This window comes from Gossypium hirsutum, chromosome D09 (genome assembly GCF_007990345.1).
Source record: "Gossypium hirsutum isolate 1008001.06 chromosome D09, Gossypium_hirsutum_v2.1, whole genome shotgun sequence".
In the NCBI taxonomy this organism is placed as follows: Eukaryota; Viridiplantae; Streptophyta; class Magnoliopsida; order Malvales; family Malvaceae; genus Gossypium; species Gossypium hirsutum.
In genome coordinates this window covers 8746445-8818533 of record NC_053445.1, presented here as the reverse complement: position 1 = coordinate 8818533, position 72089 = coordinate 8746445, and the positions used below count along the sequence as shown (strand labels likewise).

The 72089-nt window shown below is 32.1% G+C and overlaps 4 protein-coding genes and 1 pseudogene across 9 annotated transcripts; 4 read left to right on the top strand and 1 right to left on the bottom strand.

The window, feature by feature from the left end:
* Window positions 1–15783: 15783 nt before the first annotated feature.
* Window positions 15784–22169, top strand: LOC107892269 (isocitrate dehydrogenase [NADP], chloroplastic/mitochondrial). 3 transcript variants are annotated; one of them, XM_016817300.2, is made up of 16 exons: window positions 15793–16099; window positions 16247–16290; window positions 16385–16494; window positions 17033–17070; window positions 17740–17817; window positions 18067–18120; window positions 18197–18298; window positions 18408–18496; window positions 18640–18743; window positions 18874–18942; window positions 19023–19138; window positions 19499–19533; window positions 19630–19772; window positions 20686–20808; window positions 20990–21102; window positions 21905–22169. In XM_016817300.2, the coding sequence occupies exons 1-15, from the start codon at window positions 15892–15894 to the stop codon at window positions 21081–21083; spliced, it is 1407 nt and encodes a 468-aa protein (XP_016672789.2). In that variant the 5' UTR covers window positions 15793–15891; the 3' UTR covers window positions 21084–21102; window positions 21905–22169. The 3 variants fall into 3 exon arrangements, with proteins under 3 accessions (XP_040957605.1, XP_016672789.2, XP_040957606.1); XM_041101672.1 differs by having other exon boundaries at window positions 21322–22169; XM_041101671.1 differs by having other exon boundaries at window positions 15784–16099; window positions 20990–22169.
* Window positions 22170–30676: 8507 nt separating this feature from the next.
* On the top strand, window positions 30677–31982 carry LOC107892270 (uncharacterized; annotated as a pseudogene).
* A 30612-nt stretch (window positions 31983–62594) lies between these two features.
* On the top strand, window positions 62595–65171 carry LOC107892273 (glutaredoxin). 2 transcript variants are annotated; one of them, XM_016817304.2, is made up of 5 exons: window positions 62611–62814; window positions 62893–62981; window positions 64201–64299; window positions 64408–64431; window positions 64704–65171. In XM_016817304.2, exons 1-5 carry the CDS (start codon window positions 62759–62761, stop codon window positions 64772–64774), a joined length of 339 nt encoding a protein of 112 aa, XP_016672793.1. In that variant the 5' UTR covers window positions 62611–62758; the 3' UTR covers window positions 64775–65171. The 2 variants fall into 2 exon arrangements, with proteins under 2 accessions (XP_016672794.1, XP_016672793.1); XM_016817305.2 differs by lacking the exon at window positions 64704–65171 and having other exon boundaries at window positions 62595–62814; window positions 64408–64681.
* Window positions 64976–66077, bottom strand: LOC107892274 (uncharacterized). The gene is made up of 3 exons (XM_016817306.2): window positions 65756–66077; window positions 65497–65602; window positions 64976–65385 (listed from the first exon to the last, which is right to left on the bottom strand). Exons 1-3 carry the CDS (start codon window positions 65813–65815, stop codon window positions 65300–65302), a joined length of 252 nt encoding a protein of 83 aa, XP_016672795.1. The 5' UTR covers window positions 65816–66077; the 3' UTR covers window positions 64976–65299.
* On the top strand, window positions 66033–68561 carry LOC107892271 (tRNA (adenine(58)-N(1))-methyltransferase catalytic subunit TRMT61A). 3 transcript variants are annotated; one of them, XM_016817303.2, is made up of 5 exons: window positions 66033–66568; window positions 66691–66719; window positions 66827–67276; window positions 67812–68056; window positions 68142–68561. In XM_016817303.2, exons 3-5 carry the CDS (start codon window positions 66828–66830, stop codon window positions 68375–68377), a joined length of 930 nt encoding a protein of 309 aa, XP_016672792.1. In that variant the 5' UTR covers window positions 66033–66568; window positions 66691–66719; window position 66827; the 3' UTR covers window positions 68378–68561. The 3 variants fall into 3 exon arrangements, with proteins under 3 accessions (XP_016672792.1, XP_016672791.1, XP_040957603.1); XM_016817302.2 differs by lacking the exon at window positions 66691–66719 and having other exon boundaries at window positions 66045–66568; XM_041101669.1 differs by lacking the exon at window positions 66033–66568 and having other exon boundaries at window positions 66573–66719.
* Window positions 68562–72089: the final 3528 nt, after the last annotated feature.

Here is a 72089-nt window from a genome sequence, read left to right as displayed (position 1 = left end):
AGTTAAAGAGTTAACTATCTCATTAACATTGTGTGGATTTATAAATATGGAAGGTGACCACGGGTTGCTTGTTTTCAAACGAGCAATTTAACACAGTCATATGTTGACAGTGATCACATTAATCATTAAGAAGATACAATGGTGACAATGGGATAAAATATGATTGTATTGAGTGAACGTATTTAACTCAAAGGAATCAATGATATCATATGAGGGTAACACACACATGACGAGGTTATTAGACAAACCAGTTGGATGAATTGCTTTATTAAAGAGTATACAATAATGAGTTTTCAATCATAGTACTTCTTGTGGACTGACTCCATAATTAAGTAATTGCGAATTATCGGGATGATACTTCTGGATATAGTTGCAATTACTAAAGCCTAATTGTATATGTCTGATTGGTCCATTCGCTGGCTCAACAAAAGCTTAATTGAACTGCATTTGATTAGAAGTAAATTCTATGAATTTGGAAATAATTTAATTGAGTCAATTTATTCAATATAGAATTAAATTGGGTAGCAGTAAGAAGTGTTCAACTAGAGAATTTTATTAAAAAAAATTCTTGAAAATTTAATTTGGAGAATCTAAGTGATTTTTGGGAAAATTAATTTTGATCAAGTCAAATTAAATCAGTCAAATTAATTACAATTAATATGATAATTTTGGAAATTAATTTTTAAGTAAAACAATTGACCCAGTGGGTAATTGATCTTGAAAATTGGACCTGAAATCGTAAATTAGGCCTAAGAGCTAAAACCGAGACCAAGACCCAAAAATTGGTCGAACCAGGTCTGGTATGTGAAACTGGGCCGATAGTCCAACAGGTGGTTGGACCAGATCGGTTGGGCCATCATTAGCCCAGACTAAACCAGTAGAAACTGAACCAGCTCGAGGTGTCAGTGGTTGCAACGACGGTATTTTGGTGGTCGAAAAATGATCGGCAGCGGTGGGTCTTCGATGGTTGAGCAGTGAAAAAATTACACTCCTATTGAAACTCTACCAGAGATTTTAATTTCAGATTAACTGGTCCAAAAAATAATATTATTTTAATAGATTTAATATTAAATTAAATTTAAACTTATCTTAATAGCATTTTATTAATTTAATATTAAATGAATTATCTTAAATTTAAATTTAATTTAATTTTATCTCTTAGATAAATATTCTATTAATTTAGTATTAAATTAATTAAGTTTAATAATAGTTAAACTCTCTAAACTCTCCCAAAATAAAGAGAGCCTTGGGTCATTATTTTTCACACATTTGAATTCAAGAGAAAGTTGTAGAGAGAAAATTCTCTAAAGAATTTATTTTAGAAAATTTTCTAAAGATATTTTTCTTATTTACATCTTGACCCAAAATTTTAGGGGAATTGTAAAATTACCCCACTGGTAATTTTTGTGAAAAATTTTCAGATTAATAGCGAGCCCACACTCGGTAGACGTGAGCTTAAGGATAACGGAGAAGTCTACTCGGTTGAAGCGTTCATCCTAGATAAATAAAAAAGGTACAATTTTGATTAAGTGTTTATTACTTTAGATATCACAACCAAGTTCTTGTTTTGAAAAAAAAATTAAAACTTTGGGTTTTCCCTATATTTATTTTTTGATACGTTTTTCAAATGTGATTTTCCAACAATTTGTATCAAAGCTAGGTTGTGCTCTATCTATAAGTATAAACAGATAATCAAAATAAATTTTTCTTCTTCTTGAATGATTTGATTACATAGAAAGTTGCATTCTTTAAATCTTATACATGTTTTGAGTTATATATGGGAATGAATGTGATATTATATATTTGTTATATAATTGTTTTTTTGCCAAGGTTGTGGTTCTTAGGAAATAGACAGTGAACTATCATCTCCACGTATGACTTTTTTTTAGTTCATAGAATTATTATGAACCGAAAATGAACATTTGACTTAAATGTAATTTTTACAAAAGAAGTTCATGATGAGGAGAAGATAGAGTGATGGCGGTTGAAGACCCAAGGAATTCCTTATGGTGAAAAACTATGTAATTTTATTTTTTTCATTTATTTTCTAAAAATAGAATCGTGGAAACCTTGGTTGGCAATTTTATTTTAATTACTTATCTCCTTACATATATTTTATAATTGTTTATAATATTTATATTATGTAATTTTATAATAGTGATATATATATGAGATGATCCACAGTTGATCGATTAAAAAAATAAGATATGTGGTATTGAGAAAATACATGTGTTGTATTGTTCTATTCACTTCTTTAGGTTTTTCGATTATTGTGAGATGTGTGGTAATGAGAAGGTACATGTCTAAGATTGACTTTGGCTAGGATTTAAGCGGTCAAATTTGACTCATCTCCTTTTCTTGGGACCCTACCTGGTACCTGCTTCTTATGATTGATTGATTCTTATGCATATTATGAAATTGTCAAAGCATACCATGCATATATTAGAAGCATGTCATATAGATTAGGTAAGAATGCCACTAGGACTATTGTATGAACATTCTTGAAATATGGGATAAAAAGAAACCTTGCATGTTATTTTAAAATATTGAGTGGGTGAATGTCCTTGAATAATACCTACAACCTCCATTGATGATCCTTAAATAATAGCTTGATAAAGTTTCAAGCCGATTCCTACCCTGGCTGCACCCCAAGGTAAACTTTATTATGTGGGTCCACTAGATAAATTTCCTTTTAAGGATATCCAGTCATGCATGACTTTTAGTGAGATTGTCCCAAGATGACTCACAAATGAAAGCGTGTTCATGATGGGTGTTGAGTTAATGGTTGCACACTCAAGATCTTCTCTTATTAAATAGTTTTCCAAGAAACGATATTTAAGTTAGAAATGATGACCAAACGTTAAACAGTCGTTGGTTCGTGTGGAGTTCATGTTCTTACTAATTAATCATGGGACCTCAAAGCGACATGGTTGATGGGTTTGAGAATGATCGTAGCAATAGAAAAATGTTTTTTTCAAGGTTTTAATACAAGACACATGCATCATGCTGCATTCTTGATATGTTGCTGAAATGAAAATATTTGCTTAATACAAAGATAGTAATTAGTGAATCTTTATTTTTCAATTCAAATATGTGTCTTACTCCTCTTATTAGCATTCTTATTGAGAATAAATTGAATGGAGATAACTTTTGAAAATGGAAACGGAACTTGCTAATAGTTTTCAGATGTTAAATACACAAATTCGTTCTTGACAAAACGTGTCCTCCTAAAGCTTAGCCCAAAGTGAGAAGTCGCTGGAGAGACTTTGACTCGATTTTTCGATGTTATATGTTAGCAAGCATGAGTAGTGTGTTGCAAAAGAAAACAAGAATTTATGTACTGCAAAGAGATCATGAAAAATTTGGAGGATTTGCTCGAAGACCAAGTCGCTTTGGCTTAACAATTCACTATTAAAAATTTGATGAACTCTCAGCAGAAACCCGACACTCCAGTCAAAGAACATATACTTAAGCTTATGGGATTCTTTGTAGAAATAGGGGAAAATAGGGTTGAAATAAATGTGAACACTTAGATTGAAATAATATTCAAATCCTTAACCAATGAGTTTGTTGGTTTTAGGGTCGCTTACAAATTGAGGAACAAGGCACTTACCTTGACTCAGCTCATGAAGAAATTACAATCTTATGAGTTGATGCTGAATGGTGGTAAGCCAATTCAGGAGAAACCTAGGGCAAACTTAGCTGTGGGTCCCTTGTCCTTTAAGAGGAAGTAGAAAGCTAAGGAAAAAAAGAAACTAACTAAGTCTTTGGTTGCACCTCGTGCGGATAGGAAGAAGGTTAAGAAGTCAAAAGATCCTAAAAAGATCAAATGTTTCTTCTACAATAGGAATGAACATTTCAGATCAAACTGCAATGAGTATTTAGATTACCTAGCCAAAAAGGGAAAATGTATGGAACTCTTTATGGTTGAAGCTTGATTAGTGGAAGAAACAATTGAAAATTGGGTTATTGATTCTGGAGCCACTAATAATGTGTGTGTTTCTTTACAAGGGTTCAACAAGACGAGAAGTCTGTGTGACAGAAATCTCTCGTTGTGGACAAAAGATAGGAGCTATGTTTCAGCCGAAGTTGTGAGAAAAGTTATTTTATATTTTGACAGTTTTAGGAAGATTATTTTAAAGAACGTATTTTATTTACCTCATTTTAAGAGGAATTTAATTTTTATAACATGTTTTATTTTATGACGGTTATACCGTAACATTCAATAAAGAGATTGTTATTCATAAAAATCGTTCTTTAATCTATAATGAATGGATGAAAAACAATTACTACTTTATCAAACCAAATAACTACCCAATGCTTCAAACTGAAATAATGAACAGAAAGCTTAAAACTTCTCACTATAATGAGGGGCACCTATGACACTTAAGACTTGGTCATATTAACCAAGAAAGAATCACTAGACTTGTGAAATATGGTCCCTTAAGTATGCTTAAGCAAGTTAGTCTTCCACAATGTGAATCTTGTTTGGAAAGTAAAATGACTAAGAGGTCTTTTAATGTGAAAGGTATAAGGGCCAACCAATCTTTAGAACTTGTGCACACTAATGTATATGGTTCTATGAGCATCAATGCCCGAGGAAGTTACGGTTATTATGTAACTTTCATTGATGACTATTCTCGATATGGATATGTGTATCTGATGCACCGCAAAAGCAAAACCTTTGATAAATTTTAAAAGTTTCGTGCAGAAGTGGAAAAGCAAGTAGGTTTATCCATAAAGAATCTTTGATCTGATCGAGGTGGGGAATACTTATCTGATGATTTTTTCAAATACCACATAAAGAATGAGATTTTATTGCAGTTGATTGGGTTGAGCACTCCACAAAATAATGGTATAGCTGAGAGAAGGAATATAATGTTGCTTGAAATGGTTCATTTAATATTAAGCTATTCACAACTCCCTACTTTCTTCTCGGGATATACGATACAAATGGCTTGCTATATTCTGAATGATATGCGATACTGACTATCTATTTGTGAATTAATTCACTTGTGACATTCATGGCATGATTTACCTAAATCCTAAGTTAGTTACTGACCATGCGTATATAACTCATGTGCTTTGATATAAGTGGAGGCTTATGCTCTAAAAATGATCAGGCCAATAGCTGGTATGTTGGGTACATGACTTGTGTATGACATGAATTTACTAGCAACAGTAGAATTCATAGCTCAATGAAAGAGTTAACGATATCCTCTCATTAGCATTGTGTAGATTGATAAATATAGAACGTGGCCAAGAGTTGCTTGTTCTCGAATGAGCAATTTATCACAGCCATTTGTTGACAGTGATCATATTAATTAATAAGAAGACACAATGGTGATAATGAGATAAAATACGATTTATTGAGTGAATGGACTTAACTCAAAGGAATCAAGGATATCATATGATGGTAACATACACATGACGAGGTCATTGAACAAATCAATTGGATGAATTGCTTTCGTAAAGAGTATACAATAATGAGTTTTCAATCATGGTACTTCTTATAGATTGACTCCATAATTAAGTAATTGTGAATAATCGAAATGATGCTTCTGGACATAATTGCAATTACTAAAGCCTAATTGTATATGTCTGATTGGTCCATTCACTAGCTCAACAAAAGCTCAGACGGACTGCATTTGAATTAGAAGTAAATTCTCCGACTTTGGAAATAATTTAATTGAGTCGATTTATTTGATGTGGAATTAAATCTGGCGATCATAAGAAGTGTTCGACTAGAGATTTTTATTAAAGAATCTTCTTGAAAATTTAATTTAGAAAATATAAGCGATTTTTGAGAAAATTAATTTTGATCAAGTAAAATTAAACTAATCAAATTAATTAAAATTAATATGATATTTTTGGAAATTACTTTCAAATAAGACAATTGATCCAGTGGGTAATTGTAACACCACAACTCGTATCCCTTGCCTATACCAGGTTATGGAGCATTATCAGAGTTTACAGATCAAGCAGACAAAAATCTCAAACATTTTATATCATTGAAACAAGTCATCAAAGCATCATTTTAATCCAAATTATAAACTCTCCAAAATTAATCTTATAACTTTATTTACAATCAAACCACAAAATAACTATTATTTAGACACTCTAGTTACATGCCGACACAAAGAAATAAACATCACCATATTTGAGTTCGAGATCGTTGTTGGATGTTGAATCAACGATTAAACTTATGTACTTAACCTGCGTACGGAAAACAAAACCGTACACTGAGTAAAAACTCAGTGGTATTTCTATAATCTGAATTTTTTTAAAAAATAAAACAATAAAATATGTATAATAAAATGTTAAGCACAATTGAACATTTAAAATCACACAATACTCAATTTTCACCACTTGCTATATATAATACATTTCCACAATTTATTCACGTATCATTTAAACAATGGCACTATCCATTCCATATTCAATTTATGAATATATAACTCATGTATTCCATGTATTTACAACATATTTCACATTCTATTTTCAATTTACTATCTCATGTTCTTAGCCCAGAGTAGATTTTATAGAACACACTAGATATACGGAACAAATACAGAGGTACATTATTATGCACTAATAAATAGATAGCACTAAAGTGTTATACAAAAAGCACAGATGTGCTAAACAGAGAGCATTGATGTGCTAATAATCAGAGAGCACGCTAAGGATCCTTAATGGCATGCCACTAATATCCTAGTAGTTCTAAATTCCGTCTACTTGGGCATTAAAACTGAATTTTATACATATAAAAAATAATTCAATTATCATATTTGTACAATTTCACATTTACAGATATATATTTATAATATATATATTCCAATTCAATTCAACCAATATAATTTCATCACATACCAAAACAATCCATTTCAATTGTAAAACACAATAATTCTCACCTCAATCACTTACCATAACATTTAATTAAAATACAACAATTAATAATTAGATTCGGATTATAGAAATACAAACCAGGAATTCCGAGCTATTCCTCGTCGACTATATTTTTCCCCTTTTTAGTCGAGAATTCTGGTACAACGCTAGCTATGGAATTAAAACAATTAAAAATCATCAATACAACACCATTCAATCTCACATTAAATATTTTATTTTTTACTCAATATTTGCCTAAATTCAAATTTAGTCCCTAAATCGAGACTAACTTTTATTCTCAAAACTAATTTCATATTTTCATTCCATTCCCACTTTAAACTAATTTAACTCTCTAAATTCACCATAAATCCCTAATTTTGAAATTCTCTCAATTTAGTCCCTATTAATTCAAAACTTATGTTATGTTTTATTTCACAAATCAATCCTTTACTAACTCCTAACTTGAAATTTTATCAATTTAATCCCTAATTCTTCAATTTATTCAACATGAACAACATCTAAAAATTTACTAACTTTTAAAATTTCAACTTAAATCAAGTAGTATTTTGTTCTAAGATTCTAAAAACTCAAAAATTACAAGAAAAGAGACTAAATTGGCTTACCAATCAAACTTTGAACTTTGAAATCCCAAATTTTCTTTCTTTCCTTCCCTTTTTCTTTTTCTTTCCTTTCTCCCCTGTTTTCGTTTTGCTTCTCTGTTTCTTACCTTCTTTTCTATTTGTTTGTTCTTTTATAATATAATATAATATATATAATATATATACTTAACTTTTAAGTAATATTATTATAATATTATAATATATTTTAACTTTAGATTTTTAAATAAATATCTACTTATGCCGCTCAACTTTAAGCAATGGTAATTCAACATTCACCCTTTATGCAATTTAGTTCTTTTTAATTAATTAACTTTCGAAACGTTAAAATTTCTTAATGAAACTTCAATATTTACGGCTTGGTTTATAGAACACCTCATTTTCTAAAACCACATAACCGAATAAATCTTCATAAAACACTAATTACTGATTCAAAAAAATCTTTCTAAAATCATATTTTACCCATAAATATTAAATAATAATATTTACGAACTTACTTATCGGATTTAGTGGCCTCGAACCACTATTTTCGACATCACTGAAAATCGGCTGTTACAATAATTAAACCAGAAAATGTGACCTAAGATCGTAAATTGAGCCCGAGAACCAAAACCTAGACCAAGACTCAAAAACTGGTCGAACTGGGTCTGGTTTGTGGAACGGGCTGACGGTCCAACCTAGGGGTATGCAAATTTCGGGTAAAACCAAAAAAATTTGGTTAACCGACCGAATTCGGTTAATCGGTTGATTAACCGATTTTTTTTGGTTCGGGGTCGATTAATTATTTTTTGATTTTTCGGTTAACGGTTAATTCGGTTCGAAACCAATCGGTTAACCGAAATTTTTCGGTTTAACCGAAAAAATTAATAAATAAAATTATAATATATAAATAGGCCCACTATTCACCTAAACCCAAGTATCCAACCCAATTACCCAACCCAACCCAACCCAATCATAAAAATTACTAATAATTTAATAAAAATTACAAATAATTTATGTGTTAATTTTAAGACTTATGTAATGTTTTTAATTATGTAGTGATTCAATTCAGGTAATTCGGGTAATTCGGTTAATTCGGGTAATTCGGATAATTTAGTTGATTTTTAAACAAAAATAAAAAATATATAATTTTCGGTTAATTCGGTTAACCGATCGAATTAACCAAAAAATTTCAGTTTGGTTAATTTTTTTGAAAAAATTTCGGTTTGGTTAACGGTTAAAAATTTTGAAAGGTCAGTTAATTCGGTTAATGTTATTTCGGATCGGTTAACCGGTCGGTTAACCGACTGAACACCCCTAGTCCAACCAGTGGCTGGACTGGATCGCTTGGGCCGTCATTGGCCCGATTCAAACTGGTAGAAACCAAACCAACTCGGGGTGTCGGCGGCTGTGACAGCTACATTTCAATGGCTGAAAAATGGTCGTCGACAGTGGGTCTTCGGTGGTTGAGCAATGGAAGAACTACACTCCTACTGGGGCTCTACTAGAGAATTTTATTTCAGATTAACTATTCCAAAAATAATATTATTTTAATAGATTTAATATTAAATTTAACTTAATGTTTATCTTGTAGATAAATATTCTATTAATTTAATAAGATTAAATATTAAATTTAATCTAATATTTATCTTGATAAATATTATATTAATTTAATATTAAAGTGATTAAGTTTAATTATAGTTGATCTCCTTAAACTCTACATAAGCCTTGGATCATTATTTTTCACACACTTGAATTCAAGAGAAAGTTGTCAAGAGAAAATTCTCTAAAGAAATTGTTTCAGAAAAATTTCTAGAGATATTTTTCTTATTTACAACTTGGCCTAAGAGTTTAGAGAAATTGTAAAATTACCCTACTGGTAATTTTTGTGATTTTTTTATTCGAAGCGAGCCCACAATCGGGAGACGTGAGCTTGAGGATAGTGGAGAAGACTACTCGGTCAAAGCATTCATCCTAGACGAATCGAAAAGATATAATTTTGATTAAGTCTTTACTACTTGAAATATCACAATTAAGTTCTTGTTCTGGAATTTTCTTTTAAAACTATAGTTTTTTCCTAAATTTATTTTTTGTTGCATTTTTTAAACCCGGTTTTCAAACATAGGTTTATCTACTAATATAAGTTATCTTTCTGTATTACGACTCGACCATGCAATATCGTTTAGTATTAGTTTAACATTAAACAACCAGTGACTCAATATTTACTTTGCATGAAAAAACCACATGAGAAAATTATACAAAGTATATTAATGTAATTCATGAATTATTTTTTTAACCAATTTATTTGAAAAAATTACAAGTTTACAAAATAATATACTACACTTAGGGCACCAGATCTAATATCCTTTAACTATGATTGGATTGTTTGTGAAGCCATATATTGGGCTTGTGGGATTAAGTTGTGTGAACTTGAGCCCCAATTGATAAAACACTTTAGTTGTCAAGATATTTACCAAGCTGCCTATGTCGACCAAGATTCTCATGACTTGGGAAAAGGAGATATTGGTCGAGACCACCAGAAGGTCTTCACTTTTCATATCTAAAATATCCCTATTATCATGTTCTGAAAATTAAAAATCCCATGGAGAAGGCTTTTTTAGTCATGGCTAAAACCAATAAGACACTTCCTAAATGAGCCTTCTGCTTTAAGTTTGATGGACCTAATCTATTTGCTTCCCTCTACTAGCAAATCATTAATTCCACTCACTAGTTTCTTTCCCTTGTCATCGCGCTCCAACCTTGATTGTCTTACTTTATTATCTTCAGCTTTGTTTAGCTGATGGGGGTTCTGAGCTAGAAACTTGGGATGCCCTTTCTGAATTGCCATTTCAATAGCATTCTTTAAGTGCATACGTTGCTCAGTTCGATGCCCTCTAGTGTTAGGTTTTGTAGTGATGATTAGAGTTACTACAATGCTGGTTGGGTGAGAGATGCAGGGGTACTACCAAGATTCCCTTATATTATACATGGTCGAATACTTGGGCTGGGAGAAGTTGAGCTCATAATAGGTCCTAAATTGGTTGTACAAGGCTCAAGGTTGTTGGTCTTCGCCTCCCCTTATGGATAGGTGATCTAATGTAATTTGGCATGTTTATTTGTTGTTCCTTTACACATATTTCAACATATTTTAAGTAGAATCGAGTCATTTTAATGTTAATTTATAGTTTTAGGAGTTTAAGTAGTAAAAGTGTAATTTTTTGAGTAATTTTTATGTTATTTTATGTTTTGGATATCTAAATAAATTTGTGTGGTTATATAAGATCAATTGAGAGCTGAAGGTGCATTTCAAGGGCTAAACTGTAGCTAAGGTCATAACCACGAGGTTGGGCAGCTACAACGTTGAAACAAAAGCATGGGGGAGCAAGTCAAGCCATCTCATTGCGATGTGGAAACAGTCGACGTTACGACTTCACAACCTTATGTCATGACGAGGAGTAGTCAACGCTGTGATGTCGTGACAATTTCAAGGGACGTGGACCTATGTGTTTAAGGGCATTTTGTGCTCATTCTTCAATTTTAAGCCTTAAACTTTGTAATAACATTAAGGGAATTTTAGTCTTCTAATTGTTTCCTATATAAACAACATTTTGCTTTAATTTTGAATGGGAGAAGAAAAAGAAATGGATGAGTAGTAGATAATAGTTTTGAGAGTTAGACTAGATTAGGTTTTCTCTTCTTTTTATCTTTTTAGAATAGACTTTAATTTTTGTTGTCTTCTATTTCTTCATTTCTTGTTGAAGACTATGCAAAAGTGAGATGATCAAACTCTTGGGCTTCATTTGGTTTCCATCAATTAAATGGGAATTTTTCTAAAACATTCACATTTATTTTATGCCTACCATGTGTTTGATAAAATGCTTGTTTGGAATTAAATTATGATTATGTGCTAAATTGGTTGGTGGTTAATTGCTTTGTTAATTTTTTTGGTTTAAGTTAATGTTTATTCTTATTTAATTGATTGCTTGATTATATCGAAACTTAATATGCTAGAATTAACGCCTCTAATGGAAAATCTAGATAAACAAGATTGAGAGGGAAGTTTATCGTTGATAGTTCAATATACTTGTATTGGGTAGTAAGACCAAGAGAAGAACTACTTGTCTAAGAGAGAACGAGAGGAGAACTTAGTTGGTAATTCCAAATTAGGATAAGACCGAGAAGAGATTCCTAGTTAGGAGTGGTAAGGAATATAATCAGGATAGGTTATTACTTTAACTAGCAATCAACTAATCAATTAACTGTTATTATATCATTTGCATTGTCTAAAACAATAGGAAGAATGTTTAGCTTATTTTGTTTAATTGATTTTTTAAATTTAGTTTATAAACAATTTATATTTTATTTTGTATCAATAATTTCCAACTCGATTAGATTAGTAATTGCTAGCTTATAATTAATTTGACAAACACATTTACCAATTTGAAAATCCTTTAGGTTTAATAATTGGAATACTCAGAGTGTTCTATTGAAACACTTATGAATATTACAACTGACCTGTCACACCAATATTAGTTGAAAGATGAGAGGATTGCCTTAAGTGTGGATGAGTAAGACTCGAAGTAGAGTTAGATATTGAGGATGAACTTAAACTAAAACTAAGTGAAGGTGTGGAGGAGCCAATACATTTTCAATCATTGTTGTAGAGGAGCCAACTGACAGACTTAATGAACATATCTATTTCTGGTTCAAAGTAGAAAGTGAAGACCGGGTATCTACGACTTATTGCGACATTGAGTTTGTGATGCTGGAGGCTTTAATACCTTAGAATGAATTTTGGACTTGGTTAGGATTTGGAAAGAAATGGCTCGTGATGTGGCTATCTAGAAGGTAAAAAATAAGATGATGACAATGGGCTTGAGCAAAAAGGGGATCCTTATTCTGGTCATGAAGAACAAATGTTGATTCAAATTGTCGAAGACCTCTCGAAAGATCTTCTATAGAGAAGATATAGATCACCCAATAAGTTTTCTTATTACTAGTTCTTATTTTGTTTTTATTTTCTTATTATTGCATTTCGTGTGTATGTTTGTTTTGTTTTTCTATGTAGGTCTACCCATCGAGAGCTACCCAACATTGAGCTTTAACGAAGTTTGAGGGCTACTCCACCATTTTGTTGCACATAATCTTAAATTGAGGATGCTTTCTCAAACTAATCTTTAGTAGATGACACATTGAGGACAATGTGTAACTTAAGTGTAGGGATGTACAATTTTATTTTTTGTGTTTTATTTGCTTATTTTATGTTTTGTTTAAAATTTTTCAAAAATATATAAAAAAATTAAAATTTTTTTCTTTTGCTTTTTTGATATATGGTGCTTGAAGTATGTTGGCATTGGGATTATTGGTTGTTGATATTGAATTATGTATTGTTAACTTTCAAGCATACAAATTTTGGTTGATGTTAGATAATTTGGTTCTTTTAAAGGTAGATTAGTTAGTTCACTTTGTTAAATTGCATAATGACTAGAGGTAATTAATCTTTGTAAATACGTTTGATTTTTGTGCCAAATGATAGATAGATTGTATAGATGCTTGTAGATAAATAGTGTTTGAATCAATTGTTATTCATTGGGTAATGTAGGCATGATTGAAATTGTGTTTTCTGAAATGTTTAGGGATGACCTAAAGTATAGTTTAATTAGCCAAGAGCTTAAATGACCAACCTTTATGATATGTATCCCTAGTTCCATGTTTGAGCCTTCTATGTCCTATATTTATGAGTTACTTGTCTAAGTAAGATCGAGATGAGAACTTAGTTGGTAATTCCAAATTAGGATAAGACCGATAGGAGGTTCCTAGTTAGGAATAGCAAGTAATATAATTGTGATAGATTATTAGTTTAACTAGCAATCGATTAATCAATTGACCATCATTATATCATTTACATTGTTTAAAAAAATAGGTAGAATGTTAGCTTAATTTGTTTAGTTAATGGTTTAAATTTAATTTATAAACAATTTATATTTGATTTTGCACTAATAATTTCCAACTCGATTAGATTAGTAATTTCTAGCTTATAATTGATTTGATAAACACATTTACCAATTTGACAATCCCTTGGTCAAAGATGTGTTGTTGTTCTTGATGTTCCTTAAAGTGGTACTCTTGTTGAGAAAAATGTTTTTCCAAATGTAGTACTTTTTCCTAGGTTTCTAAATCATGAGGTTGGGATCCAAAAATGAGAACCTTGATCAAATGGGTGGAGATCATAGTAGGCGGGGGTGGTGTGGTTGTGAGGCAAGCTATAACTTCTTGCAAATAGTGTGTTATTTGATCCATGGGTTTAAGGGGAGATACACCAACTGACATTTGATGTTTTTTTGTACTTGGGGGGTTGAAGTAGCTGGAGGGACGATTCTAGCTGGCATTGTGAAGGTTGTAGGGTCAGAATTCGAGTGGACACCTAAAGCTTTTACAAGTTGCTCTAAGGTAGGAAGGAGAACATGTGCATATTGCAGAGAAGTTCCTAAAGGGATAGAAGAAGTAACTTAAATAGTCTTTAGGTCAGAAGAAGCTCTTGAACTAGGCAAGATGGATGTGTTGAGTAGAGCAAATGAGTTGGTCTGGTTGGTTGGATATTGGCCTGGTTAGCTAGGTCAACAAGGAATACCATTCTGGGGTTGTAAAGCCATGCTGTCCATGTTCACTGTACCAAATGTTGATGCAATGATACAACAATGAAGAGGTATGTAGGAGAGGGTGGTGGTTGTCACAGAGGTTGATTCACCCAGTCAGGACGGTGAGCTGTAGGTTATAAAGAATGGAGGTGAGGAGGATGTTATCCTTTCATTCATTCTGACTTGATGGTATAGAGCGGTTGAGCCCACTTGGTGTTTGGTGACTAACAACACCATGTTCCCAATGAAAGCCTGAAGACCCGAGTATCGGATGGCTTGCACTTGTTGGATAGTTGTCTTGGAAGGTAGGACTTGTGGGTGACTTCTCGATTTGCCACCAACTGTTTTGTTGTTCGAGTCTCCTTTTGGCTTGCCACGTGGCCCCATATAGATGCGGGTGTAACATTGTTAGTGATGGATTTGTAGAGAATATGTTACAAATATGTTATGTTGGAGAGAAAATGAAAGAAGAAAATAAAGTTGGGAGAAAATGAGAGAATAATTTTTTTTGACAGAAAATGAGAGAAGAGTGATTGTGCATTTATATACAAACTAAAAGGACTAAATTACATAATATTTAAAACTATTATTAAAAAATAATAATATACCCATACTTACCTACCTCAATTATTTACCTGTTGCGTGCTAGTATACTTTTTCTATTGCAACTTTCTACTGCATTCATGTATGCTTGTATTATCACGGGTTCCATTATTTCTTTGCTCTGCTGCATGCAAACAAAAGATTGCATTTTATTGCTTCTTTCATGCATGTTGTCATAGGTTCCTTTCTGTTGTGCTACTTGTAAACAACTTTTATGTTTTAAAATAGTGAAGTTACCCCCCAAGTAGAGATGTCCATGGCCGAGTAAGGCTGGGTCCTACAAAAATTTTAGGCTTATTTGCTAGGTTCGGGCTCCGTTTAGTTCAAAAAATAGGCTAAAAATTTTATCCATGCTCGGTCTAGATAAAAATGCTAAAACTCGGGTCTGGCCTGACTGTATTATTTTCTTTTATATTTCATATATATATTTAAAAAATATAATACATCAAAAATATGAAAAATATTAAAATAAATGTTTCCCAACAATTTGACAATAAATTAAAAAAATATGTATACTTAAATAACACCAAGATAGCTGCAATTTAACAAACAAATAACTCTAAAATAGTAACAAAATTAACAATAAAACAAGAGTTATAAATATCCAAATAATAACAATAAAATAATAGAAACATAATTATGAAATGGTAACAAAATAGTGAAAAAACAACAAGAAAATAAGAAAAAAAACTGTATTCGAGTCAGGTCAAGCCGGGGTCAGGCAAAAAAAGCCTTAACTGAGATCAACCCTTTTTTTAAACAGGCCTTATTTTTTTGTCCAACTCCATTTTTAAAGCTTATATTTTTACTTAAATTCTCCCACTTTTCAGGTGGCCCGGCCATGGACAGGCTTACCCCAAAGTGCTGACTTTGTGTATTTTTTGCTAATTAATTCATAAAACTAGTACATTTGAAAATAAAGAAAAAAAGAATTTTATTATTAAAAAGTTTTTTAATTAATCCAATAGTTGATTAGCTATCCATAGCCGTTGGATCACAATACCCAAAAGCAAGTCCTTGACATTTTTCATTGTCAAACAAGCCGTAACATAAACCATCCAAAACGGCAAAGCAGTGTCCTTAAAACGCGAGCGTCAAAAAAGGGAAATTTTGGAAAACTCTCGCTCTTCGACTCCGCGCTATCTCCTCGTCTTCACCCGCCTTTACAAATGCTCTCTTCTTCGTTTTCTTCTTCTTCGACGATTCTCACTCTAAGAAACAAAAACCCTAATTTTCTTATATCTCTGAGAAATGGAGCTCTCAACAACCGAGTCGTTTTCACCGCTCAATTCCCTCGTGCCGTTTCCCTTCGGTGTTACGCTTCTTCCAGCGGATTCGATCGAGTTCAAGTTCGAAATCCAGTCGTCGAGATGGATGGTGAGACAATTGACCAAACGGCGATAAAGGATGAGAATCGTGTTGAAATTAGTTTTTATGTTTGTTTTTAATTGTTTTTTTTTCTGCTTTTTCTTATTTTTTAAAAAAATGTGATCACTGTTACTTCTTTTTGTTTGTAATTCTTAGGTGATGAAATGACGAGAATTATCTGGAATATGATAAAAGATAAAGTATGGAAGCATATTTCATGATTTTTTTTACATTTCGCTAATTATTTATTTGTAATTAATGCTGAATGCCGAGTGTTTTTGTATTTAATTGCAGCTTATATTCCCTTATCTTGATTTGGACATAAAATACTTCGATTTAGGGATACTGAGTCGGGATGCGACTGATGACAAAGTTACTGTCGAAGCTGCTGAAGCAGCCCTGAAGTATGTAGTATTTACTGAAGGCTCTTTGGACATGATCATTGTTCTGTTATATTATTATTAATTTTGAAAAGTAACTAATGGATTCTGTTGATAATATACCTGATCTGATAAGATATGAAAGAAGCTTGGGTGTCTAGAATTGCATTATTAACATAATAGGGCTACGAACGAGACATTATCATTCATCCATTTGTAAATAGATAAAATAAGTTGTAGTATCATGACGAAGATGAGTAGTGTTATAATATTAACGATTGTGATTTTTCTGTTTGCTGAGTAATTGGACTAAGGCTGGATGATAAAAAAAGCTTTGCCTAGGTTGAGGTTTGTTAAGAGAGATTTGTACAGAGTTCTAGCATCCGATTGGAAAACGGTGTGTTTTTTTTCCCCTTTTAGTTTGGAAGATTTAAGATTTTCCATCATTCAAGCAAAAAGTTTTGCAATTGTAAAGCGAATGCTTGAAAATTTGAAGAATTTTATGGTATCTTTATTTGCACTTAAAGTCTGCAGTTGTAAAGAATTTCCTTATTTCTTTTAGGTATAATGTTGCTATCAAATGTGCAACAATAACTCCTGGTTAGTCATTCTCGTGATTCTTTAATCTTTACTACTCTTGTCAATTCATGTATTTCCTTATCATTTATAGTAAATATCTAGACCTGTCCAGGGGTCGATTGGAATGGGCTCTAGCCTGGTCCCAAAAATTTTCTAAGCCCAGACCGAAATTTGGCCCAGCCCAGCAGCCCGTTTCATTGTTTATATATTAATATAGGTTTATGTCACATTTTGGCTCTTAAAACTCTTTTTTTCTGAAAGAAGCCCCTAAACTAATTTTACTACTTTGGTACTTCAATTTTTTTTTGTCCCACTTTGGTCAACTATCATTTTTGTCTCAGTTCAACTAAAAAGATAAAATTTACCAATAAGAACATGACACATGGCATATTTTTATTGAACTCAAGTAATTTTTGGAGTTACAATGAGACGAAAATGATAGTTAAAGTGGGACTAAAAAGTTTGAACTACCAAAGTAGTAAAACAAGTATAGTTCAGGGGCCAAATTGTGACTTAAACCTAAAATTTTTTATAATTTAGTTTAATTATAAATTTATCATTTAAATCTAATTCGGGCCAGGCCGGTGACAGGTCTACAAATATCCAAGGATTTGCATTGTTTTTTCATTAAATAAAAAAAAAAATCTTCAGCATATATAATGCTAAAGTCTGGTTATGTTGATTATGCAGATGAGACAAGAGTCAAGGAATTTGGGCTGAAATCTATGTGGAGAAGTCCTAATGGGACTATTAGAAACATCTTGAATGGTTATTTCTTAATAATCTCTCATGTAGCTCTTACTTCAAGGATAAATTTTGAATGTTTGACATATGTGGATTCATCTTTTATTTGTTTAAATATTATCCTGAAATTTGTAAGATTTATCTTCCATAGGCTGCCATTGTGGATATGTGCTTAGGCAAGATTTTAAATCATCTACTAGTACCATAAGTATTTATAAGATGTTTTCTCCTTGTTTCAGCGCTTCCTAATTGAAGGGTTTCTTCTTCTTGTAGGTACTGTCTTTCGTGAACCTATCCTATGCAAGAATGTTCCAAGAATTGTTCCCGGTAATGATTTCTCCACATAGTAACTGTGTAACTGAAATGTGGTGGAAAGCTGCTATGAACTTTTCCCTTGTTATAGGTTGGAAGAAACCCATATGTATTGGCAGACATGCATTTGGTGACCAGTATCGTGCCACTGATACAATAATTACTGGACCAGGAAAGCTTAAGATGGTTTTTGGTAAGCTTTTTAACTGTCATGATTGGCATGGTGTCATGTAACTAAACCGGAAAACCTTATTTCTTAAAATTTTAATTCTTCACTGCATGTTGTTTTTTTTCTTTCTTAGTCCCAGAAGGTGGAGACAAGCCGGTGGAGCTTGATGTCTACAATTTTAAAGGCCCTGGCATAGCACTTTCTATGTATAATGTTGATGAGGTTCGTAAATTTTTTGCGTTTATCTCTTCCCATATGAATATATCTATGTATTAAAGGCTTTTGTACTCACACCCACCCACTATTCAAGATGTGTGGAGCCTTTTTTTGATTAATTAGTTTAAAAAATCATGTGTGCTTTTCAGTCAATTCGTGTATTTGCTGAATCCTCTATGTCATTGGCTTTTTCAAAGAAGTGGCCTCTTTACCTGAGCACAAAGAATACTATTCTCAAGAAGTATGATGGCAGGTAATATTTTCTTTTCTAATTTGCCCTCCTCCAATGTCCGTATATCTTGGACTATTTCTTTACTCAAGGTTTGTCTGATTTTTTACTTGTGGAAGAACTGCACAATGCTCATCTGAGAAGTCCATTACAGGTTTAAGGACATATTCCAGGATGCGTATGAGAAAAATTGGAAGGACAAGTTTGAAGCACATTCTATATGGTTGGATTTGTCCCTTCAGTGAACTATGCTTAATATTTCTTTTGAGGTATTTCTAAATATTTGGTTGATTCTGTATCTAGGTATGAACATCGACTAATTGATGACATGGTGGCATATGCCCTAAAAAGTGAAGGGGGATATGTTTGGGCATGCAAAAATTATGATGGAGATGTCCAAAGTGATCTACTTGCTCAAGGTGTTGTTTAATGCTTTTTCTGATTTAGCTGGCCAGAGTTTCTTTTTTCCTCAATAAAATAAAGGTTCATTTATGATGGAGGCTTTAAATAATTTATAATACCTACCACCAGACCCTCACACAAACACAAAAGAAAAGAAAGTCTAAAGGGGTACTCATAGTTTAATTATATGTCTAGCATCATCCATTAATGAATGAACCATTTATATAATTTTCTCTTCTCTCTCTCTGAATTTCCTACTGAAAAGACGGATGCATTTCTTTGCAGTAATTATCTATTCATTTACAAGTCAATGCTCAACTTTAACTGGATCTCTCTCTTTTTTTCGTGGAGTCTAATCGTTTTTTTGCTGTATGCAGGATTTGGCTCTTTGGGCTTGATGACTTCAGTGTTGGTTTGTAACAAATGACTTTGTTTTTCATTGTTTTAGATCGGTCTCTTCATTTTGGCCATTGAATATTGAAAATCTCTAAAATCACAAATTCTGCAGTTGTCATCTGATGGGAAGACACTAGAAGCCGAGGCAGCTCATGGGACTGTAACTCGACATTTCAGGCTTTATCAAAAGGGACAAGAAACCAGTACAAACAGTATTGCCTCTATATTTGCATGGACAAGAGGACTGGAGCATAGGTACTTTATGTTTCTTCTGCATTCGAAGTGATTTAGCAGCTTTCTTTTGAATTTTATTTGATTAGTATCCATTCCAAATAAACTCCTTCATGTGTTTCTTTCTGCTTATTTTATGTAAAGAATTTGGTAATAGATACATAAACAATGCTTTCAGAGGCGGCTCCTCATGGGAACTTAAGGGAGCCAAAGTTTTAAAAAGAAATTATATATAACATATAGATTAATTACATAAATTTAAATTGATTTTTTTATATTAAAATTGTTAATTTTACTCTTTTTTCTCATAATATTAATTTATATTATTATAATTTAAAATAAGTTAAAATAATATAACAAAATTTTAAAATAATTACTTACAAATTTTTAAAATTAAGAGACTTGTCATTACTTTTATATTACAATCATGTGAACTTAACAGCAACCAAATTAACTTTTTTACTTTGAACAAAACTTTCAAGTTTTAAACAAATACCAAATGTTTGTTTTCCTCCATTTCTAGCTTATTACATTTTTTCATCTTCATGTAAATTTTCACCTTTATTTTTACTCTTGGTTTCTATTCTATGTTGACACTATCGTAAAGTTCTATTCTTTCTGTTCTTAAGATTATATTGTTTGTACATATATATACACACACATGATAAAAGGAGTTTGATATAAATTATGATATTATTTGGCCCTCCAAATCAAACCTCGAGATCCACCATTGAATATTTGATTGTATTCATGCTTTCCGTTGATTTATCAAATATTTTTGGTCAAATATTCAAAAAATAGTTTTGGTCAAAAGTTGTAGGTCACTTTATGAAGTTCTATTTTCTGTTTTATTGTTTGTACAACATTGCTGTTTTTGTTTCTCTTTTTTAACATTTGTACAGCTTTGATTTGATGTTCGTTGTGATCTCTCTTGCAGGGCCAAACTAGATAAAAACGAAAGGTTGCTGGACTTTGTTCACAAGTTGGAGGCTGCTTGCATCGAGACAGTTGAGGCAGGAAAAATGACCAAAGATCTCGCCATTTTAATCCATGGCCCCAAGTATGATACACTTTCTCCTGATGTTTGATATTTTTCCACTGTCGATGTTTTTCCGTTGTGAACTTTACTTCCTCGATGTGACCTTTCATTGGACGGTTCTTCCTTATCTCACAACTACCACTTTGTAATCTAAAACCAAGCTATGGCTTTAAAGTCACCAAGGTACTTCTTATGAATTCAGGGTATCAAAAGAGTTTTACTTGACCACTGGAGACTTCGTTGATGCCATTGCCATAAATCTTGAGCGGAAGCTTCAGCAACCAACCATGTGCTAGTAGATACTTATATTGTCAGGTGATTCCCTGAGATTTGAAGATTTTTGGCGAGATGAGTTTCTTTTATTGATTGTTACACTTGTAGCAGCTTTTGTTGCTTCCTTTGGATAAATAAAAAAAGCAAAGTTTATCCAAAAAAAATCAAGTTTAGCATACACTGTTAGGATTCATTACCCTCCTTGATTTAAAAATGCCAACTAGTTAGCATCAATCCATTTACACAAAATAGTTTCGACAGGTGATTACTAGATAACAGGAATAATGAGCCTGCTTCATGTAACACTAACCACAAACTAGGGTTGCAATCAAGCTGAACCGATCTTGAACAGTGAGAAGCTTGAGATCTATTTGAAGCTGCTTAAAACTCAATTCAAGCTTGATCAAGTATATGATTCTAGAAGCTTGAGCTTGAGGTAAAATCAAATTATTTGAGCTCGGCTTGTTTGAGTTTGTTTACATGATATACATACCCGAGCTCAAGTTTGACCTCATTCATTTCATATATAATTTTTTTTATATTTAAACAACAAAATTTAGGGTTTGTGTTTTAAGCATACATATATTAAGAGTAAAGTAGTAAGTTAAGGTTAAAAATATTGAATGAATATTTATAAATAAATGAAAACAAGATTAGGCTCAGATGCTACTCAAGTATTAAGATTACCTCAATAATTATTCTTGGTGCCTATGGTGAGAAAAAGACTTCCCCTGCTCTATTTCATCTTTACTTCCATGTTAAGTGCTATTTTCAATGATTTCCTTTGTTAGAACTTAAATGGAATTTGATCTGTCTGTTGGCTTTGCTGAAATGATGAATATAGTGCAATAGGGATGCTTTGTATGCAAGGATTATTAGCACCATGAGGTCCATATATTTGGCAATGCAAGCACTAAGATTTCTGATATGAACTGAGGAATCATATTGGTGGGCGAGACATCTATTGATATCATTTGCTCCCCTTGAATAGTTGTTAGATATAATTTTTCTATCTCTTGATTGTTTCTTCATTTACGTGTGGTTTCACTCTGATTTTCCTTCTGTTTTGAGATGAAATTTTTTAATAGTATATTATTTGTTATGCTGTATTATTTTTCCTTTAATGTGTTTTTCTTTGCTTTATGTTTGTGTTCGCAATTTTCATTTTTCTTAAGGTAGCATTGGAAACCTAAATTTTATTATCTATTTGGCTAGCCTAGCTAAGTTGTAGTGTTCTTACCCACTAATGCCATATAAGGGCATGGGTTTGAACCCAACCAAGACCAAATGTTCACATTTCCTTGATGGTGAGGCATTCTCTAAACTCTGTGAATTCGGTAGGGTTCTTTTCAAAGTTAGGAAACAATCGGAGGATAAAATAGAGCATAGACATCTCGAGCATAATACTTTCATTGTTTGAGGGTTTGAGACCGATCTCCCCTCAACAATTATAAAACCCCTCGTTGAGTTATTGTCACAGGTTAATTGTTACAAACTTAATCGGGAAAAGACTATTACCATTTCTTTTAATAAAAGAACTAAAAAACACGCGTTTAATAAGATACAAGTTCTTTATCATTCTAGATATAATCATAATTGAATAAATTAAAGAAAGTATTTTTTTACATAAAATGTTTAAAAATTATTGTTTTCACACGCATCGTAAGTGTGACATGATTTAATTTTAGCTAAGTTTTTTTTTTACTTCGTTTTTAGTTAGAAAGAACGTTGGAAAGAGATGAACCAAGTGGAAAAAATCTAGGAGTTGATTAAACGTTTCTTTTAGTTGTTACGATCACAATCAACTTTTTTCTATAACAATTCTATTTGCCTATCAAAATGTTGATGTCGATATAGATTATATATTAAATATTTAAAATTTAAAATTAAAAAAATTATAATATATTAATAATATTATTAATTAGTGAGATTTAAATAGTATCTTTAATAAAATTTATAAATGTAGTTCAATTTATTAAACATTTCATTTAATAAAATATTGTTAATATATTTTCTATATAAACTTTAAATATTTTATTGAATTAATAACTTAATTAAAATTTATTATATTTATTTCACTTGGTAATAGAACTAATTTTACTAAAATCTGAGATAAATTGTTAAAGAATCAATTTTTTAAAGAGCGTATTTCATATTTTATAATTGTTATAGATGGAAAGTTGTTATAGATGATAAATATAAAAAAAATAAAAAAATCAGATCTACAACAAACTTAATTGTTATGATGAATTGTTATAAAGAGTTGTTACAGAATAGGCTCATTATATATATTAAGAACATGATTGAGTTGGTGTCACTAGTCAATCGAGTATCAATTCAGTTAGGTAATGACAAAAACACCATTACTTTACAAAATAAATTTTATTATTTTGAAGGTTTTTTGCCATTTTATTCTTTTACATAAGAAAAAAAGTAAAATATGCACACATAATAATATTTGAACCAAGACTCAAGAGTTTACAACATTTGTACTTTACCATTTAACCAAATTTCATTTATTATTAACATTAAATTCTTTTATAAATATGTTAGTCTCATATTTGATACATGTACTTTTATAAAATGTTTAATGTGGTACTTAAATTATCTATATGTGTTTTATTATGATACTTGTACTTTCATAAAATGTCCAATGTCGTATATGTACTTTGAAAATATCCAATGTGATATATAAACTATCAATATGTGTTTTATTATGATACTTGGTGTTAACACCTTTATTTGAATTACTAAATATGTCAATGAAAATTTGACACGTATAATTTTTTTCCAAATCATCAATGTCCACATGAAGAACATAACATTATGTAAAAAATTAAATAAAACAAAAAAATTAAATTAAATTAAATTAAAAAACAAATAATTAAGCATATGATTAATAAAAAAAATTAAATAGTGATGACTAAACAATTCTTTAAAAAAATCAATTAAAAATATTATTTCAAATGAAAAACTCTTTGAAGAAGAGTATCATTTACTGAGAATGTGACGTTTTAGCTTATGTAAGTTTACTTTTTATTTTTATTTTATTAATCATATGTTTAGTTATATTTTTTTAATTTAATTTAGTTTTTTTATTTAGTTTTTCAGATGTTATATTATCCATTTAGACTTGATAATTTGGAAAAGAAAATTCTACTTGCTAACTTATCATTGGTTGGTTTAGTAATTTACTAACGGTGTTAACACCAAGTATAATAGTGGTTTAGTAATTCACCTTGAACGTTTTATAATGTCTTGAAAATTTTGGTATCACATTTCACACTAAATCAAGATAAGTTTAGTAAAAGAATTCTTTTATAATAAATTATTTCGGAAATTTCGGATGAAATGATAAATTTAGTTTAATTTCAAGACTAAATAGAATTTTGATTATATTTTAAGGATTAAGTTGAAATTTCAACTATTAACGAGAGACTAACATTGCAATTAACCTTTCTTTTAATTTTCTTTTAATGTATTCTTATTTAGTTTAATTGAATGAGGATCTTTCTACTAGATTTTTAATAGGATTTATTTTTTGTGTGTGTTATATTATTATGATAAATAGAAGTAGAATTGAATTAGGCCTCATCTCCAATTGACCGACCATTCTTTTTTTTTTTTTGGGTTCTCCTTGCTGCCACCAACAATTGCTTCTCTTAGTTTCTCCTAAAAATTGCTACAAACTTTTGCTATTGCTTTGCCCTCAGTTTGCTGCTATGCCCACTTCAATTTTTGGTATTGCCGTGAGCCTCTTTGCCTCCAAATCAGCTGCATTCTTGCCAACTATATTGCTTAACATCTGCTACATTTAGAATTTTATTTTGAATTAGTTTAGAGATGATTTATTAGACTAACTATTACATATGCTTTAGGATAATTGAATAAATGCTTTAATTTTCTTTAAGTATTTGATTATATTAATTTAGTTTTAACTTAGGAATAATTTATTCAAAAGATTAATTACATTATTGAATGGTCACATGATATGTTGGGATCTTGATTAAATTGAATCGATAACTTAGATTAACATTAATTTTGATTAATTATGGGCTCGATTGAAATATTTTTAATCTTTCAAAATACGAGTATGGTTGAATTTTTGATTAATTTGAGTCCAGGAAAGTCTAGGTCTTTAATTTGCTAGTGGATTGGTGAATTGACGAAGAATGCTCGCTTCTAAACATTGAACGCTTGAAAAATTCAATTTGTGATCTCTGAAGTTCGATTGTCTTATATTGTGGTTAATTTAAATGCATGGCTTAAAATTTATTTTGTGAAATTGAATTAAGTTGATTTTGGATGTATATATAAATTGTTTTTATCGTTATAAAACAATTTGGCAAAATTTGACAGTTAGACATAGTTGGCATGTCATAGAGAATAGGGATCTCCATATTGTTTATTGTATTGTGCAAGTTGCCTTGTGCATTCAGGAGTATTGCTATTGTTGTTAAATAATTTTTGAACTTATTTTTATTAAATGATTTTATTATTTGTTTTTACTTGAAGGATTTAAATATATATATTTTTATTGTGTATTAAATGAATGTTTGATTGAGCGGGTCACTCCAGCGACCATTGTGACACTCTTGATTCAATTTGGCTTCTGGGCCGAGCTTAGGGTGTTACAAACCTAATCAAGTCACATTTTCATGTGCGATGGTTGATGCGTTATAGAGGGTTGTTGGAGCAATCCCTTAGGTTCAATTCGTTGTTTTAGTTAGGAGAGCACCAATTGAGAAACTACAGAAATATGGTGCTAAGGACTTGAAGGGTCAAAAGAGTATTACCCAATGGCCAGAAAATATTGGTTGGAGACGACTAAAAGAGTCATTGATTAGTTGGAATGTACGCCTACTGAGAGAGTTCAATGTGTAGTCTCCTTACTAAAGGAGAGGCTTATTAGTGGTGGATCACTGTGGTCTAGACTACGCTTGCGGGGAGGATTAATTGGGAGTACTTCCTATCGATGTTTCGAAAGAAGTATATTTGAAAGTTATACATTGAGGTAATGACGATGGGTTGAGTTTTAAAATGATTACGATTATTTATCGAATACCATCTTGGTAAAGCAACACAATCGCTAATGTGTTTAATCGAAAGTCCTTTGTTGCCCTTAAATTGATGAATGTCAAGCTTGAAGTATTGAAAATGGTAAGTTATTGGTGGAAATTTGAATTAAATTAACTTTATCGGAGCAGATTAGGAAGAAAAAATTAAGAGATGAGAAATTGATTGCTAAATATTGACAAATTAAACAGAACGAACCGAATGGTTTTGGTTTGGATGTCGAGGGTGGATTGTGTTTCAGAAAGAGGCTTTGTGTGTTGAATAATACGAAGTTAAGACATGTTTGTACGAGGTGCATAATAGTTCTTATGCCATGCATTCTAGGGGTAATAAAATGTAACATGAGCTAAAAGAATTGTATTGGTGGCTTGGAATGAAATGTGAGGTGGAGTTTGTGTCAAAGTGCTTGGTTTTTCATCAAGTTCCTTTGAGCTTGTTACAACCTATCACAATACCATAGTAGAAGTGAGAATGAGTAGCTATGAATTTCGTTGTGGGCTTGCTACTTACTCCAAAGAAGCATGATGTCATTTGGGTAATTGTTTATCAACTCACTAAGTCAACGCACTTCTTCCTAGTTCATACCAATTACTCTTTCGAAAAGTTGGTCGAGTTGTACACTACTGAAATGGTATGAAGGCAAGGTGTTCCTATTTCTATTATATCTAATTGAGACCTCATATGCGCGTTTGGATTCTGGAAAGAGTTGCATGAGGTTCTTAGTACAAAGTTGAACTTCAATATTGCTTACCATCCTTAAATTGATGGATAGTCTGATTGTGTAATTCAAATTTTGGAGGACATGTTTCAATGTTGTGTTATCAATTTTGAGGGTAGTTGGGAAGGACACCTTTCATTGATTGATTTTACGTAAAATAATAGTTATCAAATGAGCATTCAGATGACACCATTCGAGACACTATATGGTTGTAAGTATCAAACATATTTGTTTTGGGTTAAACTAAGCATGAGGAAATTGGGGGATCTTGACTTGATTCATAAGACCAAGGAGAAAGTCAAATTGATCTGAGATAGGCTTAAAACGACATCTGATAGATAAAAGTTTTATGTTGACTTGAAGTGCAAGAAGATTGAGTTCAATGTTAAGGGTAATGTGTTTCTGAAAGTGTTGTCGAGAAAAAAGGTCTTTTAGTTTGGTCACAAAGGAAAGTTGAGCTCCTGTTTTATTGGGCTTTACATGATACTTGAGAGAGTTTGATCAATAGGATATTGGTTGGATTTACCACCAGAGTTGGAGTGTAATCATAATGTGTTACACATGTTGTGTGATGCGCTAAATGGATGAGATTGATATTGCTAAAATTGTTGCTCAATCTCCATTGCCTTATGTACCATCTCCTCAAGATCAATATAGGTTTGAAGATTAAGAGTATTGGCTATTGAAACATTCAAACCATCTACAAATTGTACCATGGTAGTCTTTTCATCCTTTCGTATATTTGCTCTTTGCATAAGCATCCCTATCTCCTTATAGTACTAATCAATAGATCGATTACTTTGAACAAGGCATTGAAGTCTCGTTGAGACCTCTCTATAGTAATGAGAAGGAATATAATGCTTTCACATCATTTGCTTCAACTCATCTCATGTTGCAATTACTTTTTTGTAGTTTCTTTGACGATTAATTTCAAGTTGAATCCATGAACTCAACGCATAATCTGAAAATTCACGGGTCGTCAATGGGACCTTTTCCTCTTCCCGAAATTTATAGTAACGAAACATAAGTTCAATTTTTGATTCCCACTCGCAATATGCTTCAAGATCATACTTCTCTCGGAATTGTGGAATGTTAAATTTTGGTTTAGCTAAAAAAATGTTGCCCACGGTCATTATTAACCAAAGTCTCATCATTTGCATAAGAGACACGTCGAACAATGTTGCCCACGGTCATTATTAACCAAAGTCTCATCATTTGCATAAGAGACACGTCGAAAATTATTTGCACAAAGGCGAGGTTGATCAACCTTATCTCTCCAATTATAATTTTGATGCTTAATTTTGGTACTTAGACGTTCTAAATTTTTGTTGATCGTGTCTAGAATAGTGTCACGTTGCTGAACTTGAGCATTTTGAACCACTTGATCCCTTCTTAACTTCCTAATTATAGTATTGTGAATCATTATGATAGCTTGAAAAGAACACAACACTCAAGAAAAGAAAAATTAAGCAAACCTCGTTTTGTTCGGCACTCAAAGTGAAAAACAAATTCTCAATGAGGTAAGAATTAATCTTGTGAGTCATTTAAAAAATTTCTATATCAATTAAGCAAAATGTATTAGAATCAAACAAACAAAGAAAACCTAATACCATTATGAGTCCAAAAACGACTAGACATCAAAGAATTCTGTTGCACAGAGGAAGGATTATGCAACGTGCTTTAACCTACTAACAGAAGAAACAATAAAGTGTTAGAATATGTAAAGGAACAATAAAAAACAAAGAAAATGAAATTCTAAGGCTAAGAGTAAATGAAAATTACTGAAACCCGAAAACCCGAAACCTGTGAAGCAACTTGACAAACTTTGTTCGAGGTGTTCCTGATTTCTAAAGATAATGAAATTTAGACTTGAGCCTCCTCAAATAATGTAGATCTGATATGGAAAGTTTCGACAAAAAATTCAACCCAAATAATATTTTATTTTTTTTAAAAATTCTTTTTTCATTTTTTCTATACTTTTTCGAATCACTTTTTTTGTGGGAAATATTTTTTTGTACTCTAAAATAGTACCAAGAAATAGTATGTAAAATTTTAGATCGTTTAAAAAACGTTTACCCAATGAAAAATATTTTTTTTCTAAAATCTGTCGGGGTAAAAAAATTGTTTTGAGGCTGTTTGCTAGAAATCAATTTATAAAAATAAAAAGAACACCCAAAAACGTTCAAATCTGATACCAAATAATAAAGAATAAGGTAAATGAATGCGGAAGCGGATCGTAAAGTTTGTCAAAGTCGTGGATTTGACTTGAGGCTTTAGACATTCTGAAAGAAATTTAGATTTTGAAACAACTTGAAACACAAATGAATCCCAGTCAGATAAAAAAAAATAAAGAGAACAATTAAAAATAAATAATCAAAATGAATAAAGTAGAATAATGAGATCAAAGATTAGAGTAACAAAAAAGAAATTAAAGAAGATTAATGGAAAAGATGGAACATCGCATGTAGAAGTCTTAAGAAGCTATGGGAATAAGAAGAATCCATAATTCTCTTCAAGCGGTTTTAATTTCCCCTTCAAGATAGAAACCTTGACAAGAAAATGTTTGAAGATGATCCCCACAATCTAAAAGATTGTTAAAAACTCTTCTAAAAGAAACTTGAAAAGAAAAACTTAAATAGAATTTATTAACTCAAAAGAGAAATATAATAATTATCAATTGTCTAATTTGTATACAATGCAAAGGTCTATATATAGGCTAGCTAAATAAATCTAAATAAAACTCTTAAGTATACTATAACTCTAATTAATCTAAATAAGAAGTAGTTTTAAATTAAACTTTCTTATTGACATAAAACTCCTAAATAACTTAAACTACATAATAATTATTAAAAATTTGGAATAATAAAATAATAAAAGTTGATAAATACAATATTTGACTCATATATAATAAAAATTAAGCCCAAAATCTGAATCCGATATGATTTAAACTTGAATTAAAAGCCCGAAACTCGTAATTCCCGTCATAATCCCGTTCAGAAATTCTGCTTGCGCAATCTTCACTAAAATAGTCATAATTTGAGCTTCCAACTCAAAATTGAATGATCCAAAGTGCGTTTCAAAGCTGAGAGATAGATCTTCAAACGCCTTGAAGACATCTCAACCTAGAAATGCCAGGATCCCATCCAAAAAGTCGTCGCAAGTCTGCTGATTTCCCAAACTTGAAAATTGTCAGCTTTGGTGAATGGAATTTAATAAATCTCACCCCATCCATGCATGTATCAAATGTGGTCATATTTGGAGTGAAAGATTTGTGATTTTTTTAGTTAGTCTCGCATTTTATCTGGTGCTAAGGTGGTGCATATTAGTCAGTTCATGGATCAATGCATATTGTGTTTTCTTTTCATACTGCAAGGTGCTTGCACTTATCAGTAAGGATTTTGGTAGGTTTTCTTTAAAACGGTTGAGTGGAGCTCATCAGTGAAATTTGTTGGGATTGTTTGCGTGCTGGTGTGTAGATGATTTGAAAATGCATTTTGATTGAAATATTCAGGTAATATCTAAATGCATGGCATGGTTGAAATTAGGGATGTAATTAAACCAAAGAGGCTATTGTATAATACAAAGTAGTTACGAATGGTTATGGTGTTGCATTACAAGATGTTGACTATTTGTGTTGTTTTCTTCCTTATAAGGAAAACAATATATTTACCTTTTTGATCGTACAATGAGTTTTCTTTCAAACTTTCATATTTGAATAAAGGTGACAAATAAAATCCTTGCACACAACGCCGTTTGAGAACCTATTACTACACATTCTATGTCTTAAAAACCCTAACTCATTCCGATCCTCTACTGTGGCGCCCTTTTTCATTATTCCATTTATTCTTTGTTTTTTCTTCTTCTTTTTCTTTTATTATTCTCCCTTTGCTTTTCTTTGCTTAGTTCCTCAAAAGTTAACTATTTTTTTTTAAAGAATTTCCCTTTAAGCTGAACTGGTTACTTAGTACTTCTAATTGTATGTAATCCTTGGTACTTTGGATTCTAGCTTAGAGCCAAGGCAATGTCAGCTTAATTCTTTTTTCCTTTTCAAAATTCAATAATTTTGCTATTTTGTTTGTGGTGTGCAAAAATGAAAAGAATTTTGTAGCAGCTTTTCCAATCCCAGATATTTCTTTTTACTTTCCTTTTGATTCTGTAGCGTTTATGAGGTTTCACATATAAGTTTTGTACTGGCTTAGGGCTAGGGTCTAGGGTTCAATTTGTTATTATCCCTTAAATATATATGGATCAAAGCTTAGAATTGTTTTGGGCCTGAAACAAAAACACCGACCCAATTCTCAACTGTTTGCTTATTGTTTCGTGTTGAACTCCACCATTTATGGCTGTCAAACAGCACGGAAAATAAGCTTGTGAGAGAAATAAAGTAAAAAGGATGATCTCATACCTACGAAGATGTCCAAATTTAACTATCGTATGTGGAACCGATGTTGTCTTCCTCCAGCGTTTTCTACACAATGGTCCGGACACCGTGGAAGAGCTTCTTGACAGACACGTAGTGAAGGAGAAATCCCTAGAGGATGAGGAAGAGTCGCTGAACCGACAGCGCCTCACCAGCACTCGACGAGAGGCACTGAGTCTCTACGCGACATCCTTCGAGCCACCCGATTCTTCATGTGGCCCGATTCTCGGGGCGTTCTGTGGAGGGACATATTGAGAGAGAACGCGAGGAAGGAGTTCGAGGAAGCTCGCTTCGAGAAGGATCCGGAAGTTGTGACCCGATTGCTTATCGGTGGGCGTGATGCGGTTGAATCCGCATTGGAGAAGCTAGCCGAGAAGCAGAGGCATCAGATTCAGAAGGAGCGGGGAGATGGTCGGTGATGATTGATTCATTTCTTTACTCTCTCTGATTTTGAATTTGATTATCCTTTCGAGGAAGGACAAATGTTGTGTTTTGGTCTTATAAAAATTGATTCATTTCTGAACTTATGCGTTAGCCTTGTTCGATTGTGATTCCCGCATATCCAGAAGTTGGTTGATGAGAAAATTGAGAGGAAATCAAAGTTCGATTTTACTGCAGTGTTCCTTTGTATGTTGGCGTCGATTGAACATTGAATTGAAGGGGGGAAACAAATGTTCCTTTGCATTGCCTCCATGGCAGTTTGCTGAACTTGTAACCAAGCATAGAAGTTTATAATTTGGTGCCAAATTGGCAAATGTAAGTTAATCAACCCAGAAAGTGAATCCAATTATAATAATATTGGTAATAATGATTGTTATCTAATCCCATCCAAATAAACGAAATGAATTGTTTAGCTTCAGCATCATAACAGATGAGGAGTATTGAAGATGGAAATAAGTTTGCAACAAATGCAGCAGCCATTGCCGACTAAAGAAAGCCCTTAGTTGTTCGTCTGTCTTTGCCAATTGCCATCCCCATCATGAGTTCCCCTTTTCATCATGGCTACAAACTCCTCGTGGTTGATCCTCCCATCATATCCAACCAATCATGTCAAGCAAAAAAACTAACAAACAAACTATTTGTTTTAAATAAAAGAAGCAAACGAAGATCCTTCTCAGTATCAGCATCCTCTATTGTAGCCTCATCTCCCATTCCGTACCGTGTCATAGCTTGTCTTAGTTCATCTCTTGTAATAAACCTGAATGAAAAGAAGAATACTAGGCAGAGTCAATCAATCAAGTAATATAATGTTCAAAACCGAAAAAAGCAATAGTGCAATATAATAACCCACTGTAATCCTTGTCAAAGAATGAAAAGCCTTGACTATTTTTTCTTCCCTCTCAAGCCTATGTCGATGCATTGTAGCAGCTATGAATTCGATGTAATCAATGAATTCCACCATTGTCAACATCATCCTGACAGAATGGGGTTCAGGCATTCGGAAGTTGCAGCTTGTTTCATTATTATGGAAATGGTTACTATTATATATAAATAACATAATTTGGATGGTGGAGGGAAGGGATTATATAATTGGATAATTCTTACAGCGTCCATAAGTTGCTTTATTTCATTTTCAGTTAACTTAGATCCCAAGCGAGCTAATCCTTCCCTGAGTTCTCCTAGTGTTATTGTAACACTTCCATCAGTGCCGATGTTTTTGAACATCTGTTGCAAGCACTTGATCTCTTCTTCCGTTGATAGGCTTTCTGATATCACCTTCCACAAACCATATTTACAGACAAAAATATCAGCTTGTGGGAACATAAAACAGAGAAAAAGAAATTTGTGCTTTTATGGTCGAGTAAATTTGTCATAGAGTGAGCTTGTTCATTCCTCTGAACTGCTTCAACCTACTAAGGACAGCACTATCAATAGGTTTGTCAGATGCATCACCACCCTCTTTCAGCCATGGATGTTCTGGTTCATATTCACAAAATGTAAACATTAGTGGCACATATCTAATAATTGTGTTCTTTAGTAAGGATTGAACCAATGTTCAATGCTGCCAATCCAACTATTCCCTTTTTTCATTATTTTGAAGGGTTTTGTCTACAGAAAGCTTAATGTTTTTACCTAGAGCTTGAGCAGCAGTGATCCGTTTCTTAGGATCCCTTGCTAGCATCTTTCTGATGAGGTCCTTTGCACCTTCAGATATAGATGGTCATGGCAAGCTTTTCAAGTCAAGATTACCTTCTAAAACCGCTTAAAAGATTTCTTTCTCAGTCTCTGCAACAAACTTATCATCAACAGTTGAAAAGGTATCACAACCAAAAGAACGTATCTGAAAAACAAAATAAGTTTCCACGTACATATCAACCCAAAATGGAGACACACCGCTAAGAAGAATGTATAATATGACACCAGCACTTCACACATCTATCTCCTTGCCATATTTCTGGTTTAACAACTCTGGTGCAACATAGTATGCAACAAGGTGTTTATGTCATGGACTGCGGATCAAAACCTGTGACTATTGCGCATAGAACAATCCATAAATGTCAACTTAACTTATTAAATGTGAATCATTTAACCCGCTTAAACTAACCCGACTCGTGGAATTAATGGAGAAACCTATCTACTTAAAGTCTTGGTTGTCTAGTGAAACACTTTAGTCAAACTAAAGTTACCAAGGTAAATAAGGTAAATCCTAAATGGATAAGATCGTATAGAGTTTAAATCCTTTAGAACTCTCAATTGTATATAAACTTTAATCTTGAACGTTGATATAATTCAATTTGTACCGTTGATTTCGGGGAGCTCGACCATAAGTAGAAATCTCCCCCTTCATTTGTTTTCATCCCATTATATTCAATTATTCTTGAGTTAAGAATATATTGATAACATTTACTCAAATACGTGGTATGCATTGTTTTCTTGTGGTTTTTCAATACTTTGTTGCTTATTTCGTTTCGAGTTGCTTCCACTATATTTTTCGATGCCTTAATGATAAAAGAGTGAAGCAGAAGAGGCAGAAGGAGGATCGTATTCAAGTTGTTCGACTCGAAAAAGAAATATTTGAATTTGACCTGAAAAGAAAACACCAAATAAATTTAGAAAAACAACGAAAACAAACATAACTAAAATAAAAGATTTAAGAACAAAGAATAAATAAAAATAATAAATAAATACATGAAAATTAGAAGAAAAAAAAACAAAGTGGAAGATGGAATGAGTAAACCGATGGATATAATGGATAGATGGATAAGTGTCCAATTGAACCAGAGATATAAATCCCAATAAACTCAATTAATGACTCTAATCAACCCTCTAAGAAATAATTCTTGGAAAATCGAAGTATGGAGAATGAATTCCTATGAGTCCTTGAAAAAAATTTGAGAAAAAAAACTACTAAAAATCATAAAAAAATCTTGCACAAACTAACTCTCGGGTTGAAAACCATATTAATGAATACAATTGCGTCTCTAATGAACAATAAAGAGGCCTTTATATAGACTACCAAATGAAACTCTAAATAATGCTAAAACTCTAATTAATCTAAATAAGAAATAGTTTTAAACTTAACTTTATTATTAACTGATAAATATAAAAATCCTAAATAACTTAAAATACTTAAAAATATAAAAAATTTGGAATAAATAAATAATAAAATAATAAAATCTAATAAATACAATATTGGGCTCATATGTAATAAAAATTAAGCTAAAAATCAAACCTAATATGATTTGAACTCAAATTAAAAGCCCGAAACTCGTAATTTCCTTAATAATCCCATTCAGAAATTCTGCTCACGCAGTCTTCATTAAAACAACCATAATATGAGTTCTCAAACTCAAAATCTAGTGATTCAAAATGAGTTTCAAAACTAAGAGATAGATCTTCAAATTTTGTGAAGATATCTTAACCCAAAAATGTCTAGATCCCATTCAAAAAGTTGTCGCAAGTCGATTGATTTTCTAAACTTGAAAATTGGCAGCTTTTTGAATGGAATTTAATAAATTTCTCCCCATTCGTACATGTATTGCTTAGAGAATTTTCGGGATAATTTTCATCTTTCGAGAGCTAGGCAAACTTAGGTGCATTTGAAGCAAAAAAATCGCCTAAGGTCGCATGGATTGTAAGACTAAAGGTCTAGGCTTGTGACAGTTGGTATTCGAGCTAAGGTTATGAAGACACCATTTGGGATGTTGGAAGGAGTAGATGAGAAAGAGCCAATGGAGACTTGTAGGAGGGCTAAGAAAGTAAGCCAATCGAGGAATATGTTGTTACCTTTAGATGATAGGTTGCCAAACTTGAGGGCTTTATGAGTGATGTGAAGGAGACCCTCAAGAAAGATGATGGGCATACCATAGAGCTGGAATCAAGGCATGTTTAGCTCAAGGATCAAGCGGTAGAGTGTAACACCTTTTACCCGACCCGAATTTTCGAATACAGATATTGAAGTTACAACACAAAACACTAACAGAAATTTAGACTACCATCGAAAACTTTATTTAAAAAATATTTATTATTTATTTTGAACTATTCTTTAATATAAAATAGGATATTAAAGAATTGCATTCCAGTACTAAACAGTAAACTACATTACAATATAAAATTTTATTTAAAACAGACTCTTTATGGTGTAGGGTACTATATGTCGCCATACACCTATTGTAACAGTTCGCTTTAGACCCTATTCGGAATAGTAGTTTCGGGACCACAAATCTGAGTCAAAAAATATTTTAATATTATTTTTGGAGTCTACAGTGTGTTAATTTATGTGTGTGAAAGTTTCGTGTGAAAATTTTATCGTTTGTGTGCTCGATTTAATTAAAAAGATTTAATTGCGGAAGGTGCAAAATTAGCATGATATTTGTAAAGGTACCTATTTGTTATGGTTTTTATTATATGGAGTCCTTATGTTGTAATTTAATCATTAGAATTATGCATGGACAAAAATAGACAACCATTAAATAGTTTTCTAATTAAATCATTAAGGTTAAAATTGAAAAATGTATATCAATATGTATTAAATAAAACAAAAAATAAATGGCCATGCACGTGTTCATCTTTCTTGGCCGATTCTAAGAAGAAAAAAAAAATAAAGCTTTGGAAGCTTTAAACATTCAGCACCTTTGGGAGCTTAATTTGGGTATGTGTTTTGCTCAGTTTTTAATGATTTTTACGTTTTTGAGATCATTACTTTGAATACTAGCTAGCCCATGCTTGAATTTTGAATTTGATGATGTATGCATGAATTGCCATTGTTGATAGCTTGATGATTTTTGTGTTTAATGATGAAAAATAAAAATATATTGTTAGGTTATTATGTTTAATTAAGTGATTTTTGGTAAAAATGTGTATTAAGGATTAAATTATAAATTTTATAAATTGAGGGGTAAAAATATGAAATAAATTAAATAAATGGGCTGCTATGAACCTTAGTAAAATTCGACTATACTAGAGTTTAGTGAAATTATGTGTATATTGTGTTTTGTGAAATAGGGACTAAATTGTGAAAAATGTGAAATGTTAGGGGCAAAAGTGTAATTTACCCATTTATGTGTTTATGGATGAAATTGAATGAATATGTTGATAAACAAGTAAAATTTTTATTAATTTAGATCAAGAAAAGAGGAAATCAGAATTGGATCGGGGAAATCTAAAGTTGTCGAATAGTCGTCCCGGTTCGTTTGTCTTCGTCCGAGGTAAGTACATAAGTAAATAAATGTCATTAAATTTGAATGTATATATTTTATAAGTGTCGAATTGAATTATTACAAATGTATGTGTATATGCCAAATTGAATTAAGCATGGGAGTATTACTTATGAGTTTGAATCGATCGAATTATGACGTCCAAAAGCCTTATACGAACCTTAGGAATAGTTAGGATACATATGTCATGACATAGGATTCCAATATGTAATTATGTGTAAGACCATGTCTGGGACGTTGGCATCGATTTGTAATTTACGTGTAAGACCATGTCTGGGACATCGGCATCGTATATGAGTTTGTGTACGACCCTGTCGGGGACAGTGGCATTGATAGTTGATTACATGTAAGACCATGTCTGAGACGTTGGCATTGTACGAGCTTTTCGAGTTATCTGAGTATCCTATTTAATTCCAAAAGGCTCAACGAACAATATCGAGTTAAGATCGAATGTGAAAACGAGCTAAATGGTTCAGGTACGTACGAAGTTAAATGATTATTAAAGTAAGGTAAGTATAGTATTTGAGATGAAGATATGAAATTTGTTTGTTATAAAAGGCTGCTTATATGTACATGTGATTATTCTTATTCGGCCAAATGACATTATAAGGTTAATGTTCATGTGATGATATATGAATTTGCAAGCATGATAAATGTATATGTGGTTAAGGTTTTCTTGATTTGGCCTAGCTTGATTGAATTATGTATGATATTGAAATGATTTAATTGCTTATGACTTACTAAGCTATTTAAGTTTACTGTGTGTGTGTTCATTCGTTGTTTTATAGATTTTGGAAGCTAGTTACGAGCTCGGGGATCGTCAGGAAAATCCGTCACACTATCGATTACTATTTCGGTATTTTTAAAAGCTTGAATTACAAACCTATGACATGTATAGGCTAGTACTTGTTTTGGTTGGTTTTGAAATTGTAAATATAAAGCCATGCGAAAATGGCTAGAAATGATGCTTATGTTTTTGTATGTTCGGTCATGGTATAAATTCATGATGGAAAATTATGTTTCATGGTATATATGTATGTGATGTGCTTAGTATATGATTTCGGCATGAAGTAGTGAAATACTTATGGCTTATGATTAGTTCATTTTGGTAAGTTTGATATACATATATATGGTAGGATTTGCAAATATAGATTGTTATAACTCGGCTCAAGTGAATTTGGTATGGTTGATGAATGTGTTTTAGTTGTGATTTTTGTTGGCTCATTATTGTAATGTATAATTTGTATTATGAATTCGTTTAGAAGTGATAAATGATATGATTATTTGTTCGGTTAATGATAGGTTGATTGAATATGTATATATATAAGTATGACATATTTGTTAATGAATGAATTGTTGGCAAATTAATTGATTATGTGTATGTAATTTTAGGCGCGGTAATTAGCATGTGATTGGATGTATTTTTTTTTAGTTGTTATTTGTACTCAAGATAGTTCATTTTAAATATGGTCATATAAGTATAGATTTGTGATAATAAAAGAAGTATATTTAATCAAATGTGTTTAATAAATTTGGTTGTGTATGTGAAATTGTGGCATGGATTATAGCATATGGAATTGACATGGTTTGAATCGGTTAAAGTGCTTGGAAAATGGCTAATGTTAGATAAGTGAGTAATTTATGAACTAGTCATATTTGCATTTGAAATTCGGCCGTTTAGAATTGCTTGTTTGTATTTGTATAATTTTGCCTATTTAGCCGTGAGGTATAATTCAACTTAGGTTAATATGTGCAAGTAGGAAAGCTTATAAATGAATGTACCCCATAATTGTTAGACAATAGGTTTGGCTGATAGATATATAAAGTATATGAAATATGATATGTTATATATATATATTTATTAGTGAGTTCGTCAAAGAGAGTAAATAAATAATGTGGATATGTTTAGATTTCTAAAGCATGATTGGTATATGTTTTATAAATGGTAAATCATGTTGATTTATGTTTGGTTAAGTAAAGCATATGTACGAATGTATAAGTTGAGGACTATATGGTTCGACTCAGTAATTATGGAACATGTTTAATTTATTAGTAATGTATGTCGGTTTTGAGCTATGTTTAGTTCGGTAATGCCTCGTAACCTAATTCAGTGGTGGATACGGGTTAGGGGTGTTACACCTATGATGTCCTCTGTATGCATAATATCCCAACTTACTACTACCCTGACGCATTTTTTGCTTGGTCCCTCTTGACGCTCAATCTTACAACAGAACCTGAAATATAAACAAACACCTGTAAGTTCAAACGAACTTAGTGTGTTTAAATTCCAAATTACCTTGAAGTAATTCCAATTGAATTCACCATATTGAAGGCTTTGGATTTCATCTCTGTCTTTGACAGATACTTTCTCACACCGGTGTATACATATTCATCCACTTCCATGTTTGACTAGTCTATTCACCCTTTTGACAGATACTAGATTTCATAAATTAATACATACCTTATTTCCTTACTTGGAAAACAAATGTGTTCCTCAGAAGAATGTCCAAATGTAACATCCCTAATCCGTATCCATTGCCAGAATAGGGTTACAGAGCATTATCGAGGTTTACAGATCAATCACACAAAAATTTCAAACGTTTCATTACATATCAATATTCGTAATAAAACCAATCAAAATCATATATATTATCCTTTAAACGAGCCCTCAAAGCCTGAAATACATATTAGAAACAAGTCGGGACTAAATCAGAAACTCAGAGAATTGTTCAAAAATATTTAAAATTTTCAACACTGCAAGGGTCATACGGTTGTGTGGCCAGGCCATGTGACTCACACGGTCAAAAGACATGCCCGTGTCTCAGGCCGTGTGGGCATTTGAAATAGGGACACACGGCCGTGTCTCATCCAGTGCTTGTGCTCGTGTAACTCTCTAACTTGGGTCACATGGCCAAGTCACACACTTGTGTGCTAAGCTGTGTGAACATACTGACTTGCATTATTAAGAAGATACAGGGGACACACGACCGTGTCACTTGGCCATGTGTCACACACGGCTGAGACGCACACCCATGTCTCTACTCGTGTGGACGAAAATAGGTCATTTTCTAAACCACATTTCTTACCCAAATTGACACCAACTATAACACCCTATACCCGGCCTAGACATTATAGCCGAATCCGGGAGTATTACGAAGAAGGGTTTTGAAACCGATGATACTTTGATAAAACATCCAAGTTATAAATCGTATTCATTTATATATTTATTACTAAAACCGTTACATATTATCCTTTAAAGTTAACCAAATCATTTCGTAGCGGAAGTTTAAAAAACTATTAAAATAAAAACCACGCTCGTGTTTTTAAAAATAACATTTGTTTGTGTGAAATCGATATTTTGTCAAATCATCACAGTTTGGAAATTATAACACAACCAAACCAAAAATTTAAACCAAACAGTCCAAAAAGTCCGGAGAGTCCAAAAATTACAAAACTTTCACAAAAGCCAGAAATTTAAGTAAAAACCATGAAATAATATTAACTGAAAACAGTTTCCAATCGAGTGGTCACTGCTGAGCCTCCGTCGCACTGACCCGCTTATGCCTGTGGATTACCTAAACAGAACAGACAAACAGATGTGGGTTTACGTAAACACAGTGTGTAACCCATCAGAGATAGACATGCAACATATACAGAGTTTTATATACAGTCAGATACAGATCCGAACCTAAGTCCATCACAGAAACAGATATCAGAATCAGATGTACAGAATAGATAAACAGAATCCTACCCTCACCTCTACATACCATCTCCGTCCATCCCATCATACCACGTGGGGTTAAGAACACCCACCCATTCCTACACACTATATAGTGTCGATACGACACATAACAGATAATATGTAGACAAGCTACCAAAATATAGGCGAAAAGTCACCAAACATATTACTTCCTCCACATATACAATTCCTACCCCAAACACAGATACATAATACAGATGCAAAAATATCAGAATTAACATGCTTAACATGCTCGAATACAGATAGATACATACTTAAACAGTATAGTTAGACATACATACTAGTATCCTACTTAGATCAGTCTATCAGAATAACAAATCACATGAAATAGGGTTTGGTTAGCCCTTACCGACCTTACGATAGTCCTACAGTCGATCGGAATGACCCGAGCGACCCTAGAAATTTTTTTAGAATTTTGGGCCCACATGCTCGTATGGGCCCACACGCTCAGATTGGCCTTACCCATGTGGCCCACACGGCCTGGCCCAAAACCCACACGCCCAACTTGGCCTAGCCCGTGTGGCCCACATGGCCACAGTCACACTGTCACACGGTCGTGTCTTGCGCACGGCCACGCCTTTGTCGGTCACACAGCCGTGTCTCCCATATGGCCAACCACACGGCTGGCCACACACCTGTGTGGTATCGATAGACTCCATTTTTGGCTTTCGCCAAAGCTCTATTTTTTGTGTTAGGAGTACACACCTGGTTTGATTTTGATGCAAAACCACTCTCGAGACCACCAGCACCTAAAAATAGAATAACCAAAACCCTTTTAGCAATCAAATTGCAAATCTATCCATAAAAAATTGAGCAACGCGCACACACTTACCGCTACCAAACCCGATCACATACACCGATTAGACCGTTGGAGCGAAAACCACTGTTTCACTATTTTCTTCTACACAATACGTTTACAGAGAATTAACTTCCCTTACTACACACATTTGGAATTCAACCGAAAAGAAAAACCCAAACAGCTTACTGAAATCGAAACCTATCGACAAGTGAAAGCCCCCACTTACCTGATCGCGGGTAAAACACCAAAATCCTGAAGTGCAGGCGAATAACAAAAAGGGGAGTGCAAAATTAAATAGGGGAAAACGAAAGAAAAATAGAAAAATGGAAGAAGGCAAAAACTTACATCGAAATTTTTTTGGAAGAGAGAGAATAGGAATAAAATAAAATAAAATAAAATACAAATTTGGATTAACTCCCCTTCTCATCCACTAACGACTTAATCCCCCAATATCCTACCCATTCAATCACCCGAATAAAATATTATCACCCCCGCTCACACCGGGATTCAAACACAAAATCATGAGCACAAGACCTCCAACAAACTAATTCCTTACCACTCGAACCAGCAGACTCATTCTGATATGGATTTACAGACAATTTTATATAAGCCCACCCAACAGGGATAAGGCTTGGATAAAAAATAACAAAATTTCCAAATGTGGGACTTGAACCCAAGACCTCATACACCCAAAACACTAAATCACAGAAATAGATACATATTTGTGTCAAATTTCATAAAAATAAACTTAAATTATTCAGGGCGTTACACCAACCTAGCCTCAACAAATTGCACATCAACAAGTCATAACAAAGCATTCAACACAAGCTAAAATCAAATCTTAAACATGTATTATCACCGCATACAACAAATATGCCCTTAGGCACCTCAAATGACAACTTAAAAATATGTCAACCAAGTGTCCAAACTTACCTAATTAATTTACCTAACCAAGTTACCAACGTTCACTATAATTCAAATACATACATACATATATCATTTATACTAACATCACAATTATGCCTTAATCTCTTACCAATATGTAGGTTGATTATATAAACAAAGTATTATTCATAATATTTACATTAATTAAACTTTGAACAAGACCATACAAAAGCCTATACATGCCAAATAAACCGTATTTAATGTTTCAAAAACTACTAAAATAAACTGGATAGTGTAACTTGAGTGCCGATCCGATCGTCCAACCTTCTGAAAATCTACGAAGACATTAAACAATACAAATAAGCTTAATGAAGCTTAGTAAGTTTGACAGGTTAAACAAAAATCTTACCGAACTAACTATAATTAATTTAGATATTAAAAATCATCCATGACAGTTCCTTGTCATTTACAACATCAATCGATAAATACATCTGTATTCAAATCAATAAAAATAAATAACATATCTTTCAAATTTAATAAATAAATCACCTTAATGAGATTTCTCCATTCGAAGAACAACTTATGGATAAGAGTACATCGTTAATAGAAGCTCAAAAGCTAAACAGAAGCTCATAAGAGTTGATCTACTCAATTACGCCAAACAGAAAGTAAAACATGAAAGTTCGCAACAAATACTGAACCCTGATTTACTTGGATAAAATGCTGATATCTCCCTCCAGTACCATTGTACACCAAATTATGAATGTACTCAAATCTCGCGTTCAATTCAAACTGAATATCCAATTCAATATTATAATTACAACAATAATTCATTTCTAACAATAGAATAAATGCATAATACCATTCATCAATTTATACGAAATATTAAATTTTAACTGTACGAACTTACCTAGATTGAATTATAGTAATTGTAGAAGTTCAGAGACTATTCCACTATTTTTTCTTTTTCACGAGTATCTACGGGATCTTGAATTAGAATATAAAAATTACTAATTTTTAGCACATATTTCATTTCCAATTCATTTTACAATTAATACCTTTTTGAAATTTACGTAATTACCCCAAACTTTTACAATTTTTACAATTTAATCCCTTAATTAATTAATCCATCAAATTAACTAATTTTCTCAATAAATAATCTATCCAAATATTCTAGGCCTTCAAACAGCCCCTAATAAACCCAAAATTCACTATCAAACCCTAATATTTTAACCTTTTCACAATTTAATCCTAAAATCAATATTTAACAAAATCACTTTATAAAATCATCACACAACACAATAAAAGCTCTAAATCCATGTTATTCATAAAAAAATATAATATTTATCAATGGAAACTTTCAAAATTGTTAATAAAATTAAAAATGAAGGTACAATTTAGTGAGACCTAATTGCAATAATCTTAAAAACATAAAAATTACAAGAAACGAGTAAGAATTGAACTCACATGAAGCAAAAATATGAGAAACCAACTTAAAGCTCTCTCTCCTATGGCGATTTAGGCCAAAATTGAAGATGAATTGCATAGAAAGCTATAAAATTCAATTTGTTGTTTTAATTTCATCAAAATTACCATTTTGTCATACCATCACTTTATTTAACTATTTTATCTTCATATGCCGCCTCATCACTTTAATTTAGACATATTTATTACTTAAGTCCTTTCTTATTTATTAATCAAGCCATTTAATCACTTAATTATTATATTTAGCAAGTTTTATACCTTTTTTCAATTTAGTCCTTTTTAATTAATTAACTATCGAAACGTTAAAATTTTTTAACTAAAATTTAATACCACCTTAATGAAACTCTGTAAATATATATAAAAATATTTACGACTCGATTTATAGAAACGAGGTCCCAATACCTCACTTTCTGAAACCACTTATCTAGGGTATTACCACTCGAACCTAATAAATCATTATAAAATATAAATTACCAATTCAAAAACCTTTTTAAAACTATTTTTGACTCATAAATATTAAATAATAATATTTACGAACTTACTCACCGAATTTGGTGGCCTCAAAACTACTGTTTCCGACACCACTAAAAAATCGAGCTGTTACACAAAATAGAACCTCTTTCGACGGATTCTCACTCAGACAACACTGCATACTCTACCCAAGATGGTGTTCTCACAGGTATTATTTTTGGCAGATAATTAAACTAATTGATCTTTTAAGAAGAACTTCATAATGACCTTACCTTTGAAAATTCTCATACTGATTCTGGTAATTAAAATAATACTAATCAGATTGTATCTCAAATCGACCAAAAAATCATAACTTAAACTGATAATAAAACATTCTAAATCAATTTAAAGAATTCAAGACAACTATGTTACAAATCACGAGAACACCCAAATTGACAAAACAACTTAGATTCCAAATGACCTCTATACATGACGTGAAAATCATTCAGATTTGGCAGTTACTAGATAACTCAAATGACTTCCTTAAATAACGTAGACGAACTTAGGACTGTCGATCACTTACTTATTCATAGTTAAAAATACACCAAATTTCGTACACTGACAGACTAATATGGTGAATTCACCATTCCCATAACACTGTTAGAGACTCTTTTAGAAGTTTTACATAAATCAAATTCAAATTTTGTCATAAGACCAACAAAGCTAAGAGATCATCAAACTTACCAATTCTCTATCATCACATTAGTTGGTAAAGAAGTCTCGAAGTTTACCCAGATCAGGACACAAAAGCATTCGACCAGACTTCTCCACAAGGGCGTTACAGATTACGTAACACAAATAACACAGAATAAGCCATGCAGACTTCATCGAATATGCCATAAAGGCATTACAGAACACACCACGAAGGCTTTCTTTATATAGGCAGAGTTTAGAGAGTTCAACTATGATTAAACTTAATCACTTTAATATTGAATTTAATCTAATAAAACAAATTGAATATTTTTAAAACTTAGAAATACTTGTTTCTCCTTGGCTCTGATACCAGACTGTCTCGAGGATCTGAGGATCGAGTTTGGAATGAGATAATCGTAATTTGAAATTTGTAATAAAAATTTGATTATTGATTAAATTTTGAAAAGAAAAATAATTTAAAACTTAAATTTTTAAAAACTTAAAAATTTGGAGAAACTTTGGAATTCTGGAGAAACGAGTTTTGATTTCTGAAATGGGTATCTCGAGTCCTCCCCTTCATTCTGAATCTGATAGCCTTTTATAGAGGGCTATTATCTCTTTACATCATTTGAACCGAGAAATTTTTTCTCTTACATCATTACATAATTGAGACTTTGATTAAAAATTTTCAGAGAATATATTCTCTGATTACCAAAATACAAACTACAGAGAATATTTACTATTCATGTGTCTTTTCTTGTAGGGAATATTTACTGTTTTCACCAGAGAAAATTTCCTGTTCACTTGTCCTTTCTTGTAAGGAATATTTACAGTTTCTGCCATAGAATATTTCATGTTCACTTGTCTTTTCTTGCAGGGAATATTTACTGTTTTCGCTAGAGAATATTTCATGTTCATGCATCTTTTCTTGCATCATTTTTTCTTGGTCCTGGTGATGGTTACTAAAGTGGTATCATCTGCAGGATCCACCGTTTTGATTGAAGACTCTGAAGATTTCTCATCTTCAGATTCGGAGACCAATGAGCTGAGCATTTCAGCCATGAGTTTTTTGTATTTCTTCTTGGTCTTGGCTTGAGCTAACATCGCACTAGCTATCGACTTTGCTTGAAAAAATTTTGCTATGATTTGATCCGGGGCTGCGGACTTACATAATCTTGGATTTTTGTTGAAAAAGTATCCAAATATTTTGAATCATATTTTTCATCATTAAACTTGTCCCACCATTTAGTTCTGTAGTTTCGAACTAGTAATGAAATTCCACTATATTGATCTTGCTCATAAGAATAATTCCATGAAACAATCCAAGAAGTACACAGTTTTGAGAAAAAATGGATTGTCCTGTAAATGTGTTTCTGGTTTGGTTCAGGTTGAAATTTGTCAAAGAATTTGGGTCATAAGTTTTAAATTTTTTCTGGTGGTATCTTAAAGGATGATGGTCCATACCAATTCCACCATTCTTGGAACCAGTTTGGGAATTAGAATTGGGTACCGTATTTGAAATATATGAGCCAAGAATGCCTCATGTGTTGATTGTTCATTAAAAAGGCATTGAACCATGCCATTTGGTAATCCCAATATGTAAAATATGGGTGATGGTCAATTTTGGTCGTAAATTTGGCTGGGAATTTCTTGATAGAATTTGGGTTTTCACTCCAATCCCTTGGTCGAAGAATATTTAGTATTTGGGCTGTGGAATGGGTAATAAAATTTGGATCTTTTGGGTCTGTGTAGTGTTTGAACAATACTGATCTAGTTTGAACCAGTATGTTTTCATAATACTTTTGGGGTTTTTAAGAATCCAATAATTTGAAATGTCATCCATTGAAAAGTTCTTTTGCAAGTATATGTGGACATTTTTTCTGAAAATTCTTCCTTTATAACAAGAATTTTTTCAAAATATTTGTTTGAAAAATATTGTGAGGATTTTTGTGTAGCAGTCTGTGAAGACACTTCTATTTCTTTTGGAAAAACATCTTGGAGAGATGTCTCTTTTAAAACATTTTTTGAGAGATTTTGGTTTGTGTAAAACAATCTCTTTATTTTTTGAAATCTTTGCCGCTTTAGGAGCAATTTGTTTAAGAGGAAAAATTGTGAGGATTTTTGTGTAGCAGTCTGTGAAGATACTGCTATTTCTTTTGGAAAAACATCTTGGAGAGATGTCTCTTTTAAAACATTTTTTGAGAGATTTTGGTTTGTGTAAAAAAATCTCTTTATTTTTTGAAATCTTTGCCGCTTTAGGAGCAATTTGTTTGAGAGGAGTTTCCTCTGTCATTTGTGAAAAAGGCCAATGCTACTTCTGGGGATTGAGAAAGAGGTTTAATCCATTTTTTTGATTTGAGAACCAATTTCATTTGGATCTTGTGCATCTTAAACTATTATATTTTTGGAGGATTTTGATGATGGTGATTTCTCATTCTCTTCTTCATGGAAAATTTCATAGCATGACTTAATTGGTTTTGAAGAAATTTGGGTTTTGGATGACTCTCCTATTTTCCCTTTCTTTTGTCTTAGATTTTAGGTGGCATTTTGGAAGAATCTCTCTGGTGAGAAATTCACCAGTCTGGTATCAGAGCCAAGGAGGAGCAGGTATTTCTAAGTTTTTAAAATATTCAACTTATTTTCAATATTTTCGAGTTCTGGCTTAACTGTCATCATTAATGTATTCTAATTTTGCTGAGTATTTATACATTGTCTGGTTAGCCATGGGTTAGGCGTGTCAAGGATAAAATATCCCTTTAGGAAACTTTAATAATTCCAAAATTTAGATATTAGAACCCTCTTGTAGGAAATAAGAAAACTAAGATTGTTTCATTTCCTTAGAAGAACCAATTCCTCTGCAAGCTTTGTTTCCAATCAATCCCAAGAGTCCGACCAAACCTCAAACAACACTATTAATTAACAAGAAGAACATTATGAAAATATCCCCCAAAGATATGAACATTATGAAACCAAGTCTACAAGAAAACAACTTTTGAAAATTTAAATACTTTTTGTTGTTTTGTCATAAAAACAAAATAAAAGAGTTTACCTATTCAAAAAGAATATGAAAGAATCCAATTATTAGATAGAGCCGTCATTAATAAACTTAAAGAACAAAAATTTAAATATATTCATTTTGGACTAGTCCAGGTTGGTGTCAAACCTATTAGTGTTGAAGGCACTAAAAATATCTCAATTTTAATTGTCTTAAGAGACCAAAGACACATTCTTTTTTACTAGTCCAGGTTGGTGTCAAACCTCTTAGTGTTGAAGCCACTAAAAATATCTCAATATTCAACAGGCCACAAAGAATGCCTCCAAGATATTCCTTCGAAATAGGGAGTACCAGCACAGCTTTTAGGAGGTTAAATTTAGAAGAAGAGTCAAATCTAGAAACACAAACAACATACTTTAGGACAACTAGAGCCTCTGTCTCTTCTATCCCAACAACATTTAGAACCAATTTACAAGGAATAGATAATTTCTCAAATATAGCTCAACCTATCTTTGCCAGACAGGAAGAGAGTCCCCAAAATTCATCTCATATGTCACCAACATATTCATCAAAGACTAATAATGCAAGGTAAGGAGAAAAATCAGAAATATTTGTTTTAGAAAAAACTTTTGAGATAAACAAAGAATGTTGTAGAAAACATTTCTATTCCAAAAAAAAGCAAAAAAGCGAAGGTTACTTTAAAAAATATAATGACAAAAAAGAAAGCATTCTTCAAGAATATTATGAATTTATGAATACCCATAAAATCCATATAAAATTCTTTGAATGGTTTGAAGAATATTATTCAGAATCTGTTAGTACAATAAAACATAATACTAGATGGTAGACTAATAAAAGAGAAGTTGAATCTCGACATCCCCCTTTAATGGAGGTTCAATATCTTCACAAAAATACTAGAATAAAAACAAATCCTTTAAGAATGAGAGCTCCTGATGCAGGAGAATAAATCTCATCAAAAGATGTTAAAATGATAGTAGAACAAAATAACTATACAAATATCAGCATTCATACAATAGGAAAACAATTAGATTATATTGAGAATTTGGTAGAATGTCAACCAATTAGGAAAGAACCAGTGAAAAAGATAACAGAAAAAGTTTTAAAGAACCAATATTCACACCTTATGAGATTCCAAAACCTTTCCAAAAAACCCAAAATGATTTCTTAACAAAAATCCAAAATAGACTTGATGCTTTACAAGTCTGAATTAAATGCACCTGATACCCCAATACAAGCCCAACATTCAGTAAATACATTACACCAATCCTCCCAATCTGACTCTGACCAGTCAGATGAACAACAACTTAACAAGATGGCTTGGAAAGAACCAAAAAGATTATATTATCCAAGAAATACTGCACCTGATCTTAATATAGAAGAAAAACATGTTTTCCAAAATAAGTACAATGCTAATACGATTTATGAATGGAATATAGATGGAATGTCTGGATACAATATTCTTAGTTTATTACAACAAATGACAATGTTTTCAAATGTTTATAAAACCCAAAACCAAAATGGGTTAATCAGTGATCATGCTACAGCTAATCTTTTAGTTGCTGGATTTACTGGTCAATTAAAAGGATGGTGGGATCATGCACTCACTAAAACCCAACAGGAAGAATTTTAAAAGAAATAAAAAGGGATGATCAAGGAAGAATTATTTTAGATGAACAAGTAAGGGAAATCCAAGATGCAGTAGCAACTTTAATTTTCTCAATCTTTAAACACTTTATAGGAGATCCTTCTCATCTTAAAGATAGAAATTCATAACTATTATCAAATTTAAAATGCAAAAAATTAACTGATTTTAAATGGTATAAAGATGTCTTTATGACTAGAGTTATGCAAAGATCTGATAATCAACAACCGTTTTGGAAAAAAGAGTTTCTAGCAGAACTTCCCACTTTATTAGGAGAAAAAGTTAGAAACCAAATAAGAGAAAATTACAGAGGTATTATTCCATATGAAAAGCTTACATATGGTGAACTAATTAGTTTCACCCAAAAATAAGGATTAAAAATTTGTCAAGATTTAAAACTACAAAAACAACTTAAGAAAAAAAGATATCAATGTAGAAAGGAATTAGGATCATTCTGCCACCAATTTGATATTAGAAATGAACATTCTTCTTCAAAAACATATTGCCCTGTAAAACCAAAAAATAGGAAAAAGAATATTTCAGAATATTATAAAAAACCTAAATATAGAAAATACAGAAAAGGAAAAAAACAACAAAAAAAGAAAGCAAAATTGATAAAACAATAAAATGTTATAGATGTGGAAAACAAAGACATATCTCAAAATATTGTAAAATTAAAAGAAAAATCAATAATTCAAATCTAGATGAAGAAATAGAACAAAAATTAAATGAGATCCTATTAGAAACAACTTCTTCTGGAAATGATACATCTACCGAAACAGATGAATTACAAATAGACGAATTACATACAACATCCCAATCTTCTGATGATGAAAATGAACCCTCAATTAATATGTTAACCAAATACCAAGAATTTATGATTGAAATTATTGATAAAATTCAAGACCCAGAACTTAAAAGAGAATACCTTTTGAAACTAAAATCCTCATTAAAAGAGAAACCATAAAAAGAAAAAGAAATTATTTCTAGTCAATCACAAATGTATAATATACAAGATATAATATTTAATAAATATGAAAAGATAAAACCAAGACAAATTACAAATTCTGAATTACAGGTAGAAATAAAACAAATTAAATTAGAACTTTCTTAGTGTAAAATGGAACAACAAGAAATGAAAAAACAAATGCAAACCTTAAAACATGAAATCTCAGAAAAAAGTTCGTCAGAAACTAAACCCGAACCTAAAGAAAATACATAGGAATATATGATGGTTTTAACTGAAGTATCTAATCAAAGATATTTAATAAAAATAAATATTGTCATAAACAATGAATTTAAATTAGAAACAATAGCCCTTTTTGATACAGGAGCGGACCAAAACTGCATTAAAGAAGGAATAATTCCAACAGAATATTATGACAAAACATCAGAATCTCTTAAAGCTACAAATGGTAAAAAACTAAAAATTACTTACAAAATTCCCAATGCAGAAATATCCAACAAAGGTATAAAATATCAAACATGTTTTTTAATGGGAAAAGATATTACCCAAGATGTCATATTAGGAACCCCATTCATATCCTTACTCAAACCCTATAAAGTAACAAATAATTCTATCTCCACCAAAGTTTTAAACACTAAAATAGAATTTCCTTTTGTAGAAAAACTCAAAATAAGAAATCTCAACTTACTAAAATCTTTATCCATCCATAATGGGCAAATCAATAATTTAATTAATCATAAACAAAAACAAATCTCTTTTCTAAAAGAAGGAATATGTTTTAAAAAGTTGATTGAACAATTAGAAAAAAAAGAAGTACAAAAAAGGATAAATCAAATCAAAGAACAAATAGAATCGATAATTTGTTCTGACATTCCCAATGCTTTTTGGAATAGGAAAAAACACGACGTAACATTACCATATGAAAACAATTTTGATGAAAGATGAATACCCACAAAAGTAAGACATATACAAATGAACAAAGAAATGGAAGAATTTTGTAAAAAAGAAATACAAGACCTTCTTAATAAAAATTTAATTAGAAAAAGCAATTCTCCTTAGAGTTGTTCAGCATTTTATGTGATAAAAAATACAGAACTCAAAAGAGGAACACTAAGATTAGTAATTAATTACAAACCTCTCAATCAATCCTTAAAATGGATTAGATACACAATACCAAATAAGAAATATTTGCTACAAAAACTTTGTAATACAAATATTTTCTCAAAATTTGACATGAAATCTAGATTTTGGCAAATCCAAATAAAAGAAGAAGAAAGATATAAAACGGCATTTACTGTACCATTTGGACAATATGAATGAATATAATGCCTTTTGGATTAAAAAATGCTCCATCCGAGTTTCAAAGAATAATGAATGATATTTTTTACCAATATTCTCAATTCACAATAGTATACATTGATGATGTATTAGTGTCATCAGAAAATTTAGAAAAAACACTTTAAGCATTTATTCATCTTTATAAAAGTCATAAAAAATAATGGTTTAGTAATTTCTAAATCCAAAATCAGTTTGTTCCAAACCAAAGTAAGGTTTTTAGGTCATTACATTACCCAAGGAACTATTACCCCAATAGAACGGTCCACAGAGTTTGCTAGCAAATTCCCAGATTAAATCCTTGACAAAGTCCAATTACAAATATTCTTAAGAAGCCTCAATTATGTCATAGACTTTTATCCAGGGTTTAGAAAATTGTGTAAATCGTTACATGATAGGCTTAAAAAGAATCCACAACCTTGGACAGATGACCATACCAATATCATCACCCAAATTAAAAAACCAATCACTAAGCTTCCTTGTTTATATTTAGCCGATTCGGATGCCCCCAAGATTGTAGAAACAGATGCTTCTGAAATAGGATACGGTGGGATCCTAAAACAAGTTAAAGGGGGAAAAGAGCAAATAGTCCAGTTTACTTCCAGACATTGGGACCCAACTCAGCAAAATTATAGTACTATTAAAAAAGAAAATTTATCAATTGTTTTGTGCATTACAAAATTCCAAAGTGATTTATTAAATCAAAAATTTCTTTTACGAATCGATTACAAATTAGCAAAAGAAGTTTTACAAAAGGATGTTAAAATATTGCCTCAAAATAGATTTTTGCAAGATGGCAGTCAATTTTGAGCATATATTATTTTGATATTGAATACATCAAAGGAGAAACTAATTCTTTGCCTGATTTTCTCACCAAAGAGTTTCTTCAAAAATGCCACCCAAACTCTGAGACAAAGGAAAAGGGAAAATAGGAGAGTCATCCAAAACCCAAATTTCTTCAAAACCAATTAAGTCATGGTATGGAATTTGCCATGAAGAAGAGAATGAGAAATCATCATCATCATCAACATCCTCTAAAAATACAATAGCTCAAGATGCACAAGATCTAAATGAAATTGGTTCTCAAATCAAAAAATAGATTGAGTCCCTTTCTCAATCCTAGAAGTAGCATTGGCCTTTTCACCAATGAAAGAGGAAACTCTCAAACAAATTGCTGCTGAAGCGGCAAAGATTTCAAAAAATAAAGAGATTTTTTACACAAACCAAAATCTCTAAAAAATGTTTTAAAAGAGACATCTCTCCAAGATGTTTTTCCAAAAGAAATAGCAGTGTCTTCATAGACTGCTACATAAAATTCCTCACAATATTTTTCAAATAAATATTTTGAAAAAAATTCTTGTTATGGAGGAAGAATTTTCAGAAAAACCTCTACATATACTTGCAAAAGAACTTTTCAATGGATGACATTTCAAACCATTGGATTCTCAAAAACCCCAACAGTATTATGAAAACATACTAGTTCAATCTGGATCAGTACTGTTCAAACACTACACAGACCCAAGAAATCCAAATTTTATTACCCATTCCACAGCCCAAATACTAAATATTCTTCGACCAAGGAATTAAAGTGAAAACCCAAATTCTATCAAGAAATTCCCAGCCAAATTTACCACCAAAATTGACCATCACCCATATTTTACATATTGGGATTACCAAATGGCATGGTCAATGCCTTCTTAATGAACAATCAACACATGAGGCATTCTTGGCTCATATATTTCAAATATGGTACCCAATTCTAATTCCCAAACTGGTTCCAAGAATGGTGGAATTGGTATGGACCATCATCCTTTGAGATACCACCAGAAAAAATTTAAAACTTATGGCCCAAATTCTTTGACAAATTTCAACCTGAACCAGACCCAAAACACATTTACAGGACAATCCATTTTTTTTCTCAAAACTGTGTATTTCTTGGATTGTTTCATGGAATTATTCTTATGAGTAAGATCAATATACTAGAATTTCATTACTAGTTCGAAACTATAGAACTAAATGGTGGGACAAGTTTAATGATGAAAAATATGATTCAAAATATTTGGATAAATTTTCAACAAAAATCCAAGATTATGTAAGTCCGTAGCCCCAGATCAAACCACAACAAAATTCCTTCAAGCAAAGTCGATAGCTAGTGCGATGTTCGCTCAAGCCAAGACCAAGAAGGAATACAAAAAAATCATGGCTGAAATGCTTAGCTGATTGGACTCCGAATCCAAAGATCAGAAATCTTCAGAGTCTTCAATCAAAACGGTAGATCTTGCAGATGATACCACTTCAGTAACCATCACCAGGACCAAGAAAAAATGATGCAAGAAAAGATGCATGAACAGGAAATATTCTCTGGAGAAAATAGTAAATATTCCCTGCAATAGAAGACAAGTGAACAGGAAATATTCTCTGGCGAAAACAGTAAATATTCCCTGCAAGAAAAGACAAGTGAACAGGAAATCGGTAAATATTCCCTGCAAGAAAAGACAAGTGTACAGGAAATATTCTCTGGCGAAAACAGTAAATATTCCCTGCAAGAAAAGACGCATGAATAGTAAATATTCTTTGTAGTTTGTATTTTTGTAATCAGAGAATATATTCTCTGAAAAGTTTTAATCAAAGTCTCAATTATGTAATGATGTAAGGGAAAAAATTTCCCGGTTCAAATGATGTAAAGAGATAATAGCCCTCGTTTTTTCCAAAATTCCAAAGTTTCTCCAAATTTTCAAGCTTGCAAAAATTTAAGTTTTAAGTTATTTTTCTTTTCAAAATTTAATCAAAAATCAAATTTTTATTACAAATTTCAAATTACGATTATCTCATTCCAAACCCAATCCTCAGATCCTCGAGACAGTTTGGTATAAATTAGATTAAATTCAATATTAAATCTTGTTAAAATAATAGAATATTTATCTACAAGATAAACATTAAATTAAATTTTATATTAAAATAATCACTTTAATATTAAATTAATAAAATACTATTAAGATAAGTATTAAATTAAATATAATATTAAACTATTAAAATAATATTATTTTTGGAATAATTAATCTAAAATCAAATTCTCTGGTAGAGTCACAGTAGGAGTGTAACTCTTCCACGGCTCAACCATTGATGACCAACCATCGTCGGCCACTGAAACGCCACTGTCGCAACCACCGGCACCGTCGTGTTTGGTGATGCAGGTGTGACACCATTACGGCACCCTGAGCCGGTTCGGCTGCTACCGGTTCAGTCCAGGTCAATGATGACTCGACCGGTTCGGTCTAGCCACTGGTTGGATTGTCAGTCCATTTTCACATACCGGGCCCAGTACGACCAGTTTTTGGGTCTTGGTATCAATTTTGGGCTCCCAGGTCCAATTTACGATATTAGGTCCAATTTTCAAGTTCAATTACCCATTGGGCCAATTGTTTGACTTGAAAATTAACTTCCAACAAGATTATATTTATTTTAATTAATTTGATTAATTTAATTTTTCTTGATTAAAATTAATTTTTCTAAAAATCACTCAGATTTTCCAAATTAATTTTTCAAGAAAATTCTTTAATTAAATTCTCTAGTTGAACAATTTTCACAACCATATAATTTAATTCTAAATCGAATAAATCGACTCATTAAATTATTCCAAAGGTCATAGAATTTTCTTCTGATTCAAATACAGTCCGGTCGAGTTTTTGTTATGCTAGCTGATGGACCAATCGGACATATACAACTCTAGTGGTTGCAATTATGTCCAAAAACTTCGTTCCGATAATTCGTAATTACTTAATCATGGAGTCAATCTACAAGAAGTACCATGATTGAAAACTCCTTATTGTATACTCGTTACGAAAGCAATTCATCCAACTGTTTTGTCCAATGACCTCGTCATGTGTGTGTTACCCTCATCTGATATCAAAGATTCCTTTGAGTTAAATTCGTTCACTCAATACAATCCTATTTTATATCATTGTCACCATTATGTCTTCTTAATGATTAATATGTTCACTATCAACAAATGACTGTGACAAATTACTTGTTCAAAAACAAACAACCCATGACCACGTCTCATATTTATCAATCCATACAATACCAATGAGAGGATATTATTAACTCTTTAATTTAGCTATGAATTCCACTATTGCTAGTAAAGTCATGCTATATACAAGTCATGTACACAATATACCGACTATGGGCTCGATCATCTTTAGAGCATAAACCTCCACTTATATCAAAGCACATGAGTTGCATATGCATGGTTTGTGACTAACTCAAGATTTAGGTAAATCACACCATAAATGTCACAAGTGAATTAATTCACAAACAGATTCAAAATTAATTCATCTTGGAGTCAACTGTATTATTCTACCAATGAATACATCTATGTCTCTACTCGTGAAGTCAACTGCTCCGATAGCCAAGACTAGCCATCTCCCCAAATGGAATTGTAGACAACATAATAATCCTTCTCAGTATTTCAATCCAATGCCCACTTTTATTCTTTTATAAGATTGCGGACTCATTTAGATTATCTACTGAAATAAGTTATCTTTCTCGAAATGTAAGCGTTCTTTACAATGCCACTTATCTTCAGTTTGAACTTTAGACAATTAATGAACTAATATTTGCTTGTCACAATTTCGTTATGCATGCAAAATATAAAAGACATAAAATACAAAATACATAATAGTGAAATATGAAATTAACTTTATTTATTTATTCATCTTTCAAATAAATAAAAAATAGTTACATGTTTACTACAATATGGGTACATTTCCCAACATATTCGTAGTCAACGTGATCTTCCCATCCAGTTATCAATGTACTTGCCCTACCAGAGACATCATAAATGGATGTTTGCTTATCCCATACAAAATATACTTACCCAAATTCATCCACATACCTGACTAGTTCATATTCTCTTAACAAAATTTATCTTTCCATACCTAATTTTTACATGTATTTACATCAAACATCATTCTATTAATGCAATAACTCATTTACCTCAATTATGGACATGTAACAACATTACGGTGCTTTACTCACTTAACAATTATCCGTGATGATATCAACATGCATCTTTACAATTAAAATTAACTTACATGAGTCAGGGTAGAGGCTCATTTGATACTCACCTTTACTGCAACTCAAAGTTCTAAACCTGAACGTCCTTTATGAATCAATAGCTGTAACTATTTAAAAGAACATGCAACCACCATTAAAAACCCATTTATTGACAATTTTCTATTATCTGAACTACAGACGACCCGCATTTAGGGCCTTCCACTCATAACTTACTGTTTACAAGCTTCTTAACATCCTTACTCTTTCAAAAACTTACATGCAACACTATCAAGCTTACCGGAAGGTGGAATATCCACTGGTTAATTCAAAACTTTAACTTCCAACTTGAAAGAAGAAGAGAATGTTTAAGTTTAAGAAGAAGAACCAAAGAGTAATATTGAAGGGAGAAAAACCATCTAGACGTTCCCCTTCGTACCATATATATACTGAATACCTCATAGTGGATCTTGAAAAGTGTCAATTGCATACAAATATAGTCCATTTAATGTCCTACAAAAATCAGAGAAAATATAAAAGAAAATCCGAAGTCGATGCTATTTGACCAGTCAATTGATATCCATGAAACTAACTAAAAATTCGACTAAGGCAAATGCATCTATCAATTAGTAGTATAGCTATGGTGAGCAAAGATATCATTCCCACGAAGACTAAAAGTACTAGTAATTACTATCTTTCTATTATTTAACCAAATAATTTGAGTGATTGATTAAAAACTAAAATTAACTAAATTAATAAACTAACGAAGACGACAAAGAACAAATCAAGAAAATAATCGATTAACAACCAATAAGTAAAATAATACTAAGAAAAGAATTCACCTAGATTTCATCTGTCATTATCAATCTAAATTACACAATTTCTTTACTTAGTAACTTGATCCGTAGAAATCCCTAAATTATGCTAATATCTTTTTCAAGAGTAAGAGCAACTAACTCTAGGTTGATTAATTGGAATTTCTTTCTAATTAAAACCCCTATTATCGCATTAACTCGATTTATCGATTCCCCTATTATATTTGACTCTAATCTGGTAGATTTATGTCGTCTTATTTCTAGGATTGCATGCAACTCCACTCAATTACGCAAGATCTACTCTTAAACATGGTTTATTTCTCCTTTAATTTAAGCACATCAAACATGGATTAATAGTCTAGAAATATTAAACCAAGAAATTAAGCACACATAATTGAGAACAAGAAACTAATAATTTATTGTGTAAAATAAAAATCAAACAACAGAATTCATCATAGGGTTCATCTCCCTGGGTATTTAGAAAATTAGTTCATGCTTGAAATAAAAATATCCAAAAAATAGTATAACCAAAATAAATAAAGAAACTCATTATAATCTCCTAACAAATCAACTGGGAGTCTTCAATCTTAATGAAATTCTACTTTAGAATTAACTTCAATTGTGTTTTTTGAGTTGTTTTCTTGAATATTCTATGATGGCTCACTTCCATCTTCTTATTTTTGTCATATATATGTCTTAAAAGTCCCAAAAAACCTAAAAATCGCATTTTTCACTTTTCAAAGTGCAAATTTGCACTATCAACACGACCTACCACATGGTCATGTTGTAGCCCGTGTGGCTCACACGGTTATGTGTAATGGGTCAACTCGTGTGGCTGATTAGCTTGCTTCGATTTTTTAGTTGTCGCTCATTTTCACTTATTTTGCTCTCAAATACTCTACTAAGTATAAAAACATGAATTTAAATGATTAGAAGTATAAAATTCACAATTGACTCCCAACCAATCACATTACAGAACCTATTTTGAACATCGTTCGAGTAAACTTGGCGTACTATACCTATTGGTGATAACTCATATATGGCGTGATATACTTAACCAAAACTTTTGAGGCGTATGTAACAACCCGTTTTTAGTGAAATCGAAAAAGTAGTTTTAGAATCATAAATCTGATGAGTAAAATTTTATTTTATTATTAGTTTAACGTATATGGGATATTAGTAAGATCATATTAAAATTTCGTTAATAAAGATTAATGTTTGCATGATTAATTAAGTAAAAAAGACTAAATCGTAAAAAATACAAAAAATAGAGTTCTTTTAGTTAAAGGAGTTAAATTGCTATGAAAATTTAAAGTGAATGGGCTTAAATGGTAATTAGACCATTTGAATAGTTAGTGGACATATTTGGACATAGTTCAAGTGATTTTAAGTTAAAAACTAAGGTTAAAATAGTAAATTAATAAATTAACTTAAAATTAAACTAAATGAAAGATGGTATCATCTTCCTAAATGAAAGTCACCATTGAAATTTGGTAGAAAGGAAGCCATTTTTAGGGTTTGAAGGTCGGTTAACTTAAGCACTTGCATGATCAAGATAGACCACGTAAGGACCTAAATCGTGGCAAACCAAAAGCTTCAGAATAACTCATTTTTACTTCTACGCCCCTAGTTGTCGAGGTAAGTTCGTCTGAATAATTATCATTTTAATGTTATTTTAAATTGTATGTTAATATGATATTTATCGTGAGAATTTATCGATGTTTAAATAAATCAATACGATAACGGTTATCGAGTCCCGGTTGAACCCTAGGAATTCGTAAGATACAAATGACATGTCATTAGGGATTTCATGTTTTGGGTGCTGGTGTTGAATGTCCTATGATGGCTGAGGTCTTGTATTTGGTACGGATACTCCACAGTTCGTGTGAATAGCATCGTATAGCTTACATTCTGACCCACAACTCGTGTGAGCAGACCTATTTCACAGCTCGTGTGAGCAATGATGTAAAGAAAATGTTACAATTATGTAAAGTCACACTTCATGTGAGCTTTCTCAAGTATCCGATGATATTCTAAATGGTTCGACGGGAAAGAAAAATGGATTGAAATGGTAAGTTTCCAAGTGGAATTATGCATATGTTCATGAAAAGGATATATGAATCAAATGATGCATTCTCATATGCAAATGACTTATCATATGGTTAATTCAAGTGAGTTATGTATAAATGCACTAACTTGTGTATTGATGATGATGTATAGGCTTGTGCCAAGCTTGTGGTTTGAGTTATATTATGCTTATACTTATTGTTATGTAAATGAAATGGTAAGTTATGTTTTATTTTCTACGAACTTACTAAGCATTAAGTGCTTACGTAGTTTCTTTCCTATGTTTTATAGATTATCAGAAGCTCGTCAGAAAACTATCACACTATCCAGCATAAATATCGACAGTTTTTGAATGTTTTGGCCAATGTTATAATGACATGTATAGGTGGACTTATAATGATGTTTAGTTGAATGTTTAATTGATGATTTGGTATGTATAAGTTATGGATGTTATCTTGTTTTAGCACCATGTGATACTTTGTCAAATTGTGTCAACTTGGTTATGCTACTATGCATGTTTGAATGGTTCCAATGGTATGTTTGAAATGGTGTGTTAATGGATATGTTTGTGGCATGTTTTGTTAAATGTTAAACTAGATATTGATGTTTGAATTTAGGTAAAGTTGACATGTTTATGTAAGTTATGATGATTGCTCTTGAGGTGCCTTTGAATGACATATTGGTTAGTTGAATTAAGACATTTGGAATGAGAAATATATGCATGTTTAGGTATGAGTTGATGCCTTGTAAGTGTGCACAATTTGTTCAAATGGTTATGCATGATATAGTATAGGAAATGGCTTGTTTTTAGGCAAATTTATGTCCACACGGCCTGAGACACAGATGTGTGACTCAGTCGTGTGTGACATACAACCTGGCGACACGGCTGTGTGTCATCTGGGAATTCCTTTGTATGTAAGTTAGTGAGTTACACGACCTAGCACACGGTCTGGCACACGGGCATGTGGGGCAACTTAGAGAGTTACACGGCCTGGTACACGGGTGTGTGACACGATCATGTGACCCGGGTGAGGACACGGGCTGGGACACAGCCATGTGTCCCTAGTTCGAAGGTTATATGGCTGGCCACATGCCCGTGTGACCCTGTTTCCAAATTTTTGTGAATATTTCTTAGACTTTCCATATGTTTTCAATTTAGTCTCGAATCGTTTCTAAGGTATTTTTAGACGAATACGGGTTAGGGGTGTTACAACATACTCCTTATTCAATTGAAGATTACTACGATAATTAAATCCAAAGAAACTTCTATGGGCGGGTACTCTATGCGCCAAACATTAGTTCGCCAAAAGCTTATAAATTGGCGGAATAACTACCAAAGTGCGTCAAAACAAATAATTTTCCCATCTATTCACCTTTCTCTTGGATCCGCCAAATTTGGGATGTGACACAGAGGCCCTCGGTAACAAAATGGATGCGATGCAAGAGGTCCTGAATATTGCTGTGGGCGAGGTAACTGAGAAGAATGATGCTCTCGAAGCAATGGTGTCAGCCTTGAAGGAACAAATCGAGGAGCTAAAGGAGGAGCTCAATATCTGCAAAGCTGCTTTGGATAATGGGGTGTTAGTTGTGGCACCTATGCCTAAGATAGATGTCCCGAAGCCGAAAGAGTTTAATGGGACGAGGTCCACAAAGGATGTGGGCAACTTCATGTGATGGATGGAGCAATACTTCCGTGCCAAAGGCATCATAGATGATGTTACTAAGGTAAATATTGCTGCCATGCATTTTACTAATGTTGCTTTGTTATGGTGGCGTCATAGGTCCACGGATGAGAGACGAGGTGATATTGCTAAATGCGCTTGGAAAGAGTTTCATAGAGAATTCAAGTTACAATTTTACCAGAGTATACCGAGGATGAGGCTTGGGCTAGCGGCTTATGCAACAACACATAGTGAGAGAGTATGTCGGCTTATGTCCTTTCTTTTCCCCTCCAGCTTCACTCTTTTTCTTTGTTTCAACTTGTTTTCTCTTTTAACCTTGCCGACCTCTTTTATTTCGCCAGCCCAGATGCCAACCTTTGGTCCCCAGTGGAGATGAGAATGAGAGTCTACCTTTTTGGGGCACAATAATGCACAGGCCTTGATCTATTAGTTGTAGGCGGCGCTTGTGGCCACCCTTATTGTCATGGTGGTTTTTGTCTTTTTTGGTACAAGATGTCACCATTTGAAAGGTTTGGTTGTATGGGGATTTTTGAATATCCCGAGATTACCTGATTTGCTTGAGCTTTTCGCATTAATAGTTTTAACTTAGCATAGATGTACCAATTGCAACAAAATCAAGGAGACGAAAGGCTCTAAGCATCATGGTGGTTTTCATCTAACGGCTGAACACCAACAAATCTATGAAAGTTTTAGCCCTTGCTTAGTTTTTTATGAGGAATGACAACCTGACTCAAGTGAAGTTTGCTGTTTGTTGGAACTTCTTTTGTCCCGTTTGTCTTGTACCGATTGTATATTTTGCATGGGAATTTGACCCTTTTCTACGATTGAAAAGGTTCGGTCCAAGAAAATAATAATACAAGGGCTCGACGGAATCATTCGCAATAGAAGAATGTTACGTTTAGTTCACGTTTCTCCAATCAAAATCAACTTATTAATTAATTATATTTTTATTTTAAAAGAAAAGCTGAAAAGGGTCCACCAATATTTTAATTGGCATAAAATCAACGGCCCAGATCATTTTAGGAACCTTCCTTCTTCATCACTCCACCACTCTCACGAAATCCACACCTCTTTTCTATCTCATTTTCTCTCCACTATAAAATCCTCAACGCTCTCCCTCTTTAAATCCAAAAAAAAAAAAAGAAGTCATTTTTTCAGGGCTAAGAAAGAGAAAAAAAAATGGCTTTGCAAAAGGCGAAGGACATCGTATCTACCAATCCTGTCGTCGTTTTCAGGTATCCGTAGTTTTATACGTATTCGTATACAATTTTTGTTCATTTTTTGTGGTATTTTATACGTATTCGTTGATGCAGCAAGTCCTACTGTCCGTTCTGTGTGGATGTGAAGCAATTGCTTCAACAACTTGGAGCTTCTTTCAAGGCCATTGAGCTCGACAGAGAAAGTTAGTTTTCTTTCTTTTTCTTTTTTATTCAAGTTTCCCCTTTTTGAGATACGATGTTGTTTCGTAACAATTTTGTGATTTTTAGGTTTTGAAATGAAAATACTTTTAATTGCTTGAATTTTATGAGTATTAATTTGATTCGATTCTGTTTAGTGTCTTTATATTGTGATATCTTTCAGTAAAATCAAACAAAACTTTTGTTCGTGATGGGTTATATCAAGTGTGAAAGTGTTTTCCCCACTTTTTAGGAAACGGTTCTTTTATAATCTAATGAATTATAGCTAAATTAGCCAAAAAAAAAAAAGAAAAGAAAGGAAAAGAAAATGAAAAATCTTGCATAAAGTTTGTCATCTAAACTAATATTGAGCCCTAAATGAGTTGGTCTTATGAGTTAACTCAACGTCAATTCAGTCAGAGAAATTATGTATATTCATGCTGCGCTCATGTTAATTTTTCATGTTTTATTTATTTATTTGTAGTATTTGATTAATCCAAAGTTATTCAGCTTTTTAACCCAAGTCTTTTAAGAACAATTAGGATTGTTTTGGTTAGCCAAACTTTGCGTTCTATTAAACATTGATTAACTGATGTGGATCATGTTGATTCAACTTGGCTGCCATTTTTAGTTGGTTGCTTGAACTTACAAGAAAAAGGAGCAGTTGGAAGCTTTATGTGGGCTGTAATCTTGAGTTTGAAGGTCTATTTACATGGTTGAATAGGAAAATCTGTAGTCTCGTTATCAATATCCATGTCTCGATCATGTTGAACAAATGAATTTGAAGCCAAATTCGATTGTTTTGAATATTGCTTTGAAAGATCCTATAAGACTGTTAGGCATGGTTGGTTTCATTGTTTGTGGTTCCATTGGTTTGAGACGTAGATTTGGACAGCACAAGTGTATGGTTTTGGGTATGAGGTAATGGAATGCAAGTCCATCCATTATCTATAATAATGCCTTTAAAGTGATTGAATGTCTTTTCCTGGCCTTATAAAAGTGTGAGTACATTATCTTCAATTGGGGATTTGGTATCGTAGTTTGATGTAGTGAAGCAGTATGCTCCTCACGGGATTGTTGTGGATGCTTACATGGAAATTTTATATTGTCAATATGAGTTAAGGTTGGATTTGCAACTCTTTCTTGCTTTAAAAATAAATAGTGAGAATATATCCACATTGGTTGTCAAAGTAAATATAGCTTTCGTTTTTTGTATTTTTCCAGGTGATGGATCTGATATTCAAGCAGCTCTGGCTGAGTGGACCGGCCAGCGGACTGTGCCAAACGTTTTCATTGGTGGGAAACACATTGGTGGCTGTGATTGTATGCCATTTAAACTCTATGCTATCATATTTTATTCATATACAAATGAAATCCCTCGTACCATCTCTGTTTGTTTACTAATTACTGTGTTTCTGTACGTTTTTGCAGCTACAATGGCCTTGCACAAGGAAGGTAAGCTGGTTCCTCTGCTAACTGAAGCTGGAGCTATTACAAAATCATCTGTTTAGAATAGAGTTAAGCTGCTTGTCTCCCCTAAAATTAATAAACGAATACCAAGTTCGATTTCATGTTGATTCTGTACTTTAAGTTGAATCCATAATATAGCATATAGACATCGAACTGAATTGCTGTTGAACTTCCTAGTAATATTTTCATGTTCAAGTTTCTTTTTACAGCTGAATCTAATATTAGAGATTTGTCATGTTTGTCCTATGTGATTTCAGCTGTTTTGCCTGTGGCTTTTTTCTTCATGACTTCTGCCTTGGATGCCCTAAAGATTGGCTTGGACAGTTAACTGGTTTTACCATAAACATAAAACAGGAACTGGAACTGGAACTGGTTTATACGACAGCAAATATCACAACTTCATTCCAAATTTTAAGAACTAAGCTTTAAATTATGGCTTTTAATGTTTGTTAGAGATATATTCAGATATGGGTATATGATATTACCTTATAACCGTATGAAATGAAATAGATAAAATTGAATCAACTTGTACTAAAGATGCTCGGCCCTGAATCCGATTGAAATAGCTGGTACCGTGCTTACAATTTTTATCAGGTCCTAAAAGCAGAAACAAACCTGCATATTATACGCGGTTATAATTTGTAGTCTGAAGGCTGTATCTCAGGTCTCTCAAGTTCCTGCTCAGTTATTAAATTTCTAAACAAGGTCTTACATCTAGAAGTTCATTCATGGAGCTTTCGATAATGATGTTTTTGCTATTTGAATCTTTGCCAATGCTTTCTTTTTCTGAAAGCAGTCATATTTTGAGTGGAAACTCTCTGCTGAACTGCATCAATCATCCGCATGCAGAGCTTCAATCAACAGAGCTCTGCCTCGGAGATAAAGCCTGGAAATACTCTTGAAAGAAGGCTTTGTTCTCTTTAAGCAACTCCTCCCAAACTGCAAAAAATGAACTTATAAAGGTAAAAATATAAATAAAAAAATGCTTTAAACATGATTATGATATGATGAAAAATACAAACGGGAGGTTAAGCTAGGAAGTTGTTTTACCTGTTAGGGTGATGACTGGTTCAATGTTGGCATGCTTAGCAAGTGCTTCGACGCACTTATCTTTGCTCATCTGAAAAACCAGACAGCTCTCTATCATATGTTGAACCTACAAAAGAAATCAAATCTTCTCTTAGAAAACATTTGGAAAAAGGAAACCATAATTTAAATGTTTAAAATATGCACGCAAAGCACAAGATTCTGAAAGTATCCCCAAGACTTTGATTGGGAGATAGTAACGTAATTAATATGAAGCTTATACCATTCTAATGTAGTCATGTGGGTGGCAATGCAAACAAGGGAATTGATGCTTATGGCACATTTTTGAGAAAACCAAAAAAACAGAGCGAAAAGAAAAAGAAGTGTAGGGTTGAGAGATATTTTTGGAAGATATTTAGAATGGGGTTTTATAGGGAAAAGGCATAAAAAGAACAAAAAAAAAATGATGAAGGCCTAAGTGGGGTGAAAGAGAAAGAAAGAGGACAGGGTGGTTGTTATCCACAAATATATCCAAGTGAAGGGCCAAAAGAGGCTGAGAAATCTTTAGTCTTTCGGTTCACCTCTGCTTCCAAGAGATAAGACCTGCTTCTTCCCTCTGTATTTACTCATATTTAGTCGGATCAAGTTGTCATCTCTGTATTTTAATTTATTATAATTTTTTGAATTCTTTTAAAACTGTATTTTTTTATAATTTTTAAAATTTTAAAATTAAGATTAAATTGTTGTTAAGGGTTAAATATTTAAGTATTAAGAGCAAATTGATATGATATATATACCAATTAGAAAAGTCATGTCATCTTTAATTATTTAACTATGAGTGAACAAAACATATAATCTCAAATAATTAAATGACTAAATTGTAATTTTTCACAGTTTAAAGATTAAAACGGAAATCCACATATAACTCAGTGACCCACAGACCACGGTGTACTTTAATAACACTATAATCAAATATTCAAAACCCTATTTGGTTAACAGTGGAAGTTGAATAAAACCCAGGGTTTTTGGCTGCTTCCATGCTCTTTTCTTCTTCATATCTGGAAAATATTGCTACCTAATTCAGAAGTACTTCTGGGTAAGTCTTTTTTTTTTCTCAATTTTCTACCTTAACTATTGATTAAACCATTCATCTCACATTCTTTTCCTATATATATCCATATTTTTTTTTGATGAATTCGGGTCTTCCTGGTATTCTAGGTAATTGTTTATTCTTAATGGAACTTTGGGTATGTGGTAATTATTTTCTTTTTGGGGAGTAAAGTTTGGTACAGAAATTACATATTAGTCCAACATCATCTGTGTATTTAATTGAATATGTTTTCCGTCTTGTAAGGATGTTGCTTATGGACTCCTCGACGAAGATATCTTTCAATCGTTGCATTAGAGATGGAGATTTGGTTATTGTATATGAGAGGCATGATACTATGAAAGCTGTTAAAGTGTGCGAGAATTCGGTTCTTCAAAATCGTTTCGGTGTATTTAAACATTCGGATTGGATTGGGAAGCCGTTTGGTTCCAAAGTTTTCAGCAACAAAGGTGGATTCGTTTACCTATTGGCTCCGACACCGGAGTTATGGACTTTGGTTCTAAGTCATAGGACTCAGATTCTTTATATTGCGGATATTAGCTTTGTGATTATGTACTTGGAAGTAGTTCCGGGTTGTTTGGTTCTTGAATCTGGGACCGGTAGTGGCTCATTAACAACATCGTTTGCAAGGGCTGTGTCTCCAATGGGACATGTGTATACCTTTGATTTCCATGAACAGAGGGCCGCCTCAGCTAGGTAAGCCTTAATGTTTATTGTTTCCGAAAGTGCATTGTGATGAAATATGATATAGTAACTGCTCAGGTTGAACTTAAATTCTGGGTCATCTTGAGTTGATGTCTTCATAGATCTACATTTTGTTGCCGTGGTACTTCATTGTCTCTAATTGTCTCGGTTTACAGATCTTTATTAGTTTCATTAGTGAGTGCATTGTTATGAAATTTTGGTTTCAAAGATTCAAGTTATGAAATATGATTTTAGTAACTGCTTAGGTTGAGCTTGAATTCTAGGTAGATTTCAGAAGTCTGTTCGGGTAGATGTATTCTTCGATCGACATTCTGTTGCTTTCATGCTTCATAGTCTCAACATTATCTCGGTTTTATGGAACCTTGCGTAGGACTCATTTATGATGCATATTTGATCCCACTATATGGTTTTTGGTTGTCTAATTGATAATAGAAAGATCCAAGGATGGTTAGTTTTTTTTTTTGATTCTTCTATGTGTCGGTTTGTGAAAGAAGGAATGTTTTACAATTTTTCGCTCCTTCAACAGAGAGGACTTCGAGAGGACTGGAATAAGCACTTTAGTCACTGTGGGAGTCCGAGATATTCAGGGTGATGGATTTCCCGATCAGTTTTCTGGATTGGCTGATTCTGTATTTTTGGACCTACCGCAACCTTGGTTAGCCATTCCTTCAGCTCGAAACATGTTGAAACAAGATGGAACTCTGTGTTCCTTCTCACCATGCATCGAACAAGTGCAACGTTCATGTGAAACTCTTAGATCTGACTTTACAGGTAACATATTAGAAACGAGTTATCCTATCTTGTTCAAGCAGTTTTTCTTTTAAAGCATCATGAACTTTGCTTGTAATATGCACAGATATACGGACCTTTGAAATACTGCTCCGCACGTACGAAGTCCGTGAATGGAAAATGGATCACTTGAAAGTCAATGATGGTAATTCCACTGCATGCCCTCCACGCAAGAGGAGGCAGCCTTCGAGTGAAGCAAGTGTCGGGGACAATGCAAGTTCTTCTGCAGTTATGGCCCGGCCATCTGCTGAAACACGAGGGCATACTGGATATTTGACTTTTGCAAGGAAGTGCGTTTCTTGAAAAAAAAAAAAAAACTTTTACAAGTTGCAAACAATTTTAATCCTACTATTATGATTGATTCTTAGCTCACTCAATGACACATTCCTGAGTATTCACTTCACAAGTTAGTATTCACATAGGACCTGTTCATGTGCAGCCGGAATTTTTCTTTGTTTAAGCCTGTTTTTGGCCTGGTTTGAATTCACTGTTGTGAGTATAATATTGTCCAAGTTCAGCTCGGACCAGGCCTACAGGTATCAGTGTCTTTTGATAGTTGGATTGGATTGATAGGATGGCTGAAAATGGGTTTAGGAATTAGGGGATGATTTAGATTTTCCCTTTGGGAAACAAGCCATAATTGTTCTTTAACTTAACCATAGTGCGATACAAAAAGAACACCACAGGCATCGGCCTTCTCTATACTAGGAGTGAATTCGATTTACTCGAATTCATAATAATTTGGTTTGATTTGATTTTTGTTTTTTTCATATTAATTTTGAGTTTTGAATTTATGGACTTAGTTTATCAAAAATAGATATTATTTTTTGATTTTTTAGATATTATTTGATAAAATTTCATAAATATTTTTAAAAGAAAATAATTTTTCAAGTACACAAGATAATAACTTTTACATTGTATTTTTTTGAAAAAGTAATTTTTAGTGTTTTTAGGATATTTTATTATTGTAAATATGAAAATTTATTTTTACATCATAAAAATAAAATTAATTATAAATTAAATATTAAAATCGGTTATGAGTGTGCTTCGGAATAAATTAGTGTAGAGCAGTCTGCAATGTGCAAGAAGTCTATTATCACTCACGTTAGTATGCAAAACAATGTTTATAACAAGCATGTGCATCAAACAACCCATAATGCTTACGTGTTTGTCTTTGTAGCTTTAGTGCACATTTATGAAAATTACAAACAGTATTTAATGTTATTAACTTATAACCTTTTGGTCTCTTATCCATTAACACAACAACAAGCTCATGACATGGCATGTTCATAAATGGGTTTAGTAGCTAATTTGATCCCTAAACTCTAATTAAAATATAAATTTGATACTTTTAATTTTTAAAAAAGAAATCCAAAACAATAAAAAAAAAACTTCTAAAAATATCATACAATTGAAAATATAGGTGGGATTAAGTTTTTAATTACCATTAGCAGCAATCCAGGCCCAGCCTTGAGGGTCGTCTGTAGGTGTGGCCACCTAGGACCTAAGGTTGCAAGGATCCAAAATATTTTCTCTACAAACTATTGGAGCGAAAATTGAGTATTGCTCTTATAGAGTTCGAACTATTTATGGAGTATTAGGAATCAAAACTTGGATATTTATAGACGAAGAATAATAAGAATAAGACTCTACTTATCTTTACGTTCTATTTTGCGATAGAACAACAAATGACAGATTCTTTGATTTTTTGATTAAATATAAAAATAAAAAAAATGAGCAGTTCTAAATTCTATAAGGTTAAATAAAAATTTGATTGATAATTTTTTTTAAATTTTTAAAGGGTTCAAAATTTTTTTAACTTTTAAAAAAAAAATACCAACTTTTAAGGTGGTCCAATTTTTTTTTTTTTAGCTTTTAAAGGGTCCATTTTCCACATATTCTTCAGGAGGGCTATATCAAGATCACCCATCCGGGCTAGATCTTTTTCACACATATTCTTCGGGAGGGCTGTATCAGGATAGGATCACCCATCCGGGCTAGATCCTTTTTACCGTCAATTCTTTTTCAGAGATCCATCGAATTTTCCTTCCATTCAACCGGGATTTCTTCCCCTTTTTATCAAATATATCAATGTTTCATCAATTTTCATTCAATAAACATTCAAATCATATTCACATCAATAACAAACATTTCAAGCATTTAAGAATATAATTCAAGTTACATGAACTTACCTCGTTACTTGTTCGAGTTTACAATTTCACTAATCCGATGTCTTTTCTTTTCCACGTTCAAGTCTCGTATTTGAGTCATTCGGATATTTCTAAACAAATTTGATCATCATTTTCATTCATTTCATATTCTGATATATTCAATTAATGCTCTAGGCAAGATTACCATTTTGCCCCTAAGCTTTTAATTAATGACAATTTTAATCCTTGGGCTCAGAAAAATAAATTCTTGTAATTCTAATCCTTGTTTTAAGCCTAATTATTCCCATACATATTGATAACAGCCCATGAATTCTATAAAATATCAAAATTTTTCATAATTTCAACACTTTCCAATTTAATCCCTAAAACATGTTTTCACCCAATCTTGTTCTAAATTTCATTCAATTTTGTAATTTTAATAAATAAACAATCCATTTCATGCAATTTGGTCATTTTTTACTTTTTTAAAAATTACCCATAAAGTTTTACTTTTATTCAATTTAGTCCCTGAGTCTAAAACGTGCAAATTATCCATGCTAACTGAATATTAATATATATATTTTCCTCCTCCTCCTCCTCCTCTCCATTCCACATCCTTAATTTATATAACATGCTTATAAGTAACATTATCTATGATTTCACAATTTACTTGTAAATTTATTCAAAGCTGTCCATTTGAGTCATAGCCACTAAATTATTTTTATCTTGATCTACGGAACTCCAAATTAGGATCCGATAATTTTATCTGAAACTAGACTCACATATATTCTTACCATAAAATTTTCATAATTTTTGGTTCAGCCAATAAGTACAGTTTATTCTTTAAATTCACCTTTGTTCTGCTGTCTGACAATTCTGACCCTTCTTCACTAAAAATTAATTATCTCTTTGTTCAGAATTCGGATGATGTCCCCATTTGTTTCTCTTGAAAATAGACTCATCAAGGATTTTAAACATATAAATTATAACCCATAAATATTTTTTTTACAATTTTTAATGATTTTTCCAAGTCAGAACAGTGGAACCCGAATTCATTCTGACCTTGTCTCACAAAATTTATTATATCTCATAATTTACAATTCAATTACTTACATCGTTTCTTTTATGATAAACTAGACTCAATAAGATTTAATTCCATATTTTATTCATACTCTAGTTCGATTTTCATGTTTATAAAACCATTTTAGTGAGCCTACTGTTACTGTCCAAAACCATTTTAGTGCAAGATGTTTATTACCATGTTTATAACACCCTTATTTTCTTTCTCTACACTATTTCTCATCACTTTCTCTTATTTTCTCTTCACTAACATATCAAGAACATAGGACCATATATACAAAAACTTTACATTAACATCTTTTCCATACTTTTTCAATAATATCAAACTTAAAAATATATTAAAATCTTGATGTACTTACCTTGTCATATTGATTTCAATCTTTAACTTGATTTTATCTCTCCTCCAGCTTCTATTTCTTGAATCTAACTTGATATTCTAGCTCCCCATAGTCTCATTGTTATCTTTCTCTCTTGATGGATATGGAAATTCTTTTGATTTCTAGATGAAAATGGTGAATTTTTGGTGGAAGGACTAAATTGTAAAGAAAGTAAAACTTTCTTTCTTCTCTTCTCTTCTAACGTGAATTGCATGGAAAAGATGGTGGGTTGGTTGCTTCTCATCTTTCTTTCCACATATATATATATATACTAAATATTAAAATAATAAAATAATAACATATCATTTAAAAATCAAATTAAAATATTAATAAACTAATATTTATTTAGTTAATTAATCTAAAATATCTCCAACATCATCATTATCTTCTAGATTTCTCTATCTTCTA

Bases quoted from the DNA above. Each gene is read 5' to 3' on its own strand.
- LOC107892271 (XM_016817303.2), top strand. From the start codon at position 66,828: ATGTTGCTTATGGACTCCTCGACGAAGATATCTTTCAATCGTTGCATT. The intron at 67,277-67,811 runs GTAAGCCTTAAT...CTCCTTCAACAG, and splicing joins CAGAGGGCCGCCTCAGCTAG to AGAGGACTTCGAGAGGACTG. The intron at 68,057-68,141 runs GTAACATATTAG...TAATATGCACAG, and splicing joins TCTTAGATCTGACTTTACAG to ATATACGGACCTTTGAAATA.
- LOC107892269 (XM_041101671.1), top strand. From the start codon at position 15,892: ATGCTCTCTTCTTCGTTTTCTTCTTCTTCGACGATTCTCACTCTAAGA. The intron at 18,121-18,196 runs GTAATGATTTCT...CCCTTGTTATAG, and splicing joins TGTTCCAAGAATTGTTCCCG to GTTGGAAGAAACCCATATGT. The intron at 19,139-19,498 runs GTGTTGTTTAAT...TGCTGTATGCAG, and splicing joins AAGTGATCTACTTGCTCAAG to GATTTGGCTCTTTGGGCTTG.
- LOC107892274 (XM_016817306.2), bottom strand. From the start codon at position 65,815: ATGTGCCATAAGCATCAATTCCCTTGTTTGCATTGCCACCCACATGAC. The intron at 65,603-65,755 runs GTATAAGCTTCA...TTTCTTTTGTAG, and splicing joins CACATGACTACATTAGAATG to GTTCAACATATGATAGAGAG. The intron at 65,386-65,496 runs GTAAAACAACTT...CATTTTTTGCAG, and splicing joins ACCAGTCATCACCCTAACAG to TTTGGGAGGAGTTGCTTAAA.
- LOC107892273 (XM_016817304.2), top strand. From the start codon at position 62,759: ATGGCTTTGCAAAAGGCGAAGGACATCGTATCTACCAATCCTGTCGTC. The intron at 62,815-62,892 runs GTATCCGTAGTT...TCGTTGATGCAG, and splicing joins AATCCTGTCGTCGTTTTCAG to CAAGTCCTACTGTCCGTTCT. The intron at 64,300-64,407 runs GTATGCCATTTA...ACGTTTTTGCAG, and splicing joins ACACATTGGTGGCTGTGATT to CTACAATGGCCTTGCACAAG.